Raw genomic sequence first — 72089 nt, forward strand, 5'->3', positions numbered from 1 at the left:
AACTCATTAGCCCCACAAATTGAATTAATAAACATATAATATTTCTTTAACATCAGAACCCTTTGAATCTTCTTCACATGTCAATCACATTTCAAAAGAACCTCCCCAGGACCTGGTTAAATTCTGATTATAGGATTAACAGGGGATATGATTTAAGATGGTTACTTCATACCCAATAATGATTGTTGAAGAATGAGAACTCATGCACACACACACACACACACACACACACACACACACACACACCACTTTTCAAATGATAGAAGCAGCTTAGGAGCAGAACAGACAAGACAAAAGTGGTTTCCCTAGGAACAAGCCATCTCGTAGCAGCTCCGCCTTCCATTTCAGGGTTTCTTTTCCAGTCCCAGTGTGTATATTAGCCTGCATGGAAAAACCCACATTGTTTGACAATGCTGTCAGCTAATCTGAAGCAGGAAGAGAAAGTGACCAAGCTGGCAATGAACACACATTGTCAGGAAAGCAGCGGCATGGGGACATTTGGATAGTGCTAGATTAACATGATGCCCTCCACCACAAGGTCTTTAAAGTACAGTGCATTTGAAAAAAATCATTGTTGGGGTTTTGTGTGTACACTGTAATACATGAGATTTGGGGGGAAGGATGCTGGGGCACTTGTAACTGAGTGCTTTTTTGAATGCCTTTCAGGCAAACAAGCTGGCAAGCCTTGGCCTGGCAGCTGTAGGTCACTGTGGTTGGCAGGAGCCTTTGCTTCACAATCAAACGTAGCTGGTGAGATAATGGGGACTTGCAGCAAGTTAACTATGGGGGAGCCTATGGACATCCATCAATCTAGGTTAATGGCGGGTGAACAGAAAGTGGTTTAAGGTAATTTCCTAAAAGGCAAGCTACAGTTGGCCTTCTATTTGCATAAATGGAAGGCTACATTAAAAGATTTAATTTTCGTGGCCACATACACATTTTCTTGTGATTTCTTTTGTATCCTTTAGGGAAATTAGGCACTCCAGCAAAGATCTCCTGCAGACTGCATGGGCAGACCAATGGAATTCAGTGGCCTTTGGCATTTGAGCCTTGTTTGGAGCACTATGTCTTATTTTCTCACATTCAATTGACCTAACTATCTGGCATAACGTCAAAAGAATCATGCAACTGGTTGGACTGTGAGTCACTGGTAGGGTAAGTGGCAAAAGTCAGGGCTAACATAGCAGATTAATAGAACACATGTCCTGTTACAGGGAACTGTCTGTTCAGTACTATTTACAGTCATAAGGAGCTTTTGAATAGGAAACCATGGCTTGACTCTGAATACAACAATATTTAAATTTTCAGTAGTTAAAAATAATTATCAAAATAGTATTAAACAGGACAAATACCTTTATGGCAAAAGTAGAATTGCTACCATAAGCTAAAGTAATTTAGGGGTATTAAAGGAGAAAAAGTTATTACTTGGTACATGTTTGTATATATGTAAATGTACGCATGTGTATACACACACTTTGTATAAAATTACCCATGCATTTTCTCCCCAATTAGACTGTTAGTTCTTTGAGAAAAAGAGCTGTTTTAAAAACTTATTTTGTATGCCTAGAGTTTAGCACAGTGACTTTAGCAAATAGTAAATATTTAGTAAATGATTTTTGACTTGAATTCTGAACAATGAAGCAAAATAATCCATTGAAATCTACCCTTGGGAGGTTTTGCTGATGAGATCTAAATTGTGCATTCATCAGTTTGGGAATTTCTAGTGTCTAAATATGATCCACTGCTGAAGATCAATCCATCTGTATCTTTGAGAGTTTCTATAGAGCTAAAGTGGAAAAGTATTTTTTCAATGATTGGCATAGTTATTTTTATTTTCTTTGCTTTTTGGAGGGGGGAGGAAGGGCAATTGGGGTTAAGTGATTTGCAGAAGGTCATATGGCTAGTTTTCTGTTACATGTCTGAGACTGGATTTGAGCTCAGGTCCTCTTGACTCCAGGGCTGGTTCTCTATACACTGCACCACCTAGCCAGCCCTTTGCACAGTTATTTCATGTCATGTAAGAACAGAGCCCAGGATTGACCCAAAGTATATTCATCTGCCCATTATATTATGCTGTCTTCATGTTGTAAACTGAACAAGATGATAACATTGCATTATTTGCATGTTTCATTCTTTCATAGAGCTTTCTAGATACATGTCAAAACAGAGTCCCCAATAGATCACAAAGAGTTGATCTAGCATAATGATGCTACTAAAAATCATACTGATTTCTTTCAGTGTCTAATAATACATATCTGAGATAAGCCTCTTTTCATAGATATTTTAATGAACTGATAGAGGTGTTAAAGATTCTGAGGATGAATTTTCCTATATCTTTTTTTTTTACATTTCTCAAATTTTTAAAATTTATTTTTAGTTTTCATCATTCATTTCCACAAGATTTTGAGCTGCAAATTTTCTCCCTGTCTTTCCCCTATTCTCCCCAAATAGTGAGCCTACTGAATACCCCTTCCCCCAATCTGCACTCTCTTATATCCTCCCCCATTTCCCCTCTAACTTTCTAGTAGAACAAGATGGATTATTTTTTTTTTTGCCCTTTGGAGGGCAACTGGGGTTAAGTAACTTGCTCAAGGTTACATGGCTAGTTTTTTTTTTCCCCCCGTGGGTGTGTGTGTGTGTGTGGGGGGGTGTTAAGTGTCTGAGGCTGGAACCAAACTTGGGGTCCTCTTGACTCCAGGGCCAGAGCTTTACTCACTGCACCACCTCGCTGCCCCATACAAGATGGATTTCTATACCCCAGTGCCTGTATACCTTATTTCCCAGTTGCAAGCAAAAAACAATTGTTTTAACATTTGTTTTTAAAATTTTGATTTCCAGATGCTTTCCCTTCTTCCCTCCTCATCCACCCTCACTGGGAAGATAAGCAATTCAATATAGGTTGTACATGTGTAGTTACGCAAAATGTTTCCAAAATAGTTATATAGTGAAAGACTAATTATATTTCCCTCCACCCTATCCCACCCTCACTTATTCTATTTTCTTCTTTGACCCTGTCCCTTTTTAAGGGTATGTGCTTCTAACTACCCTCTCCCCCAATCTGCCCTCCAGTCAATCTTCCCCCTTTTCATGTCTTCCCCCTAATTTCCTGTAGGGGAAGATAAATCAAATGAATGTGAATGTTATTCCCTTCTTAAGCCAAATTCAATGAGAGTAAGATTGACCCATACCCTTTCACTTTCCTTCTTTTCCCCTCCATTGTAAGTTTTCTCTTGCCTCTTTTATGTGTGATAATTTACCCTGTTCTATCTCTCCCTTTCTCCTTCTTTCATTTTATTCCGCCCTCACCTTGTAAGGGTAATGTAATTTGAATTTGAATATCCGTTTTTATTGGCAAAGGCAACAGGTACTTAGCATTTAGTAATTAATCAAGCCTCCTTAAAGAAACAGAAGGTATGAACCCCTATTGCTGACATAACAGGAAGGGGTTGGATGAAACAGGAAGGAGCTAATGTCATGTGTAAATAAAGAGGAGTTCCTGCTGGGTGAGACAGATCTTCTTGGAGCAAGATTCATGGAGGCAGAAGCTGCTGCCTGGGAGGCTGAAGAGGAAAGGTCCTGCAGCCTGGAGAGAATGATTTTTATTTGAAGAACCTTGATGAAAAGATTTTGATTCTGGGAAGCAGCTGAAATGTCTACTGAGTCCGAGGGCCAGCCAGACCTGCAGAGGATTTCTGAGGGCCAGTCAGAGCTGCCAAAGACTAACGAAGTATGACTGTGATGCTGTTACTTTGTATAAACCTGTTTGTGGCTTTGTTAAGCCTTGAAAATCCAGGTACAGAGTCTGTGAAGGATTTAAGGTGGACTGTACACTGTGAGCTTCAGCATGAAACAGGAAGTGCTCAGAGAGCTGGATCAGGACCTGGGAGATATCTGCCTTGGAACCCAGGTTAGAGTTTGGTGAATCCAGGTAGGATCTAGGACCAAGGAATTGAATCTGAGAGACCACTCTGAGTCAAGCTGAAAGAAGACTTTACTTGGATATTGTGTACTGACTGAGAAATTGTAATTTACTAATGACCTAGGGGTGGAGGGCTTCTGTATTTTCTGATGATTGCATAATGAACAATGACTAAATAGTAATTGATTTGTAACTTAGTGTGCTCCATGAGTGGAGAACTTTGACTATTGTATTTTGTGTCCCTTAAGGAAATCTCCTTAAGGATGATTGAATGACTAAGATGATGGAATGATTGAGTTACTAAATGATTGTTCCTTGTTCAAAACTTTGTGACCAGTGTGGTGAAAATTATGTAACCATTTCCATGATAAGGTGTTGTGAGTGCTGTACATTGAATTTATGTGAATGTTTTGCTTTGATTTATTTTTGTATAAATAGAGTGTTCACTATACTATGTAATCAGAATCTTGAAAAGCTGTTCAGAGTAGCATTCTTCTGGGAAGCTGCTCATGCTTTGCTTTACGCACCTCTTACTGTTACTTTTTATATATCATCCCTTCCTATTCAACTTATCCTTTACCCTCTGTATAAATACATATACACACAGACACACACATATGTATTCTCTTCAACTATACTCATACTGAGAAAAGTCTCATGAGTTACATTTTTACACATAGGAATGTAAATAGTTCAACTTTAATAAGTTCCTTATAACTTCTTTTTCCTGTTTATATTCTCATGCTTCTGTTGCTTCTTGTATTTGAAAGTCAAATTTTCTGTTAAGCTCTGTATTTTTTCATCAAGAATCCATGAAAGTCCACTAATTCATTGAATAGCCATATATTTCCCTGAAGCATTATACTCAGTTTTGCAGGGTAGGCAATTCTTGGTTTTAAACCTAGCTCCTTTGACCTCCAGAATATCATATTCCAAGCCCTTCGATCCTTTAAGGTAGAAGCTGCTAGATCTTGGCTTATACTGGTTTTGTTTCCACAATACTCAAATGGTTGCTTCTTAACATCTTGTAATATTTTCTCTTTAACTTAGGGACTCTGGAATTTTGCTATGATATTCCTAGGAGTTTTCTTTTTGGGATCTTTTTAAAAAGGTGATCAGTGAATTCTTTCAATTTCTATTTTTTCCCACTGGTTCTAGAATATCAGGACAATTTTCCTTGATAATTTCTTGAAGGATGATTTCTAGGCTCTTTTTTAAATTATGGCTTTCAAGTAATTCAATAACTTTTAAATTATCTCTCCTGGAAGTATTTTCCAGGTCAGTGGTTTTTCCAATGAAATATTTCACATTGCCTTCTATTTTTTCATTTGTATAGATGGGTTTATAGTATCTTTATTTCTCACCAAGTCATTAGTTACCATTTGCTCTAATGTAATTTTGAAGTAATTATTTTCTTCATTGAGTTTTTGAAATTCTTTTTCCATCTGGGCAATTTGGCTTTTTAAGGCATTCATCTCCTCACTGGTTTTTTGGGTCACTTTTGCCTTTTGAGTTAGTCTATTTTTAAGGTATTATTTTCTTCAGTCAGGTTAGGTAGTTGACTCACTTATGATTTTCTTTCATCATTCTCATTTCTCTTCCCAATTTTTCCTGTACTTCTCTTACTTGATTTTCAAAATCCTTCTTGAGCTCCTCAATGGCCTGTAACCAATTCATATTTTTCTTGGAAACTTTAGATGCAGGAGTTTTGCCTTTGTTGCCCTTCTTCTGGTTTCATGTTTTTATCCTTTTTGGCAAGCCCCCAAAAGATTTTATCATCTGATTATGCTTCCTCTGCTTGCTTATTTTACAAGCCAATTACTTGACTTTTAAGCTCTTTGCCATGGTGGAATTCTGCTTTCAGAGTAGAGAGAACTGTGTCCTAAATCTCTGGAGTTTTCACAAAAGTTGTTGGAGCTACGATGAGGGCATCCTCTCTACAGACACCCTAAGTTCTGGCACACTGGCTACACACCCCAGGAGCACGACCCAAGACTGTGATCCTGCTCCAAGAAGTTCAAAGCAAGAACTATTACCTTCTGAATGGTCATTTGGCACCTCTAAGATCTGCAGGTCATGAGCTCTGGAGGCAACCATGGGGCAGCAGCTGTAGTACTTCAACCACGTGTCATCCCAGGGGGCAGGGGCTGGAACACACTCTTCCTTCACCCAGTTTTAACAGAGTTTCCCACTGACCTTTTCCTTTTGCTTAGTCATTTATTGGTTGAGAAGTCTGGAGACCACCACAGATGCTGGTGATTCATTCTTCTGTAGTATGTTCTAACTGTACAGCCCTCTGATTGGGGCCAAAAAGTGGTCTGGGAACATTCAGCTCATGCAGGGCTGTGCTTGACCCCATCTCTGTGCAATACACCCTTCCTGCTGGCCTGCCGGGCTGCCTTCAGTGGGATGTTTGTTTCCCTCTCTCACTTTGTGGGTTCTGTAGCTCTAAAATCTGTTTAGCATCATATTGTATAGCTATTGGAGGTGGTTGGGGTGGGAACACAGACAAGTTCTAGCTTTTGCTCCTCCATCTTGTCTCTGCCCCAAATTTTTCCTATATCTAAAAGGGAAAAAAATCATCATCCTTATCAACTGGTTCAAAAGTTTGGTAATTTTATTGAGTATAGGGAGCTCCTGGTCAGAAACCCCCCTACCAATTCACAGTGGTGCCTTCTCTCCAGTTAATCACATTGCAGAATTGCCTGGGATTTAAGAGGTTAAATGGCTTGTCTAGGGCTACAGAAACAAAATGTGACAAAAGGGATTTGAACCCAGACTTTCTTAGAAAAGGCTCATTAAACATCCAATAAACTGGGCTGTACTGAATTTTCTATTAAATCCTTGACAAATGATTATATTTCTGTTAGTTCTGCCTACCTGACTAGATTGTGAATTCATTTATGGTAGGGGTCATGTCTATTGTTATTTTTTATGTACACATACATACATAATGAATATATACTCATATAATGCATATCTTTTTACTTGTATTCATGCACACTCATATGCCCACAAACTCATATATCTGAATTCTGAAAATATATTTTATATTTATAAAATTTCCTGATGTTAGAAAGGGGAAAAAATCAAATCTCCCTCCTGAAGATAGAAACTTTAACACAGAATTATGGAATTTAAATTGGAAAGAATCTCAGGCATCACCTCATCCAACTCCCATATCTGAAAGGCAGCACCCTATAGCATGCTGTAGAAGTAATTATAAGAATAACTTATAAACTCAGGGGATAATCAATGAGAACATTTCTCCAGAGTTGTGTTTAATGGCCAAAGAGGGCCTTTAAAATTCTGAATTTTATGTGACTCCATTTGATTTTTGACTTGCTTCTGCTTTTACTAAATATCTATCAATCAATCAGCATAGTAAGCACAAATATATTGCAGAGATGCTATGAGGTTTGGGAGAAGGGTAAAAAAAAATAAAGTCCAACAGGGAAAATCCTCCCATTCAAAGTTTACATTCCAACTGGAAAGGTAATAGGCAAATATGGAGGCACACACAAAACACGTGCAAGTAACTTTGGTGGTCAATAGGCCAATTTGTTCAATCTGGAGGCCAACTGAAGACCAATAGTGTTTAGGGGAAAGGGAAGACAAAATCAGAAGGTGGCACTCACTCCATCCTTTCTTCCAAAGAATTCCAGTATCCTCAGAGACTGGCATTAGAGGGAGAGAATCCCAGGCATCAGACTGGTGCAGAACACTTGGATAGTCCCTATCAGTCTCTGAGCCAGAGCAAAGGGAATGACTTACGAGGAGGTGGAAATGTGCAGTGTTGGGGTCTTGCACCAAAATGATTATGGAGGGAGGGCATGCAAGGAAATCTTCTGAAGAAGGCCACAGAGGCAGGACAGCAGAGGACCTGACAGCAAGATGACAGATGTTCAGAATTGCTGGAAGCAAAAGTTGCAGTAAGAAGAGCTCACATTTAAATATTGCTTAACTGTGTGCAAAGGGCATCACCTATCTCAGCTGATCCTCCAACCAGCTTGTAGCTATATGCCATCATGTTCCCAATTTTATAAAGGACGAAGCTGAAATTCCAACACCTCATGTGACTTGGCCAAACTCATACCAGGATCTAAGGCAATATTTGAACTTGGATTTTCTGTACAGGAACATAAGGACTCTTGTCTTCATGCCCCAGAGCTGAAGAGTGCTGCTGGGATCCCACAGAAAAGAGGGTAAGATAGTCTTGAATAGCAGACAAAGAGAAGGTTTGGAAGTGTGATAATGGCCACATGCCCTTGTAGAAAGATCATACATTTGGAAAATGTAGAAGAGACTGAGCACTACACGTTGATGATAGGAAAGGGATTACCCATGGAAGCCCTGGGGCCCAACTGCATCACTGCCAATATGAGAGAATGAGAGACCCTCCAGCTGCTCTCTTGGGCTCCGTGGCCTGTATATCTACAAACCTTAAAATCAGTGACATTTGCTATCATACTCCCCAAGCTCAATGTAGAGAAGATGCTGTACAGGTCACACAGTCTGGCTCAAATTTACTGGCAATCGAGAAGACCATGCTGCGATACTGATGGGCAAAGCTTTGGTGCCCAGATATTGACTCACAGCACTATGGCTGAAGGTGGGGGGAATGGAAAGAAACTACCAACTCTACTTTCCTCCCAAATTTCTGGCGCATTGAGCTGAAGAACAAATGAGAATGCTATGGTGTCAAACCTGTAGTCTCTCACCTCTGTGACTAATGGGAGAAGAAGAAACCTTTCTGTATTTTATCATTTTATTTAATCAAACTGAACTAATCACTACTAAAGCAAGTTTCTGGGTACATAGCATCTACATATAGGTATGGAAAGAAAGGATGTGAATGGCCACTTGTGATAGAACTCAAACTAAGGTATTTTGTAGATAAGTGCCCATGCCATCAGACTAAGAAGACAAGGTAATCCAATGTGGATTATGGTGAGGGATGGCAAGCTGTCCTCACGGTCTTGATTTAAGAGCAGTAAATACACAAACTAATATCAGTGGCCTCATTAGCATTTATCCCTTTTAACACTGGACTTCTTAGATCACTGTGGAGAAAAATCTTCAAATCTAACTCCATCATCTATGTCTCCTGTTTTTCTACCATTTCCAAGTTCGACTTAGAGTCAGAAAATGAGAGTTCAAATCCAAGGTCTGTTACATACTGCTTCAAATGTATAAGAGTGAGGGAACTGATCAAGGAAATCTACCAAGCCATCACCCCACATCACTTACCCATTATACCTTTATCAGTTAAGAATATATCTTGATATTACCTAGATCTTACCAAAAGTGTGTTCCTTCCAGTTTTCAACGTTATAACCAAAATCTTGGTTTAATTTGGCAGAGTATAGAGGGCTGCTGAAGGATTTTCACTAGAGACATGACTGGATCAGATCTATCCAATAAGAAAGTTTCTTTGGTAGTGATGCTAAAATTGAATCACAGGGATGGGGGAAAAGTAGAGTTGAGGAAGCCAATGTTCATGACTATAATAGGTGACCAAATGATAGCATATATGAGGGTAATGACAGAAAAGAAATGAAAGCCTAGATGAAGAAAAATGTGTCAGAGATACCGTACAGCTGAAATCAATATCAACGGTAATTAATTAACATGTAATTTGACAGGGGGTAAAAAAATAAAACTAAGGTTTCAAACATAAGTGATGGAATATGAAATGTGGTAAATTGGACATAAATTAGGATGTCAAAAGGAGGGAAGATTTAGGATAACATCTAACAAATACAGTTTTAGAAAGGAATTTGAGGTGAAATAATGGGAAAATTGGCTATGGAACTCAGGAGAGTAGTCAAATCTGAGAAATCTTTTTGATAAATTTGAGAATCTTCTTTATCACGGTCGTAACTCAAACCCTTAAAGTATATCCCTAATCAAATCTAAATGAAATATCTAATCAATAAATATTTATTAAGGACTTTCTCTGTTTTAAATAATATGTTATGTGTTAGGGATAGAAAGACAAAATAATATAATCCTTGCTCTCAAGGATCTTACCTTTTTTAACAGAAACAAATGTGAACATGTATAAACATATACAAAATAAAGAATTGTTTTCGCATTTTGTTTTTGTGTGTGTATGAGTGTGTGTGTGTGTATGTGTGTGTGTGAAATAATTCAAGGGCATGCAGCCAGTAAAGGAGCAAGTTAACATTCAAATTCAGGCTTTAAATCAAATCTAGTGTGTTTCTGCTCTGCCACAATCCCCTCCTACCAACCCTTGGCATGGGGGTGTTACAGTTAACAACATTATTTAATGTTACACTGTAAGCCTTACAAAGTGCTTTTCTACTAAGAACAAAGTGAAATCTTATCAGATGTTCTCCATTTTACGTATTTGAAAAATAAAGGTCAGAAAAGTGACTACTTTCTTATCGCCTCAAGCTAGTAAATATGTCCCATTGCCTCAGGCTGAGTATCCTGACTCAGCCTCATCTTGGTTGCTTAGCATCTCTCTGTGAGGGCTTCTGACTATGAATACTCTCAGAATTTGGGGCCACCCTGAGGGTTTGGGTGTTTGTATACTCTCCTTCCTGAGTCTCACTATGCTCCTCCATAGATATTCAGTCAGTGAATAAAAATTCACAAATCAATCGAACTTTTTGCAAGCTGTGAACATGTTTCAAAGAAGCAAGTTAAGACCCCTGGTTAAATAGCATTCCTCCTCCCATACTGTGGAACCTAATCAAGTTCCCCTTATCTGTGGTTTGTCTTTGCTGAATTCTAAGGGTTGGGATTTTGGAGAATTCCAAAGCTGCCTTTGCTCAGTGTGTCTAGCTCAGGAGCCACTGTTGTGCTGTAGAAACTTTTATTGATGACAGTGCTCTCCTATTTTCATACCTTTTAAAATTCACAAGCATCCATCCTCTGATCACAGAGCATAGGAAAGCAGACAAGGACTCCCTCCAATCAAGTGATTTCCTCTCAGGTGCTTAGCTGGAGGTATTTAATCACTAGGTTCACCTGCTATTAGAATGTGGCATTTCGAAATGACTTGTTGTTTTATCCAATTCCCACAGGGCATACCTAATTTTCTTCAACTTACCACAACACATTTCCTTTTCTCATTCAATATGCACCTAAGATCCACCTTTGACTGATTGATTTCTTCCTTCTATTTTATTTTATTTCTAGTTCCAAATTATTTTCTTCCATTCACTCCCCCATTGAAGACATCCAGGAATTGTTCATACCCAGTTCACAGACTTGAAGTATTGACTCTGTGACTCAGTTAGGGAGTCATTCTCACCTCATCATGTATCAGGGTTAGAGAGTATTTTGATTCAGGCATGTAGGACACTTCCATTGTAATTTTATATGTACATCCTGAGCTAGGCATTCTGATTTCACATCCTTTACTTTTTTTGCCTCTCTATACCAAAGAATTTTCTGATGAAACCACAGAAGTCCAACTCACTATATATCCTATTTTGTTGTTATTTAAGTGTGTCTAATTCTTCATGACCCCTTTTGGAGTTTTCTTGGCAAAGATACTGGAGTGCTTTGCCATTTCCTTCTCTAGATCATTTTATAGATGAGGAAAGTGAGACAAATAAAGTTAAGTAACTTGCCCAGGGTCACACAGCTAGGGAGTGTTTGAGGCTGGATTTCAGATCAGATCTTCCTGACTCCACACCTGGTGCTTTGTCACTCAGCCACATAACTGCCCTCTATCCTACCCATGGCCCCTCCTAAAGGAGAAACTGATGCTTAGATCACCTTTCCGAAGAAACAAGCTCTGTAGCTAATGACTCTGATTATGTTTCTGTGAACAGATTTCAAAAGCGACAGATAAGTGACTGATTCCTCCGTGTCTGAGGTGACCTTGACTGCCTTGATCCTTGAGTACATAGAGAACCACACAGTCACTCCACATCACTACTTAATTCTTACCAAGAGTGAACATGACTCCCTCGTCTGCCAGTTCATTGGAGTAAGGGTTCTGACCTCTGGTGTAAAGATTCAGACTCTTTCAGGAGCTGTAGCCATTAAACTGGCACCCTGTCTTCTTTCCTAACTGACAAGCTGCTGAGGTGCTCCTAGATTCGAGGGAGTGAAGTAGTGGGTAGAGTTAGAAAGATCTAAATTCAAACCCAGTCTTAAACATTTGCTAGCTGGGAGAATGAGTGCAAGTTACTTGGTGATAATGATAGCATCTCCTTCCTAGGCTTGCTGTGAAGATAAAATGACATAATATTTGAAAAGCAATTTGTAAACCTTAAAGCCCTATCGATGTCACCTCATCATCACCATCATCATCATCTTCACCATCATCATCATCATTCCATCAGTTTCTTTCTCAGTCAGTAGGCCTTTTAAAACATCAGAAGGATTAAAGAGGCAGGTATAGAAACAATAGATGCTGGGGAAAATCACAAGAAAGACAATGACAAAAACAACAACAGAAATACGTGCACAAGTAAAGCACCACTAACACACATGGTAATGAAGGTGTTTCAGGCCCCACTCAAGAATTAATTTGAATATCTAATCCTGATGTGAATGATATTGTCCCAACTGCTGGAATATCAAAATACCACGAGATATTGAAGCAACAGGCCCTAGTGGATAGAACGATGACCTTGGCATCAGAACACTGCGATTTGAATTATGTCCCTGACCCTTGGAGGCTAGGTAACCCTCGACTACTTACTTAAACCCTCTTTGCCTAAGACATCTCCTTAAGTTTTGGGTAATTTGTGTATCCACAAACAAGGTGGAGGGGTGTAAAACAGGAATTTTTTATCTGGTTTAAATTACAGACCCGTACAAAGATTAAAACAAACAAACCAAATTATAAACAGCAACAATCATAAAAAAGGAAGAAAAAGCAAATGAAAACACCATGTTAAAATCAAATGCCAGCCTAATACTTCCATAACTACCAGAAACTTGGTAGGCCAATCAGCTGCTGCTGGACCATGTCAGTCTCCTGGGGCTTTCCCAGACCCAACTCCCCAGCTCAGAATAATCCACACATAAGGTTTGCCCCATGTGCACTTAACTGTTCTTTCCTCAACAGCAGTTGTTCTACAGCTCCCACTCCTGTCCATTAAGCTCAGTGCCATTCAGCTCTTTTATTCTGGCATCCTAAGCATCCTTTGCTGGAATGATTCTTGTGATACATTTGCCTTGATTCCCTATGTATTTATTTGAGTGCATTAGTCATATGTTATACAACTACTATTTTCCTTAGCTGACAATTACTCTCCTCACTCTACAATAACTTCATTGATATTGTCCATAGATTTTTTACTGATGCCATTTAAATTGCTTATTGTCTTTTATTTGTAACCTCCAGTTTCTGTTTCTTTAGAATTCTTCGACTAAACATTAATGTCCAGGCAACCTCGTTACATTATCTTCCATCAACAATGATGAATTTTTCTTATGTTAAGGTTAAGTAACCATTCCGAACTTATACTGGTAGAGTATAGAGCATAAGGTGCCCGTCTAAAACAAATTGCTGCAAAACTGCTTTCTAATTTTGCTTGTAGTTGTCAAACAAGACGACCTTCCAAACATTGATCTCAGATTTCTCAAACACTGAGCTACTGCTTTTAGAGCTTCTCTTTCTTATTTACCTACTCTCTTCTAGTATGCTACTTTATTGTTTTCTTTAAACTAGGACTAACATGTTTTGGTGATGACTTGCCTTTATTTATAGCATAAAGTCAACCATACTATTCCTACTTTGTTTTCTCCTTTTATCATTATTTCCCTGGAGATTCCAGACATTTGCTCTCCCAAATTATTTTTATTAAATTATAAATTATTTGACTAACTCTAAAATGTGGCAATTGAACTGGCTTAGTAATAAATCTATGAATTAATTAAGGTATATTGGTATTTTTATGTTGACATGGTATAATGAAAATATCTGCAATAATTCATCTTCTATTTCTATGAATAGTGTTTTATACTTGGATGTATTTTTTGCATGCTCATAGGTTAACTCCCAGAACTTTTTTTTTTTCTGTAGTTTGTAAAAAATTATTTATAGCCTATTTCTGATGTGTCTCCTACATCAGTCTATGAGACTAAACATTCTAATAAAAAAAAAGACCCCTGTATTTAGAGTCAGAGGTCTTAGGGCTAAAACCTAATTCTTCCATTGGTGCTTTCTGTGTGATGACAGGGCAAGTTAATTGACCTGTCTGGACCTCAGTTTCTTCATCTGTAAAATGATGTAGTCTGGCTAACCAACTTCTAAATCTCTTACCATGTTGAAATGTTAGGGTTTTATATTCTGCATACATGTGCTTGTGCCTAAGGATGATTCAGGATTTAGGGATTATTGCCTATGGTCTGCTGTGATATTAGCCAGGCCTGTCAGATTTTGATGACAGGTCAAGAATTCACCAAGGGAGGAGGAAATACAAATATCTTGACTCTCTTTGGAAGGTGGTTGGAATTAGTCTCAAGCTGGTCAATCACGGGGACATGAGGACCTTTGTTTTTGTTTAGTTGTTTCAGTCATGTCCAACACTTCAAGACCCCATTTGGGATTTTCTTGGCAAAGATACTAGAGTGGACTGTCATTTCCTTCTCCAGATCATTTTACAGATAAGGAAACTAAATCAAAAAAGGTTAAATAACCTTCCCACTAGTAGCAGTGTGACCCTGGAAAAGTCACCCAACTGCTATCTGCCTCAGTTTCCTTAACTATTTAATAAGGACAGTAATTGCAGCTACCTCCCAGGACTGCCGTGAGGATCAAATGAGCACAGCTCCCAGCATATGCTAAGGAATTAATAAATGCTTGTTACATGGTTACCTTTTCTTCTTCACTTTTTACAGGGATTCCCAGATTACATGCTGGGAATGGCTCCTCTATCACCAGGCCTCTTTGCAGTTAAGAAGTCCTGTTCACCGATTTGGGGAAGACAGTATCAGATGAACTCTCCTGATAGGAAGCACGAGGTAAGCCATTAATATACTTTCCCACTCTTTATAGATTTTCGGAGGAAAATGTTGTAATTCAGAACCACTGAGATGAAGATGACTTCAGTTACCATATTTTTCATGTTACTTACCTAAAACATTACCCAAAACTCAAATAAATCCATGATTCAATGGATATTCCCAAGATCCCACAACAAATTGTTCTTGTGTTTTTTGTCTTTTTTCTCAAAGAGGACCGTGAGATCAGGGAGATGATGACATGACTTGCAGTTGGCTTTGGTTTCAGTGTGGAAGGGTTGTGCAAGGTCACCAGCCTCATTTTCTCCTCTAGAGCCATCTGGATCAAGTGAACATATACCAGATGTCCTAACTAACATCAGTTTTAATGCCAAGAATTAAACCCAGAGTAGTGATTGTTTCACAACCAGAGCTGATTCCCAGTCTAGAACATGAAGCTCCTTTTGCAAATAAAGAATCATGAGAGACTAGAGGAATTTAGTCCTGGCTTCTTCCCAAGGCTTATCCCTCTATCTTATATCTAACCACATCCTAGAAAATGTTAAAGTATTCAGCTCTCAAGAAAAAGGTGCCTCCATGGCAGATTTTCCCACTTGACACTGATTCTATTTCCCCCCATAAAGAAAGCTTCCTTATAATATGATTTCTCCTGAGTATGTCTATGGTTGGTTAAAAATGTGTAGATCATATATCAAACAACAACAGACTGGTAATATGACTGGTAATATGAGCTTGTATTGAGGATAATAAGAGATGAGTTTAATTATTTCAATATTACCCATCTGAGGGTGAAGTTGAAGAATAGGAGAAGAAATCAATTTCCTGATCTCATGAATAATTTGCTTTTTATAAGAGCTTGTTTGGTGCCTGGAAAGGAGAATGGAAGTACCCAGTTAATCTTATGATGTAAAATTAAGGGGATGAGAGAAGTAATTCCAACAGTGATCACAGAACAGTTAGTTTGAAATGGCAATAAAGAACAGCTCCCTTGGGGATATTGATGGCTCTCTCCCTAATAACTGGGGATGAACAGTGAACTTTATGAGATAGGATTGTTCAAGCTGAGGGAAATACTTAACAATGGGCCAAAGAGCAATAGAGAAACTTTGAAAAGGAGAAGCAGCCTCAGGCTATTGACCAAAGCAGCTTAGAGGTGCAGATGGTTTCCATGCTGTATTTATTAATGATTCTGAAGAGGAAATGGATTTTAGGATGGTAAAGTTTGCTGATGACACGGTTATCTCAGCTAGTAAACATTACTGACAATTGCAAGCAGCTCCAGATGGAGATCAAGACATCAGGGATTAGAAAGCAGGCCTGCAGATAAGATTGAACAGAGATTCGAATAAAGTAGGTCATGTGGGTATCACATACCCTGGACCATGATTGTTGATGGATGCATTCAGACATTCCAGCTTTGTATAAATTCATCATTCAGAGTCCTCAAAGAGCCCAAAGTGAAATATGCTTGCAGATGACAAGGGTGGGAAACAAAATAAAAGCTCAAAGATGGGGATACACAATAAAAAGAATCAGTCTAATGGCCTGGAAAGCTCCATTCTTCACTGCAGTTCCCCTGCCCTTTCACGTTTGCTTTCACTTGAGAAGGATTCATAGACAGTGAAGAGGTTTCAAGAGGAGAAAGAAATATATCTCGGAGATTGATGGGACCTAAATATGAAAGGTTGGGAAGAATAAGGTTTGTTTGGAAATAGAGGGCTGCCCTCTCTGATTGAAGAATGTTTCTAGAATTAAAGAGAGATGCCAGAATAGCTAAGTCCTTCGATTTACTATTGTGTGTCCCTAATGGAATAACAGAAGTATGCTTAGTTCAAAGTAAATTTCAGTAATTGGGAATGGACAATAGATAATACAATGAATTAAACTCTGGGAACAGAGGCATAAGTATCATGCTTGTTTTTGCTTTTGCTTTGGGCCTGCAGATGTTATTAGCAACACTATTATAATGCCCAGCTGAAAGGGGTGTGGGAGGTCTTTATCTAAATTCATGTATCCATATACCCTTGCTTGATCTGTCCCCTGTCTCATCTCCTTAGATATAGTCAAGAAATCCTGACTTCAGATCCTCAAGATGAGGTACTCTACAGCCTGGGAAATTCAACGCTTTGCTAAAAAAAAGAGGGAAAGTGGGAATCCAATATGATGGCTAAGCATATCCCCGCCCCAAGAGAAATGCCTCATGCTCTTTCCCCATTTCCCACCAGGATGCACGCCTCTATCCAGTCACAAAATCCTCTCCATTCCAGAAGGTTAGTTCAGCCTTGAAATTGAGATTCCAGGAATACCTTCTCTCCCTGCCCCCCCCCCATTATTGGAGAGTACACTTCCATTGAATTCAAGCTGCCAGATCAACCATCTGTCCATTTCCCAGATGACTTGTCTCCTCTCTCTGAAGGTCTGTATCATGCTAATCTGCCAGGTCCTTTCTCCATCCTCAGTTCGGCTTCCTTTTATATGCTGGCTTCCACTTTAAGTGCTGTTGAAGCAGGGAGAGTATTTTTGTTGTAGTTGGAACATCATTCCCAGTGCTTAGAACAGTGTCTGCCACCTGATAAGCACTTAATTCTTGTTGACTGGAAAGAAGAAATTTAGGAGCCTTTGGAGATTTATTCTATCAAATCTCAATGGCCAGACAATCATTTAGCAACTGGAAAGAGGGAGTGCCCAGAAGTGTTCATGGATGGCTACGTGATGAAGGTCATATGCATTTTAATTCTCTTGCTGTAGCAGCAGTGTTCCTGGAAGCCACCTGTCAGCACATCTGGAACCTGCCCTTCTCACATGACATAATCTCCATCACTGAACTAACTTCAAAGAACTACAAGTCTTTCATGAGGGCCTGGGGAGAGAGGGAGCAGACATTTCCCATGTCAGGTTTGGAGGAGCTGTCTTCTTTCTTTCTTTCCTTATTTTAATAACTTCAGAAACATGAAATTTTCCATCATCTTAATTTCTAAAGAAAAGAAATAATTTTCTCCAGTGGTTCCTGAAATACTATTCCCCAAACGAAACACCGAGTGTACTTTCTATGCCCTCAGACGGTTTGGATATTTTGTAATTTAGACAAAGTGGTCAGATTTGGACATCAATGAAATAACACCATCCAGTAAATGGTCACCTTGTGTTATGTGTACAGGTCAGAGGAGAGGAGAGTAAATGTTAGACTGGACATCATACTAGCTACATTTGTGCCAAAGCCCAGACAAAGAGTACACTGTGTGGTTAGTATCTAGATGTTTTCTTCCAAGCCAAAAAGTGGCATTAAAGATTATGTAAGTCATAGGGTAAAGTGCCAGCTCAGGTCTCATCGCTAGAAGCTTGCTTGAGTGTGCCAGAAGCCAGGGAGGTTAGGACAAAACTCACCGTTTAAACAGGAGTCTGGGGTATGAATGAATACAGGGTTTAAGTGGGGTCTAAAGACCACTAAAAGATTCTTGCTCTTTTGTCCTCAGAAGGATCTTCATGTTTTAGGAGAAAATCAAAGAAGTGAAGGCAAGAGAGAGAACAAAATCCAGACCATGGAGCCAACGTCCTACATGAAGTATCTGGTAGCCTCTGACTCTAAATCCTGCTTTTTGACTGTAGCGCCATAGCAAGATTGAGCTCCCTACCCCCAAGGCTTATTTTGAGCAAAGTATTAGGGGAGGCCTTCAAATGCTCCAGAAATCTCATCGTTTCTGTGCTTATTCTCATGTTCTAACTCAGTGCTTGACAGATTTGTTTAGATTCCAGATCTACTACCTCAATACATGTCTTCGGAAGGCTTTCTATTTTTCCTGGGGCATAAATGTCTCTGCCAATATACTGCTCCAGGACTTCAGTTTCCAATCCCAAGCTAACGTCCCAATTGGAATCAAATGGAAAGTCTTAAAGGATCCCAGGATTATTGAGTTGAAAGTATTACTGCATTTTGTCCTGATCATACCACATTCAGATTATTATGTTCAATTAATCTCTTCATGCTTTGAAACAGAAAATTACATGTAGGGGAGAATGCATAGAACGTAACTGGTATCAGCCAATCATTCAAGAAGCATTTCTTAAATGCCTGCCATATGCCACATTCCGTGCCAGGCATCATGGACAGCAAGGGAGGTACCCAATTCTTGTCCACCAAGATCTGAAGAGCTTTGAGCTCAGAATATATAAGGATCACTTGAGGAAAGTGATGATATTTAGGCTGATGAAGAGAACACACAGAACAGGACAGGACATTTTTTCTGTCCTCAAGAGTGTAAAGGACCATGATGTATATATAATTGCTGTTTGTCCCCACAGGGCAGTGGGCAGAAGTGTGAAATAGGACAGCTTTGTATTAATACAAGGAGAGTTGAGCTAGCTAATACAGATTTTACTGCAACAGGGACTGACTCCTGGGCACTTTGTGGTATTTTTGCAAAGACCGGAGGACCCTTGGATATATTGCGGAAGACAGTTTTATTCTGTTTCACCTAAGGGCCATATTTCTCTCTACTGCCTAAGTCTGCCATTTGTCTGGGTAACATGCATGACCTTGAACTTTTTCAGGAATAAAAACTGGTACTAATGGATCCATTTCTCACAGGGAGCTCAAAGACAGAGAGGGCCTTATCCCATCCCTATGGGAAATCCAATTGGGAATAAGATTAACTGACATTCGTAAAGCAATTTAAGGTATAGCAAAGTAAGTGTTACTTCCAGGATTCCATTTACTTTTCACCACTATGCTGTGCATTGATGGTTGCTTTATAATAACCCCTTTAATGCTTAGGCAGATTCAATTGCTTGTCTGTGGTCACAGAACCTCTAAGTTGGAAGGTACATCTGATAACATATGGGATTGGGAGAGAGCCCTTAGGGGGCCAGTATTTATACGTGTTCTTAAATTGTAAAATGCTATATATAGACCATGGGGTCTCATCCAGCTCGTTTTTAAAATTTTACATATGAGGAAGCTGAGATATAGGCAGAAAATAATCATATTAAGCATCAGAACTGAGACTTGGCCTTGGGTTTCCTCAGTCCCGGGTGGGGACGCTATCGACCTGGTGTGCTGCCTCTCTGCCAAGAAGTAGGTTCATTGGAATCAGTTTTTACTGATGCACTGAAGGCTCTGGAATCTTCATGTTCAAAACTCTTTGGTACTCTTCCCCAACATGCCCCTTTTTACTTCTGTCAGGGATTTCTTTACTATCTTAATCTCCCACCTGAATGTCGGCATTTCTAGAAACTCATCATTCTGGAGGATGACATGAGCTCTGAAAGTCACCCCTTCTCAGTGCCCTCTGAGGGGCGTGGAGAGGATGTTGGAGGAAGGCTTCCAGAGCGTTTCCTTCCAAGCTGCTCTTCTGGACTTCATGATATCCAGGAACTCATCATTCTACACCGTGAAGCAGACTCAATGCCTATCCCTCCTTGATACCCTGCTGAACCTCTCTCCAGATAGAGAAAATGGAGAATAGACATTGGAGATCTCCACCCAGACCATCTACTATTAAAGCAGTGGCCCAGGTCATTCCCTCACTGCACACCACCCATGTTGGCTAACCCCTCTCTTCCCTCTGCCTCACTCCCTTCCTTCAGGGTGTTTGTGTGTCATTTCTACCAATTAGATTGTGAACCTCTGTAAGGTAGGCGATATCTTGTTTGTCTTTGAGTTTTTCTTTTTATCCCCAGGACTTAGCATCATGTCTGGCATGTAATAGATTCTTAGCGACTATTTAGCTAGTTGGAGTCTTCCTCTTCTGCCCTGTCCTTGTTGTGTTAATACCAAGTGAGGATCTTTCCTGAGGAATCGCTCTCTATTACAGCCTGCTCATCCTCATTCTGTAGTAAACGATTAGTTTCAGCATTACCTCCTCTTTGTTGGCCTACTGGATGATCCACATGAATTTTGGTGGAGCTCCAGACGTCTAAAAAACACAGACAGCATGCAGGGTGAATTAAATGTTGAGAAAAACGTGATCTCATATAAACCTTAGTTGTCTGCTCCCCAAATCTAGGGCCTCTGTGCTTCGGGTCCTGTATGATTTCTTATGACTTGGGACTCTCCCTTTCTCAATCTAGCCCCAGCTCTCCATTGCTTCTCCAGCCTGACCCAGAAAGTCATTGGATAATAGATTAAGAGCTTGAAGGACCTTGGGAGGTCATAAACTTCAACGTTTTGAGGCACAAGCAAACTAAGACCCAAAAAGGTTCAATACTATTTTCAAGGTCATGAAGGAGCAGGAATGGAATCCAGAGCCATATGCTCTTCCTCCCAGATCCCACCTCAAGAATAATCCATTTGTGAAATGACTAAGAATTTCATCACCTGCCATGTTGCTTCACTGCCACTTATGTGATGACCCGAGCCCCTCCATGTGTGACATACTCCAGGAAGTCTCTGCTGTGCAAAGTGGGGATTAAGCCCTCTGTTCTCTGAACTGCTATTTCTCAGTTTATAGTCAGTTCTAATAATCCAGTTATCAGAGTTAACATTATATCATAGCTGATTACTGAATAGTTTATTCATTGCTTCACATTTATTAAATTTGCATTCTGCATTAAAATTATTGAATACAAGGACCATGTCCTGTCATTAATTTGCATCCTGATTATCACCTAGCCCAGAGCCTTTCCCATAAAGAATCACAGATAGCAGGTTACCAAGAATCTATAGTCTTAAAGGAGTCAATTGGTTTTTCCAGCCCAGGAGCAGCAGATGTAGGAGGGAAATGTGAATTTGAAACCCAACCTTCAACCAATTACATTTGAAACCGAACATTAATATAGTTGCTGCCCCTTTTCCACACAGCGAGCATTAAATGGTTATTGACAGATTGTAGTCATCTCAACAATTTTAAATGGGAAATGTGTAAAAGTTAGATTGTGATGCATTGAAATCTGCTTCTGAGTCCAAGAATGTAGTTTATCAGTCCTTTATTGCAAGTGCAAACCATTTTTTTGAGTTTACAACAAGTGAAAACTACTGAAAGCAAGACTATTACATCAAATTAAAATAAAACAAATCCTGAAAATCTTTTTCTAAAGGATCCTATTGTCTTCTTTGCTTTAAGTATAATCAGTAAGCAGGTACACATGCACAAACATACCCACATTCACACATGGGCTGACTTAAAAGACATGGGTTGTTCTAAAGTCTTGTTTCATAGGTAAATAATGACTTATTCACAACCTCATGATCTGATGATGCTATCCCTATGTAAATCCTTTGTCTCAAATTTGAGTCTATGTGTACCCACCATATTAAAGGCTCCAGGAAATGAGTGCAGGAAGGTACAAGAAAGACTTGATCTGAAAAGCCTACAGTGGAGACAGCACTAGACCACATCCGTATGCTCTCTCCTGTTTTCCCAGCTCCCTGGGTCAGAACCACAAGGCAGCTGGCGTCTTTCTGCTACCAAACCGCCACAGCCCAGGTGCAACGCCATCTTCTCCATTATATCCACTATAGCCCAGTAGACTTCAATGTCATACTGGCCCTAGGATGTAAAAAAGGCAGAAGCTTCTGATCCCAGATTCACTCCCTGGTGGGGTCCAGAAAGTCCGTTTCTCAGGACTTCAAAATGTGGGCCTTCACATCCTTCATCAAGCAGAACAATTGGACAGGAGGAATGATGCTTCTGACACACTATGCTGGGGAAGACCTGGAGAAAGGAAGAAAGAGCTCCTAGCTTCATGACCTTAGCGGCCTGTACTGGCCACACACGGAAGCTGTTTCCTACGTGTTCTGGATTTTTCACAAGCTAAGGTGATCAACTTAGATTTCTATGTGTGGCCACCAAAGGCAATGCCAGTATTGGCTGTGGACTCACCATCCCTGGCACCCCTTTGTATTCCTTTGCTTATGACACATACCTGTAAATATATGCAATACCCAGTGTAATTCTAATTTGTGTTTCATTATGTAAAACCTGTTAATTTATGAATTAAAGAAATAAATCCATTTATACTGGCTTAAAAAACAGATGAAATTGAGACACACAAAGATTGTGACTTCTTCAGGGTCATACTTCTTGGAATTCAGAATTTCCTGACTAAGTTTAGTACACTATCCGTTGATCCACATAGATACCTATTTATACGAAGATAAGTATAAGTGATTTTCACTATAATATTCAGAGAAATGTTCTCACAAAGATCATTATTAGCTCTAGTAACATAGCTGCGGAACAGGACACAGAGAGAATTTGAACAATTGATGGTTCTGTTACTCTGATTATGATTAGATTCATGGAAAAAGGGTGAGATGGAGGCAGGACTCATCCAAACAAGCCTCCTACACTGGGCTAATGGCTCTCTTGAAAAGCAATCCAAATTCAAGTAAGCAGGAATGTCATGGACGCTGTAGACCCTCTTCCTCTTCTCCAAGGTGACCGACCTTTCAGACCCCAGATTGATGTCACCTGCCCCCAGTACAATAAGTGGCAGCAAGCCATTCATTCAGACTATTGGCACCTATACCACACATTAGTTTTTTTTCATTCTCTGTGACCAGAACATTTCACAGAATTTACTAGCCTAAAGTCCATGAAGCTGTTTATTTTGTATAATTGAATTTCTATACCACTAGTTTCCTTTATAATGTGATATATTTTATTTTGTGCATGTACAAATTCTTTTTTTTTCCTAAGAAGGGTTACATAGCTATCATTGGCCTTCCCAAGTGATCCATGATAAAAACAAAACAAAACAAACAAACCAAAACAAGGTTAAGAAACTCTGATCTCAAGTGAAACTGAATATTTCCTTCATCTTTTCAAAAGGAAGAAACTTTTTTTCTTCTGAGCTCTAGAAATCTGTCTTTATAAAGTCCTAATTCCTATTACAGGGCAAGCAGAGAGGAGAGAGAATGATCTTGGTGCCTTTGCAACCAGGAGGCACTTAGCTGAGTCAAACTAGAGAAAACACCCATTGACATGGGAATGGCACATTGAGTCTTTATTTTGGATTAAGTGATCAGTGTTGCATGGGATAGCAGAATAAACAATTTCAGTGGAATTCAGACAAATAGATCAATCTCTACTTCTAAAATACCTCATCAGACTGAATGTGGAATTAAGACCCTGAATTCTCATCTCCGCTGTGGCACTAACTAGATTTGGGGACATGCCGCCATATTTCCCTGGGCATTTACTCAACTGGAAAATGAAAAAAAAATTGCCCTTTTTGCCTCAGTATTATCCAAAAATTTATCCCATTTTCTCCACTCACACAACTACTGCCCTTGTCCAAGTCATCTAAACATCTCCCAGGAATCATGTGATGCTCTCCTCAGTAGTCTGTCTGCCTCAAGCATCACCCCACTCCAATCCATTCTCCACATAGGTGTTAAAATGATTTCTGGCAAGCACATATCTGACCACATCACTCCCCTATTCAATAAACTCCAGTACCTTGCTGTCAAATCTAAGATCAATTATAAATTCCTTTGTAGTATTTAAATATCATCCATACCTGATCCCATCTTACCTAGCTCATCAAAAGAAGGCTAATTTATAACACTAGTATAGATCACTTCCATTCATTCATCATAATCCAGAATTAATTCCATAAGGATTCAATAACATTAGTAGTAATGGTTGAATTTCAGCAGCTCTGAACACATGAAAAATGAATGGGCATAAATAAAACCTTTATATAAGTGTGAAATTGCCATGATGTCCCATTCATTTGAGTATGTGAAGCATTTCTTAAGTACATGTTGCATGTAAGACCACGCTAAATACTTGGTCTACAGAGGTAAGACAAATCAACAAACAAACCAAAAATAACTCTGGGCTTTAGGAAGTTTGTAGTCTGTGTTGGGTGCAGGGAGTGTGGAATGGGATGCAGGAAACGCTGCTCATGTATTCAGAGAAGGAAATGAAAAATGTACAGAAAACATCCAAAAGTTATTTGTTTGTTTATTTTTTTTCAAAATGGGGAATGCTGAATGAGGAAAGACCTATAAAAGAAATGAGGCCTGAGATGTACTTTAATTCAGACCAAGCACCAATTAAAACACTCAGTAAAATATTTCAGGGTAGCTCTGTGGCACAATGTCTAGAGTGATGGCTCTAGAATCAGGAGAACCTGAATTCAAATTCGCCCTCTGACACTCAGAGCTGTGTGATTCTGGGCAAAAGGTCACTTGACCTTGTTTGCCTCAGGTACCTCACTTGTTAAAAAATGAGCTGGAGAAGGAAATACCACCCCATACTTTATCAACAGTTTTATGGAGTCACTGATTGTCCTTGCATTGACCAAAATTCTTAAGACTCACTAAGTTATTTTTGTCTATACTATATTAGTTGTGTAAATGGTTCTACACAATCTGGTCACTTTCCTCTTAAATAACAGAAACTAATCTAGGCTTTGTTTCTTTCCTTTATCTGTCCCTTAATCATTTCTTATGGCCTAATAATATTTCACTAAATTCGTAAACCAAAATTTTTCAACCTTTCCCCAGTTGGTATTTGTCTACTTTATCTTCGGCTTTTTTTGCTACAACAAAGACATGGTGCTAAAAATAGTGTTTGTACATGTGGGTTAATTTCTTTTGTTTTTAATATCTTGGTGGCATTTTCCTAATAGTGGTATTGCTTTACCAAAGAGTTGAGTGACTTTGTGGGCATAGTTCTGGTTATATTTTCCAATGAAACAATTTAGATTCAACAACAATACTTTGGTGAATGTACCTATCATCTCATAGTCACTCCAACAATTGTCATTTCCTTTTTTCTTTCATCTTTTCAAAGTTAATAGTTATGATGTGGAATTGTAGGGTTCTCTCGATTGTCATTTCACATATTATTAATGATTGGGAGACATCAAGTTAAATATTTTCAATTATTTATCTGATTAATTCTGGATCAAGAACTGGGAATGATATCTTCTGTTTATCTGACCTTGATAATGCTCATAGCCAAAGGAATTTGTAAAATTAAGACTGGGCTATTGAAAATAAAAATTCCAATTCACAATGACTGACATTACTATGGTGTTTTCAAGATACAACATTTTCTTTATGTTGATGCTGTGCTAAAGTCATACTTTTGTTTTTATCTCTATTTTACAGGGGAGGAAACTGAAGTGAAGAAGATGAATGGCTTAACTCACAATGATATTATTAGTGGCAGTGCCATCATGACACCGGAACTCATACATGTATCAGAGCTAATGATCATTCTACCAATGATTGCTACAATGAAAATATTGGATAGGTTTTCATCATAACCACAAACAGCCTTTTCCTCAGGTTTTCCTACTCATTCTCTTTTTTCTCCTCATTTTTCTATTCATTTTAAATACATGTTTTGACATTCATTATATGCAAAAGTTTGGGCAGTGCACAGAGAGGGACATGAAATTAGCACAAGCCATGATCCCTAGTGTTATCTAGACTCAGATCTCTGTATGCAGAAGGTATCTCCATTGGCATTTGGTAAGTTGAAAGTGGAAATGAGGGGACAAAACATGGAGAAGAAAGGGGAGTGTGCATCATTGAATTTATCAACAATTGATAAAAGATTTTCAAGTAAAGAAAGTAAACAAAGACAGTGATGGGCACATAGACTAATGATAAAAGCGATGTTTTACTGAAATTTAAGTACATGATAGCCTTGGGTCATTTGAATAACCTTCCTGAGATTAGGTTTCCTCAACTGGAAAAGACAAGATTTACATTAGAATTCTTTGAAGAACAGTTCCCAATTTCTAAATCTTTGCGGAGAGACCAGGGTAGACAGCAGTTTTTATTATTATTTTTTTTAATCTAAAAGATTTAGAGAACTGGAGCAAATTATTCAATGTTTTATGGCAGGCAAAAATAGGGGCGGCTAGGTGGCACAGTGAGTAAGAGCGCCAGACCCGGTGTGGGGAGGACCCAGTATCGCTCAGGCCTCAAATACTTAACACCCACACAAAATAACTGGCTGTGTAACTTTGGGCAAATTACTTAACTCCAACTGCTTTTTAAAAAATAGCTAATGACACCTTAAGTGGAATGAAAAGAGATAGTGCCACAGAGTGGGAAGGTGATAGTTCTGCTTGGTTTGGGCTTGGTCAGTACACATTCAGAAAATTGCGTTCACTTCTGGGCACTACATTTGAGATAAGGAAATTGAGAAGTTGGAAGTGGGGCTGAAACAGCTGGAGAGAAAGGGGTTTGCCCCAAATTTGCTGGATTTGAGCACTTGTAGTAAAGTCAAAAAACACTTAAGAGCTTATAATTTGCCACCTACATTTTGTCCAGCAACACATCAAGAAATAGCATAGATTATCACATAGTTTGCAAGGAAAAAAATGGAGAACACTGGGAGAGGGGATCATTGGATGAATGAATGCCTTCTTCACTTTTCCCAGCTCTTCATAATTCAATGACTTCTATAGTAATGAGGGAAGTGACTACAGGTTTCTGTCTTGATTTATCTTACTTGACCTAAGTGCAGAATTTCAAGTAAAAATCTGGCTAGAGGGTCAGCTGGGGGGGCACAGTGATTTGAGCACCAGCCCTGGAGTCAGGAGGTCCTGAGTTCACATCTGGCCTTACTTACTTAAAGGCCTTACACACTTACTAGGCATATGACCTTGGGCAAGTCGCTTAACCCCAATTGCCCTGCCTTCCCCCACTCCAAAAAGAAAAAGAAAAGTCTGGCTAGAGAGATTTCTGGGGAAATGTCTCAAGATTATGCCAGGCAAAGTTATATTCATTGAAAAAAAGTGAGGAGGGGCGGCTAAGTGGCAAAGTGAGTAAAGCGCTGGCCCTGGAGTCAGGAGGACCTGATTTCGGATCCGGCCTCAGACACTTAATACACACACACACACATACACAAAAACCTAGCTGTGTGACCTTGGGCAAGTTACTTAACCCCAATAGCCCTCCAAAAAAGAAAAAAAGAAAAAAAGTGAAGAATTGTCAGTCAGAAAAGAAGACTTAAGGAAGAAGCAGTAGTTGTATTCAGGCATTTAAAAGACTGTAATGTAAATTAAAGATAAAATTTGTTATGCTTTGTCCCTAGAGAGGAAAAGCAGGAGAATGGATATGAGCAGATGACATGGCTAACCAAATTTGGGGTAGGTATGGTCTCTGTAACCCATACAGAAGGAAGGAACAGGAACAGAAGCATTTTTCAAGGTAAGCAAATCCAGGGAATGTTTGCAGGCAGTAAGGAAAGTAGAAGTGGAAAATAAGTGATAGAGAGGAATGGGAGGGGCAACCTGTTGAAGGAGATGGGAAGAAATGGGGTCACTTTATCAGGGAGAGCCTTGGTAATCAGTATGACCAACTTAGCATGTTGGGTTGATCATTGAATGTAGACATGGGAGATTTCCAATACCTTTTATTCCAAGAGCCTCATTCTCCAGATAAGGGTTTTGCGTTCCTGGAAGCTGACATGCCTTGCTAAAGGTTGATCTGGGATCCAAACTAACACGGACTTGATCCCAACCCAGTAATCTTTGATGAGGCAGCTTAGTCTGGTAAAAGTGGAGTTACCTACTCAAAGTCCCATGGTTCAAAGCATCAGAGTTGGGGGAGGGCTTCTGCATGTGCTTTGAATTTTTTTTTTCCTCCATACTTCTGTTCTTCTCAAAACTGAAAGTGCTGCCATGTGGTTTGTGCTGGCTGGTAGAAATACAAATAAATAGATGATCAATATTTCTAGCTTGACTTTAATATATGGATTGTAATTGTGAAATTGAATATAGAGTTATAAAAAGTAATTTGAAATAAAACACAATGATAAATTGATATAATGTTGGTCTATATGAACTCACACCAAAGAATATCAGTTTTCTATCCCCTAGGTATTACATAGGTAGTGAATGTAGCATGTTTTGCTACTCCTGTGGCATTGGCTATTTGTAATGACATTTGAGGGGTTGCCACAGTGGCACCAGTATGGAAATTCAGAAGCTTGTCCCTTCCTCCCTTGCAGAAAAAATCCTTACATTATCAGAGGGAATCTCACATTGCTGATCCAATTAGCTTGAGCATCACTGATCCCTCATGCATAGCACTCTGATAGAAGGCAATGTATGACAACTATGTCTATGGAGATTTGTAATTAGGGCTGTCAGAACTCTAATACTCTGTAAAATGCTTTCATATTTACTGGACCCTTGATGGCGGAGTGAGAGTGTCTGTGCCAGTGTTAATTTGTGTGTGTATGTTTCTTTCCAAAGACATTCCAGTAACAGAACTCTAAGTATGAGACTAAGAAAATCCAATTTTTGCAAGAATAGATACTCAAAGTAAATGTGAATAACACTATCTTGTATTCTCTTGATAAACTGTATTAATTTCCAAGAACCATATATTCATGTCTCCTGTGGAAACATGTTGGGAAACTCTTTGTACAGTACCAGTGAAACTTTGGACAAATCATTTCATTTCCCTGAGTCCCAGTTTCCTCTCCTGTAATATGAGTCGATTGGACTATTTGTGTTTCCAACAATCCACTTTAGGATTACATAGATCTTCTTCTCTAAGGCATCCTGGAAGGATCCCTAATTCCTAAACCTGATGCTTCAGCTGCTTCTCTCTCGTTAGGTTTTGACTGATTTTTCCCAGAAATGTGCTTTGTAGCTTCATCTCCCTGCACATTGACCAATTTGGGACTTAGTTTGGCCCAGGGATTTCCGATTTCTTCTCTGAAAGCTCAGGGATAAAGAGTCTGCTGCTTGTTTATTGGATCTTCTGCACCTTCAGAACACTCACACACCTTAGTTCAAGCCAGATTTAACAGACTTCAATGTACACAAATTTTTCATATGTTTTTTAGTTCAACTGCAAAAAGCAGGCATCATATAGGAGGAGAGCTGAAAGGGAGGTTCTTTAAGAGAATGATGATAGGTTCATGTTTACAGGCATCTGGGAAATAGTCAGTATCTCAGAAGATACTGGAAAATGATAGAGTACAAGAGAATGGGTATTAAAGAGGAAAGCCATAAAATAGAACCAGGAGGAATGACATCAATGGCTCATGGAGAGGAGCTGTCCTTCCTTGGTGAGAACAGCTACTGCTTTATTAGAGAATTTCATAAAGGAGCAAAAAAGAGAAGAGACTGAGGGCTTATGAAGCTCACAGGTGCTGATAAGGAGAGAACTAATGGTGTGGGAGTGACTTTTCTTTTCTCAGTCAAGTATAAGTCAAAATCTTCTGCTGTGTGGGTCCAAAGAGGTCCTCCCAAAGGAGGCTGGAGGAGGAAAGAGCTCGTTTGGAATGCACATTGTAAAGGAGAAGGGTATCTGTGCTCAAGAGAAAGAAGATTGAAGAGTTGCGAGTGCATTTGGAGCTTTTCTCTAACTCATGGCTGGTGCAGGAATTCATCGCCCTCTGGCCATCTGGCTGGGATGGTCTGCATCCTTATCTGTAGCTAGTCTGATTGGCAGATGGCAGGCAGCTACTAGACTTTGTGTTCTGCTGGGTTTGCCTTTAGGAGTCCAGGATAATTTCAAGACTCCTATGGGGCTTTGGAGGAGGCCTTTTGGGGAAGAACATACATTGGCCAAACTATGGCAAGCACTTTTATGAGTAACTCACAGTGTTAGGACATTGTTCTATGCAACTTGGATAGGACTGGCCAGATTGTAGTGACCAGTTAGGCAGGGGGATCATTAGGAAAGTGTTACAGATATGATGGGCATGGAGAGAGGCAGCGCAGAGTAGAGCAAAGAGTGCTGACCTCCAGACTGTGGAAGGATGAGAAGTCTGGGCTGGGGCACAGGGTGCCATGTGTCCCTAAGAAGTTTACTTAACCTCGTGGTGTTTCTGTTATTCATTCATTTTTCAGTCATGTCTCTCTGATACCATTTGGGATTTTCTTGGCAGACATGCTGGAGCGATGTACAATTTCCTTCTCCAGCTCATTTTACAGGTGAGGAAACTGAAGCAAACAGGGTTAAGTGACTTGCCCAACGTCACATAGCTAGTAGGTGTGTGAGGCCAGATTGGAAGTCATGTCTTTCTGACTCCAGGCTCTGTACTTTCTTTTATTGTGCCACTGCATATCTTATACTAGACTGGGGCCAAACACCTGTGCCTGACACCCTTGTTTTCATTATTGCTATTGGTGTGGTTCAGTCATGTTCAGTGCTTTATGAAACTATTTGGGGTTTTCTTGGCAAAGATACCGAAATGGTTTGCCATCTCCTATTCCAGCTTTATGCAGGCAGAGGTCAAGTGACTTGTCCAGGGACACAGAGCTATCTATGTAGGAGAGCACCGTGTATTCTCCATGTGCCCAGGTTGTCATGGGACTGATGCATAATATGGATGAACTTCTCTGGCAACCACATTTTGCCATGATCTGCCACAAAACCTCACAACTGACCATCAAAAGGTCTTTATCAGATGGTCAAATGTCACATCCATATCTCTGTTCTATTCCTGACATTTCTTCTGTATTTGTTGGGCAGCAAACATTATATTGACTATTCCTTAGCCCTTTCTCATGTCACACGGACATTCAAGGAGTTGACCATTTTCCAGGTTGGTTAAGGATGGTTCTGGCAAAATCTTGCTGGGAACAACTGAGAAAGAATTCCTCCACTGTGATTGTCTCAGAGCATTTATCTCCTTTTCCTTTTTGGAGATGGACAATGGAGACATCTTGGCACTCCTGGAGGATGACCTCCCCTTGCCAAAAAAAGCCAGATTGCAGACAGATTTTCTAGGAACACTAGACCTCCCGTCTTTTAAATCTCATCTGGAAGGCACCAGGTTCTTTGCCATATGACATTAAAAGCAACTTCTTTAGTTGGAATTTTATCTACAGAGGGGTTGCCATGAAGCTGAGCTATATGGTTAATGAGTACAGGATTGGTTAATGATTGTATGTTGAGAGCACTATGGGAGTGTTCAGCCCATCTCCCTATCCACTGAACAGATTCCTAGATTTGAATAAAAGGAAGAGGAGACTTGCTCATGTTTTGAAAAGTTCCAACATTTCCAAATTGCTCCCTATCACAATGACCACATTTTTTTCTTTCCCTTAACACCAACATTTCCTTTGGAACATCAAATATAGGTGGTAGGGTGGAAGAGTGTCACACATAAAGTAAAAAAAAAAACATGAGTTCAAATCCAGTCAGAGTCACTTTGTACCTGTGTCATCGTCTCAGTCAATTATAGCCAAGGGCAGTTTACAATGGAACCATGTTTTGCTGGATAGATCATTGGATTTGGAGCCAGAAAAATCTGCATTTGATTATCAGAAATTGAGTAGCCACATGATCTAGGACAAGTCATTTAACTTCTCTCCACCTCAATTTCCTAATCTCTAAAATGGAAATAATAATAGGGTCTACCTTCCAGGGTTCTTATGAGGATAAAACGAGATAATTTTGATAAGGGATTTTTCCAATCTTAAGTCATTAGTAAGTAGTAGTAGCAGTAGTAGTAGTAGTGGTAGTAGCAGTAGTTGTAGTAGTAGTAGTCATCGTCATTGTCATTGTCGAAGTAGTAGTAGTAAAGTCCCATTGGGCAGAAGAGATATGCAAAATTTCCTTAAATATCTTGCACTACAGAATTGGGGATGACTTGCATACAAGACTTGATGTAAAAGAAATTATTGAGGAAATTTGCAATAAGAAGAATAAATGGCCGATCATGAAGTGAGGAGAGGTGCACACTGACAATATTAGTATTACACTGCTATCTATGCAAAAGTGAAAGATTGTGGAAAGCCATCAATCGTCCATGTCTTTTATGTAGCATTTATGGGGACATAGAGAAGAAACAGACCAGAGGGAAAGGTGGGAATGACATGTGATGAACACTAACAGTTGGAGCCATCAGAAGTAACTAAGCTGATACTATAGTTTAAAGCTCATTATGTGATACTGCTCTAGAAAAAAGTGTGGTTTTTATAGCTTCTCATTGAAATTCCAGTCTGAAGATGGAGTTATGGGTCTTATATGTCTAGAGTTATGCGTCAAATATGCATGCAGCCCACATTGTTTGATTAAGCAGTATGGAACCAGTGTACCAAAGCATCTGACCCAGAATTCAGAACTGGCATTAACTAAGCTGTATCTTGAAGGTCAAATTACTTAACCTTTCTTGCCTGTTTCCTTAAATATCAAATTAGAAGTTCATAGTAGAACATTCCTATTTTCCCATCTGTTTCTAAATACATGGTCCTATGAAAGAATGTTTATTAGAAAATTTAGAGAAAAGAAAGCTTCTACTTGATTTGGAGGATTTATTTTGTCATTTAATTAATTAATTAACTTTTAGTTCACAACATTCAGTTACACAATACTGTGAGTTTCCAATTTCCTCCCCCTTCTCCCCCTGTCCCCCCCATGGAGGCATGCAATCTAATATAGGATCTCCAAATACCTTCACATTAAACATTAGTCACATTGTAAAGAAGGATTATAGACAATGGAATGAACAATGGGAAAGAGGAAACAAAACAAAACAAGAAAAAGAAGAGAGTAAGCAGTTTTCTTCAATCTGCAATCAGACTCTGTAGCTCTTTCTCTGGATGTGGATATCTCTTTCAATCATGGGGCTTTTGGAGTTGTCTTATAACCTTACATTGCTGAGAGGAGCCCAGTCTATCAAGTCATCTAGTTGTCATTCATACATTGTGTTTGTAATTGTGTACAAATTTCTCCTTGTTCTTCTTTTCTCACTCTACATCAGTTTATCTAAGTCTCTCCAGGTTATTATGAAGTCCATCTGCTCCTCATTTCTTATAGCACAATAGTATTTCATTACATTCATATACCAGAACTTGTTCAGCCATTCCCCAATTGATGGGCATCCCCTTGATTTCCAATTCTTTGCCACCACAAAAAGAGATTCTGTAAAAATTTTTGTACACATGGATCCTCTTCCCACTTCTATAATGTCTTTGGGATACAAAACTAGAAGAGGTATTGCTGAGTCAAAGGGCATACCCTTATTTATACTCCTTTGCTCATAGTTCCAGATTACTCTCTAGAATGGTTGAATCAGTTCACAACTCCATCAACAATGTATTAGTATTCCAATTTTTCCACATCTTCTCCAGCATTTATTATTGTCCTGTTTCGTCATCTTAGCAAATCTGACCAGTGAGATATGGTACCTCAGAGTTGTTTTGATTTGCATTTCTCTAATCAGTAGTGATTTAGACAAATTTTTCATATGCTAATAGATATCTTTAATTTCTTCAATTCAGAGGATTTCTATGAGGCTACAATAAAAAAACAAAAACTACAGTATGATTCAGATATATAATCATATTTTATCATCCATTTCCTCTTTATTTTCCCCCTCTTCTTTCTCCTTTTCTTCTTTCCTTTAGTCTTTATTCTCTTCTTCATCTGTCTCTTCCTGTTTCTCTTCCTTTTTCTCAGTCTTCTCTCTCTTTTTTTTTTTTTTTGCCTTTTGGAGAGCAATTGGGTTTAAGTAAATTCCCCAAGCTTGCATGGCTACTTTTGTGTGTGTGTTAAGTGTCTGAGGCCAGAACTGAACTTGGTTCCTCCTGACTCCAGGGCTGGTGCTTTACTCACTGCACCACCTAGCTGCCCCCTTCTCTCAGTCTTCTTTCTATTCCTCCTATTTTGTCTCCCCTTCTCTTCCTTTTCCTAATTTCCTCCTTTCACCTGTCCTCCTCCATTTTCTTCCTATCTAAAATCAGTAATTCCAACTAATATGATTGCTTCAAATTATCCAGATCAAGGCAAAAGACAAAATGCCCAAGTTTTTTTTTTTTTCCCTCCAATGTCATCTCCTGCTCAAAATACTTAAAGAACTTCAAATTTTCCTTTGCCTGGCCCATCTTCATTCCTTTGTGACCCTTCCTGGTCCTTTCTCTTGGCTAGTTCTCCATGTTCAAACACTTACCTGCCTTTTTAGCACCAAAAATTTGTCATTTCCTTGACTGGTTGTTGGTAAATAAGTAGACACAAAATTTCAAATCATCTACTCTGTTTCCTCCATGATGATCCCATCCATGCTCTTTTCATTCCTACACTAACTCTGAAAAATCCATATCCAGTACTAATAGTTTTATTATACTTAGATTTTATCCTGCATCTTCCAAATGGACAAATTCACTAAGATATTATGACGAACTTCAAAAATGTTGTTGTGTTCAGTCATGTCCAACTCTTCATGACCTCATCAACCATAACATGGCTGGCCCTTCTATCTTCCACTATCTCTCAATGTCTTTCTAAGTTTGTGTTCATTGTTTCTATGACATTCTCTAGCCCCCTCATCCTCTGATATCCCTTTTTATTTTTTTGCTTTCAATCTTCTTTACCAACATCAGAGTCTTTTCCATCAAGCCCTGTCTTATCCTGTAGCCAAAATATTTAAGCTTTAACATCAGTATTTGAATGGTCTGTATTGATTTCTTTAAGTATTGATTAAAGATTTCTGTGCTGTCCAAGGGACTCTCAAAAGTCTTCTCCAGCGTCACAATTCCAAAGTGTCAATTCTGTAATGGTCAGTTTACCTTATTGCCCAAATCTTGCAGCCATACATTGCTACTGGAAAACCCAGAGCTTTTAATATACAGACTTTTTTTGTGCAATGTGATGAACTTCAAACTTAACACGTCGAAAAGTGAATTCATCTATTTCCTCTATTCCAAGCTTCCTTATTTCTTTTAATGATACCATTTAAGCTTGGAAACCTGGAGTCATTTCTGAGCCTCATCTGTCCCTCACCCCCACCTCTAAGCTGTGGTCAAATTTCTTATTTCAAAACATTTCTTGAATCTCCCCTTGGTAGATATACTAACATTACGAGCAATCCATTTCAGAATCTTTTACCTTAATTATAAGGATAAACACCCAATGGTTACCCATGCTACCATTTCTTTCTCTTTCCAATGGATGTCACATAGAGCTGATCAACTCATATTGTCTAATGACTAAAGTCATGAATCTGGAGTCAGGATGGTCTCATTTCAGATCCCAGAGGATACACTAAATAGCCATGGGGCCCTGGGTAAGTACTCCATTTTTTCAGGTTCAGGCTCCTCAATGGCAAAGTGAGTATAATAGCAGGATGTTGTTTTGAGGGACAAATATAATGATGCCCATAAAGTCATTTCTAAACCTTAAAGTACAATATGAAGAAGATTATTGTTGCTAAATAATTATTGGGAATGCAGATTTGACCATGGGACTTCCATATTCATGCAATCCATTAGTTTCCTATTACATGTATGGTCAAAAATCATCTTTCTTTTTAGTTTTTAAAGGCTTATACTGACTGAACCCAACTTACTTTTCCAGCCTAATTCAACATTGCTTTTTTTCTCCAGTGTAATAAATTCTCTGTTCCTCACATTTTCCACCTCTGACCTTCTGTGCAGGCCATATTGCATTTCTACAAGACCCTGCTTCCTTATTTTCAGCTAAGAGAGTATTACTCTTCCTTAATATGAACCCCAAACTTCATCATAGTAAAGCTTTTTTGCATTGCAACCACTTGTGACCTATAGTCCAAACTTTCAGACATTTAACATACAAATGCACACTCATGCATATGCATGCAGCAAAGTTTTAAAATTTATTTGTATACATATTTTTATATTTTATCTCCTTTATTAAGATGTCAGCTCCTCCTGAATAGACATGCTTTCACTTTCTTTTTGGATTTGTATCCTCAGTACCTACACAGTGTTTGTCACATAGAAAGTATCGATTGATTGAGCAATAATTATTCTTTATTCCATGTCCCTTTTCAGAGGCTGTCTTCATTATTAACACTATAATTCGTTTCATTCATCCCCCCCCCAAAAAAAACAACCTCTACCTCTTTCCTTTCTAATTTCCCAATGATCATTTTAGTCATGGGGAATTGCAGTCTTGAATTCCTCCTAAGCTCTTCCCCGCCCCTTCCCTTCTGTCTTCAGGAGGTTTCAAAACCTTGTCATTTCACCTGCACAAATTCTCTCTTTCTTCCATCTACCTCCACATACATAACCCTAAAAAAGACCCTTATGACTGCTTGGAGTATCAGAAAAGCTTAATGCCTGGTTCCCTGCTTGCATTCTTGCTCTAAAAACCCCATGTACACTGAATACCCAATCTCCAGATTTCAGAGTTGGGAAATATCTCAGCTGCTATCTGTTTCAACCAATATGTGAAAAATAAAAACAAAAACACAATATTCCTCCTATAATATGAGGAATTACAATTACAAATAGTCAGGCAGATTTGGCTCTAAGACCCGCATTGAGGGTAAATCCACTGCCTCCAAGGCAAATCATTCTACCTTTTGTTAGCTCTATTTATGATGTATTTTTTCTTACATGAAGCATAAATTGGTCTGTATGACATTTCCAAATTTGCTCCTATTTCTACCCTTCTTAGGCCAAATACTGGAAGATAAGTATCAGTGACTCCTTTGATGTCACCTTTTCTCCAGGTTAGGAGACTAAAATTTTATATTTTAATCATATTTGTTTATTGGGGATGGGGCTGTTGTTCCCTACCCCTATATGTGGGCAGAGAAGGATACATTGCAATTAATTGCAAAATTGTCTAGTGAGATATTTTTATACCTATTATATGTGTAATTTTTTAGTATCTCTATAATATTCCATGAGTCTGATAAACAGCACAGTTTCAGCCATTTATGAGAGATGTAAATTGTTTCCAGTATTTTTGTTTCCTTTCAAATAATTCAGCCACAAATATTTTGTAGAAGTGATTCTTTAAAAAAAAAACTTCCTTAATTATATTCTTAGGGTATATTCATAGTAGTGGGATTACTGGGTCAAAGGGTAAGATCTTTTTAATAACTCATCTTGTTTACTGTCACTTTAAAATATTTTTGAGGCTTCAGACTATGTCACATATACGAACCCCTGAAAAATAAAGGTATTTATTATTTTCACAGAGAATATTGAATTAAAAATAAAATGTAAATATATTACATTGAAAAGTGGATGAAGAGGGGCGGAACAAAGATGGTGGAACAGAAGGAGGAACTTTTCTATGCTCCTTCATGATTTCCATCACTAAGCTTTAAAAAGTGAATCTCAATGGATTTTAGAGTGACAGAATCCATTGGGAGATGGAGCATGGCAGATTCCTAGGCCAGGAAAATTCCCACATAGGTCTGGGCAGGGGAAATGTAGAGCACACAGAACACAGAGCATGCTGGGGCTGCACCAGCAAGGACATGAAAGCAGAGCACAGCAGAGTGAGAGTGAGCCCCAGCCAAGGGATCCACCCACCCCAAGGGTGATTTGCTGCCATCTCACTGCAGGATGGAACATATGTTGGAGCTGGGTATGACAAAGTACAGGGCCCACAGCAGTGACAGTAGCTTCTCCTGAGGATATCAGTCTACAGCCTGGATGTTTTAAAATCACCCCCCTGAACTTCCAGGACCTATGATGGTGGAGTAAACCATGGCTGCTCTGATTGACCCTCCCTGACCCAAAAAACCCAGAGATAAATATCCCACCCAGAGCAAAATCCTGAAATAGTGGAAACAGCCTCAAGCTTGGGAGTCATTGAGGAAGGGTATAACTGAAGCAATATGGAGTCTGAAGTGAAGAGTAGGAGGCATTCCAAAAAGCCACACCTCAGCTGACCAGCAGCAGTTCCTGAAAGCCCAGGGGGGTGGAGCCGGCAAGCACTAACAACACAAGCCCATGTGTGCCTTAGCACCACCAGGGGAATCTGCAGTCACTAGCACTGCTGACCACCAGCTGCTGAGCCTGTCTGGGCTGTAGCCCAGGGGCAAAAAGGCTGAAACCTGAAGTGGCCAGAGCACCCCTCCTCAACCTGTTACTGCTAGGTAACTCAGGGGAAACACTGAGAGACATGGCCTTGGCCACAGTCTAGACAGCCAGAGGTTACAACCCACAAAGTCAACAACCAGGCCCTTGACTCCAACCCTGAGAAGCAAGGTCAGGAGACAGGTAATCACAGTGGGTAAGAAGGAGCCTGAGAACTCAAAAGAAAGAAAAACTATCCAATCTCATTATAGCAAGCAAAAACAACCAAATACAGAGGAAAATATAGAGTTTATACTCACGCCTGAGACCACAGAAGGAAATATGGTCTCAAGTCCAAAAAACATTCTTAGAGGAGATCAAGAACGATTTTAAAAACCAAGTTAGAGAGGCAGAAGATAAATTTAAATCTACAGTGACCAAATTGGGATAAAAATCTCACTGAAGAAAACAAATCCTGCAACCAAGGATCAACTACCCAGCAAAACTGAGCATAATCTTTCAGGCAAGGAGATGGTCATTTAATGAAATAAGGGACCTTCCAGACTTTCCTGATGAAAAAGCCAGAGTTCAATGGGAAATTTGATCTCCAATTTCAACTCAAGAAAGACATAAAAAAGTAAGGAAAACTCAATCTCTCTCTCTCTCTCTCTCTCTCTCTCTCTCTCACACACACACACACACACACACACACACACACACACACACACACACATTACACACACACACCTAACATGGGATTCAATAAGAGCAAACTCTTTACATCCCTATATGAGATGCTGATACCTGTCAATATTGAAATTTATGTTATTATCAAGACATACAAAAGGGATATTCATATATAGAGGGCGTGGTTATAAATGAACTTATCTGATGATAGAAAACCTTGTTAAGGGGTACAAATGGATTATAATTAGAAAAAAGGAAAGAATGAGGAAGAAAAATGTAAATTATGCAACATGAAAAGCCATAAAAATATACTATAGTAGAGGGGAAGAAGGGAGGGAGATGAACATCATTTGAACATTATTCTCATTGGTTCTGGTTCAAAGAGGAATAAACATAATCACTTAAGTTTAGGATTCTAATGTGAAAAGACACAAAAACTCATTATAACAGAGGGAAAGGAGAGAGGGAGAGGAGCACTGTATGAAATTTAATCTCATTGGTTTGGGGCCAAACAGGGAATATCATACTCCATTAAGTATAAAAAATCCATTGTGCCCTACAGGCAGTAGGAGGGGTAAGGGGGGAATATAAAGGAGGAAAGGCTAGAAGGAAGGGGAATAATAGTAAGGAGAAAGGGTATGTAAATAGGTTGGGTCACAGGGAGGGAATACTGAGGGAGTCAGTCATCAAAAGTAAAACTCTTAAGGAGGGGAAGGGAGAAGGAAGAAGCAATTACATAAGCAGGGGAAGGAATAGGATGGAGGGAAAGACACAGATAGTAATCATAACTGTGAATGTGAATGGTATAAACTCTCCAATAAAAAAAGAGGCAGATAGCTGAATGAATGAATTAAAAACCATAATCCTACAATATGCTTTCTACAAGAAACAATGGGACACTGCATGGTAAAGGTAGAAGGCTGGAGTAAAATATATTATGCTTCAGGTAAAGTAAAAAAAGGTAGCAATCCTTATCTCAGATAAAGCAAAAGAAAAAAATAGATCTAATTAAAAGAAATAAGGAAATAAACTATATCCTGCTAAAAGGCAACATTGAGAATGAAGCAATTTCATTACTTAACATATATGCACCAAATGGCATAGCATCCAGTTTCCTAGAGGAGAAGTTAAGGGAATTAGAGGAAGAAATAGTTAGCAAAACTATACTATTTGGGGACTTCAATTTCGCCTCTCTGAACTTGATAAATCTAAACTCAAAATAAACAAGAAAGAAGTAAGGAGGTGAATAGAATTGAAGAGAGGCTAGATATGATTTATCTCTGGAGGAAGGAATATACCTTCTTCTGTGAGGTACATGGAACATAAACAAAAATTGACCTTGTACCAAGGCATAAAAACCTCAGAATTCAGTGAAGAAAGGCAGAAATATTAAAGGCATCATTCTCAGATTATGATGCAATAAAAATCATATGCAATAAAGGGCCATGGAATGATAGACTAAAAACTAATTGGAAATTAACCAATTTAATCTTAAAGAATGAGTGGGTCAAACAAGAAATTATAGAAACAATGAGTAACTTCATTCAAGAGAATGACAATAAATAGACAGCATAAAAAAAACTTGTGGAATGCAGCAAAGGCAGTTCTTAGGGAAGTTTTATATCGCTGAGTGTATACATGAATAAATTAGAGAAATTGGAGGTCAATGAATTGGGCCTGCAATTGAAAAAGCTAGAAAAAGAACTAATTGAAAATCCCCAATTAAATACTATATTGGAAATAATGAAAAAAGAGATTAATAAAATGGAAATAAGAAAACTATTGATTTAGTAAATAAAACTAAGTTGATTTTATGAAAAAAAAAACAATAAAATTGGTAGACCCTTAGTCAATATGATAAAAAAAGAAAGAAGAATACTAAATTATGAGTATCAACAATGAAAAGGGTGAATCTACCTCCAATGAAGAGGAAATTAAAACTGTAATTAGGTATTATTTTGCCCAATTGTATGCACATGAATTTGACAATCTTAGTGAAATGGATGAACATTTACAAAACAATATAAACTGCCCAGATTAACTGAAGAGGAAGTAAACTATTTAAATTACCCCATCTTAGAAAAAGAAATCAAAAAGCCATTAGTTAACTCTCTAGGAAAAAATCCCCAGGGCCAGATGGATTTACTAGTGAATTCTATCAAACATTTAAAAAACCATTTATTCCAAAACTCTACAAACTATTTCAGAAAATTAGTGAAGAAGGAGTCCTACCAAACTCTTTTTATGACATAAATATGGTATTGGTATCTAAATCAGAAAGATAAAATGAAGAAAGAAAATTATAGCCCAATTTCCCTCATGAATATAGATGGTAAATTTTTAAATAAAATATTAGCACAAAGTCTACAGCAACTTATCATGAGAGTAATATAATTTGATAAGGTAGGATTTAGTTCAGGAATGCAAGGATATTTTAATACTAGGAAAAACATCAGTATAATTGATCATATCAACAATAAAACTAGCAGAAACCACATGATTATTTCAATAGATACAGAAAAGGCTTTTGAAAAAATACAACATCCATTACTATTAAACACTCTAGAAAGTATAGGAACAAATGGAGTATTCCTTAAAATAATAGGTAGCATCTATTTAAAGCCATCATCAAGTATTATGTGTACAGAGATAAGCTAGAAGCATTTCCAATAAGATTAGGTGTGAAACAAGGGTGTCGACTATCACCCCTCTTATTTAGTCTGGTACTAGATATGTTAGCAGTAGCAATTAGATAAGAAAAAGAAATCAAAGGAATCAAATTAGGCAAAGAAGAGACCAAGCTATCACTCTTTGCCGATGACATGATGATATACTTAGAGAATCCTAGAGAATCAAGTTAAAAAAAAAAAAAACTACTTGAGACAATACAATAAATAAATTTGGCAAAGTTGCAGGATATAAAATAAACCCACATAAATCCTTAGCATTACTGTATATTTCTAATGAAATTCAACAGCAAGAGTTAGAAAGAGAAATCCCCTTTAAAGTTACTGTGGACTTATAAAATATTTGGGAATTTACCTGCCAAAACAAACCCAGGACCATATGAACACAACTATAAAACACTTTTCACACAAATAAAGTCAGATCTAACAAATTGGAAAAAAAAAAAAATTGCTCATGGCTGGGTTGAGCTAATTTAATAAAAATAAAAAATTTACCTGAATAAAATTACATTCTTAGTTCCATACCAATCAATTTACCAAAACATTACTTTATAGAGCTAGAAAAAATATTAACAAAATTCATTTGGAAGAACAAAAGGTCCAGAACATCAAAGGAGTTAATGAAAAACAATGCTAGGGAAGGTGGCCTAACTATACCAGATTTTAATCTGCATTATAAAGCAGCAGTCATCAAAATGACTTTATACTGGCTGAGAAATATATTAGTGGATCAATGGAATAGATTGAGTACATGAGATTCAGCAGTCCATGACTATAGTAACCTACTTTTTGATAAACCCAAAGACCACGGTTTTTCAGATAAGAACTCACTACTTAACAAAAATTGCTGGGGTAACCTGGAGCAAGTTACTTAACCACAATTGCTTAGGGGCAGCCAGGTGGCTCAGCGAGTAAGAGCACCGGCCCAGAGTCGGGGTGACCTGGGGATCAAATCCGGGCTCAGATACTTAGCACCACACCCAGAAATAACTGGCCGTGTAACCTTGAGCAAGTTACTTAACCCCAATTGCTTAAAAAAAATAAACTGCTGGGAAAACTAGAAGATAGTAATGTAGAAACTGTGCCTAAGACCATTATCTAACACTATATGCCAAAATCAAGCCTAAATGGGTACATGATCTAGTTATACAAGCTGATACCATAAGCAATTTGGGAAAGCAAGGAGTAGTTTACCTGTCAGATTTATGGAGAGGGGAAGCCTTTATGACCAAACAAGTATTAGAGACCATTATGAAATACAAAATGGATAATTTTGATTACATGAAACTGAAAAGCTTCTGTACAAACAAAGCCAATGTAACCATGATTAAGGGGGAATTGGACAATTGGGAAAGAATTTTTACAACAAATGTCTTTGATAAAGGCCTCATCCCCAAAATATACAGAGAACTGAGTCAAATCTTTAAGAATGCAAGCCATTCCCCAGTTGATAAATGGTCAAAGGTTATGAACAGGTAGTTTTCAAAGGAAGAAATTAAAGATATCTGTAACCATATGAAAAAATGCTCTAAATCACTATTGATTAGAGAAATGAAAATCAAAACCACTCTGAGGTACCACATGTCACCAGTCATTGGTCAGATTGGCTAAGATGACAAAACAGGAAAATGACAAATGCTGGAAAGGATGTTGAAAAATTGGAACACTAATGCATTGCTAGTGGAGTTGTGAACTGATTTAACCATTCTGGAAAGGAATCTGAAACTATGCCTAAAGGGCTATAAATAATTGTATACCCTTTGACCCAACAATGCCACTTCTAGGGTTGTTTCCCAAATAGGTCATAGAAGTTGGAGGAAGAACCATATGTAAAATATATATTTATAGGAGCTCCTTTTATGGTGGTAAAGAACTGGAAATTAAGGGGATGCCCATCAATTGGGGAATGGCTAAACAAGTTGTGGTATATGCATGTAATGGAATACTATTGTGCTATAAGAAAAGAGGAGCAGATGGACCTCATATTTATGTGGAGAGACTTATATGAACTGATGCCGAATGAGAAGAGAAGAACCAGGAGAAATTTGTACACAATTAGAGACACAGCCTACGTGTGATGGCCATCTTTGGTAGATTGGACTCTTTTTCAACATTGCAGGGTTATGAGATAACTCCAAAAAAACTCACGATGGAGAGAGATGTCTACATTCAGAGAAAGAAGTAGAAAGAACAGAGTTTGAATGAAGCCTAAAGCAAACTCCCTGCTCTCTTTCTTTTTATTTTTTGGTTTTGTTTCCTCTTCCCATTGTTCCTTCTATCAGTTACAATCCTTCTTTACAACCTGATCAATGTGTAATGTGAAAGTATTTGCAGATCCTATACTTGATTGCATGCTGCCATGGGGGGAGGAGGAGAGGGAGGGGGAGAAAATTTGAAACTCAAGGGAATCTGCAGCTGAATCTTGTAAACTAAAATTAAACAGACAAATTTGTAAATTATTTTACCAATAAAAAGATATGTGAATGGAAAAGAGGAGATTGAGTTTAAAAAAAACAGGAAAAAAATAATCAGAAGATAAAATTTGTAGAGAAAAAATAGAAAAAAAAGATGAGAATATATGGATGATGAGGAAAGAGGAAAAAGGAAGATTAAAAGTTTGTAAATGAAATTCAAAAGGACAGTGATCACCTACTCATCATTGGGGCTGAGTCCTTGGCTTTTGTGATCTTTAATTTTTTTTTTTATAACACCTTACTTTTGCAGTTTTCCTGCTTTCATCTCTTGACCTTTTTATTGGTTTACATGCTAACACACATATATATTCACATTCTTACATCCCCACACATGGCTTATTATGCCCTCAACAATGAAATTTTATGTTTGTCACAAAATGAATCTCTAGGAGTTTAAGAAAACTAAAAGTCTACATGGAGTTGTGTGTGAGCATGTGGGGTAGGGGGAATGAATGATTTTTTTTTCTTTTCTTGTATTTGGGAAAAAGTAGGCAATATGGATCAAGCATCTATCACTCTTACACCTGAGTGACCCAAAGGCAAAATAATTATCACTTTTTTAATATTAATAGATGAATGACTACCTGGTTTGATAAATGCATACATTGAAGACATATATGGGTGTTCATTCTCAATTAGAAAATAGCTTTCCAGTTACATAAAGTAATTTATACTTAGCTGTAGTGTACTATCTCAGACTGTTCTATTTTTTTGCACTCATATGACTAGTTAGTCAGGGTTATGGAATCAGAAATCATAAAGTTCTTTATAGGCTAAACAGTGGACTAAAAAGAGCAAAGATGAGGTTTACCTGAGATCAAGGTAAAATCTTACATTTGCATTCAATCAACTTGTACACAAAGAAGCTGGTTGAGGCATTGCTGGGAGGTCATAATCTGATGAAAGAACAGACTTTGTAATAGACCGTGAGTTCAATATAAGCAAAGAATGCATTGGCATTGACACCTGGACTTTGTTTCCATCCTTTGTCTTCAAAGAAGACCAGTGACATTACAGGGTAATGTCTTGCCCTGTGTGTGAATTAGACTTAAGCAAGGAACAGTTGCACAAAGCTCTCAGTCTCCCTCTCTCTTTCAGAATCATTGAAGTCCAGTGGCAAGACCAAAGTCAGGAAGACTGGTGATGGCCCAGGATACAATGTATGGCATTGACATCACTGGTGGCTACCCAAGCTCTTAGCACTCCATAGCACCTGCTCGGTCACCTTCTTGGCAGTTGGAACCCACTGTTGTCATCCAGGCATACTGCCAGAGGAAATATTCACATACTTGGGGTAGACATGCTCCATCTCACTAATGGGTGTGGTGCCTGCCTGTCACCCTCAGCCTGCTTTCCCTTAGTGGCCACAGCACTTTTACCAGGTTATGGCCCAGTAACATGCTACAATTTTGTTTGTTTTTTTCTTCTAAGTCACATGTGAGAGCTGAATGCTGAGTGAATATCAAAGGTTGATGCAGCCCTGAAAAGGTCTTGGCAAGTCCTCACACTAGAGGAACTGGTCCTCATACATCATACATGAATGGGATTGTGGGGTCCACTGAGAGGGCTAACATCCCAGAGTTAGGAAGTGAGAGAGATGCTATAGTCAATCCTGATCCGGTTACAACTGGGTTGCTGTGTTCTATTCCCTGCATATGAGGAAGGACAAAAATAAGCCAGAGAGTATCCAGAGGAAGGAAACCAGAGTGCTGAAGGTCTCGATTTCATGCATTGTGAAAATGAGTTGAAGGATCTTGGATCCAGATCTTGAAATACTCTAGAAATAATGACAGTTGAGATTTTGGGCTTTTAAGGTTGGCAAAGTTCTTTGGACCATATAGTATGATCTGATCCTCACAGTGAGCCTATGCAGTAGACGCCACTGTTATCATTGTTCCTATTTTACAGAGGCCCAAATGTGTAAAGTGAGGTGCCTAAGGTCATGCGCAGAGAATGGCCATAGTCACAAATCCAACTCTGGCCTCATCTGATGGCAAGTTTCATGCTCCTTCTGCCAGGTTTTTAATATGAAGACACCACATAGTGAGTAATATTGAGAGAAAAACAGTCTTAAAGTATATTTAAAGATCAATATTTATCATGATTATAAAGGCAGCATTGCACAGTTGGTAAAGAGGCAGGGTTAAAGCTAGGAAGAGAGACATACATCCTGCCTCCTGCAAATCCTGGCTTCTGACAATGGTGAAATCAGGTTATTTCCAGCCTTTTAGACAAATTTCTAAGATTATCCATTATAGAGAAGATGCCAACCTTTATTAGCAGAAGACATTTGCTCACTTGGGGATTCACTTTACCAATTAAACTATAGGCTCAGTGCTCATTCCTTCTGATTATTATTACTGTTCCCCACACTATGACAAATGCATGAATTTATCTCATGGAATCCATTTGACTCAAACCATCCACATGTCCTGGAACGTATCCACATCTCATGGAACATATCCACATGAAGGCACAGATGTATAATTCACAACCTCAGGAAAGATGTTAAAATATCTTTGTATGCACAACCTACATGAAATATGGTTCAGGGAAATAAAGTAAAATGTTTTCATCTCTTGGAATAGGCCAAGAGATAATGGTTTTAATTTAAATTAGTGGGAGGGGAGCTACTTAAAAAGTAGAAAAATAATTATCACTCTAGGGTGACTTAATGTTACCAAAAGAGGTTGCCAATCCAACTCTCTAGCCGTCAAAGTGAAACATTAAAGTACTTTCATAGTGTAAAAACAAAACAAAACAAAACAACAACAAAATGAGGGACAAAAAATTCTAAGGGAAAGGGAAAGTAAAGCTACAAATTTCCTCTAATTCTATTTCCTTTAAGTTTTCATCCTCAAGATTCACTGTTGGTATAACCTAAAGAAACAGATAATTAAACTCTTTCAGTCTTTGCAGAGGAATTAATTGGATAATGTCCTTCCTTCCTTCCTCCCTTCCTTCCTTCCTTCCTCCCTTCCTTCCTTCCTTCCTTCCTTCCTTCCTTCCTTCCTTCCTTTCTTCCTTCCTTCCTCCCTCCCTGTGTCTTTTATCTTTCTCTTTTTTTAAACTTCTTTTCTCTTAAGAAGTAGATGATAGGGGCGGCCAGGCAGCACAGTGAATAAGAACACCGACTCCAGTGTTGGGATGACCTGGCGATCGAATCGGGGGTCAAACACTTAGCACCCACCCAGAAACACCTGGCCATGTAACCTTGAGCAAGTTACTTAACCCCAATTGCTTAACAAAAAAAAAAGTAAATGATGGTGGTAGCTAGGAGATGCAGTGAAAGAGCACTGACCCTGCAATGAGGAGGACCTGATATCAAATCTGACCTCAGACACTTGACACACTTGGGCAAGTCACTTAGCCCCAATGGCCCTATGTCCCTCCCTCCAAAAAAAAAAAATAAAGAAGTAGATTATGAAATCATTTTTTTTCCCTATCTAAAAAGGAAAGCTCCCAGTATATGCTTGACCTGTTTTTTCAGGGTGGAGTGTTTTTAACAGTGGATTTAGGTATTGCATTTAGTTGACAATGGCAATGATAATCAACTGAAAACAAAAGAGATGACCATAGTTTCTTGAGCTAAGTAGTATGGGGTGAATGTCTTGTTATTTTTGTGTGTGTGGACTACAACATATTATAACCAAGGAGTTAAGCTGCCAGTTAAGTCTAACCAGATAAAAGTTAAAATTTAATATATGTGAACAAATTGTAGTTTAAAGAAGTTTAAGGTCTCACAAACACTCTTTTTTTTCCTATTTTTTTGTAGTTGAAAATCTATCCTGTAAGAAAAGGCTTTGATTTTCCATCTCCTCCCTAGAGCCATATGCAAATCCATGGCTTGATTGCAGAAGAACCAAAAACAAAACAAAAGAAAACAAAATAAACAAAAAGAACCAACCAAACAAAGCCCTAAAACTAAGCAAACTTCTTGATAATTAGAGCTACTCAAAAGCAGCAGAGCTTGGTAGGCTGCCTAAAGAAGCTGCTGATTCCTTTTCACTGTATACCTTCATGCCCAAAACCTTTGACCGCTAGTCATGTAAGAAAGAATCTTTTTCAATAACACCTGTAACTAGTTATCCCCTGATCTTCCTTCTAACTAATTATGAATAGCTAAATTCAGGGAACTGACCTTTATTGGTGCTTTAGGAAAGCTCCTAAGTGCAAAGGCCTTTGTGGTTTTCATGGTTTGTGCCTCAGAGTTCTAAAAGAGATATAGCTCTCCAAAGAAGCAGCCATGGGGTACTAAAGAGAGAACATCAACCTTGAAGGAGGAAAGTCTGAATGCCAGCCCCACCTTTGGCACAGAGGGCTGAATCTCGCTTTCCCAAGTCATTTTTTAAAGCAGTAGTGTAAAACTCAAATGGACACAGAGCCCAACCAGCCTCATAATGATTTAGAAAGCCACAAATTAATGAATATTGCTGATGAGGTTAGGTAAGGGTAATATAAAATGTTGAGGTATAAGGTTTAGGGGTCCTTGAGACCCCAAAATACCAACATGCCAGGTCCTGCCTAATGAATTCGACTCAAGTCTTTTCTCAGTCAAAGAAAAGCAAAGTTTATTAAAAGTTCACCATAACGTGTAGACTCTTAAGGAGCTTCAGTATCTGTGACGCGGCCAAAATCATTTGGCACAGAGTGAATTTGCACTAGATAATTCTCTGGCACTCTCTCACCTCATGGAGGCAAGATCTGGTCTTATATACAGAAAGATTGTGGGAGGAATCTAGGGGTGGTTTAGAGGAGGAGCTTTTATATTTATATTTTAAAAAGTAATAGACCAGGATGTTTTAAAGCATTTTCTTAAATCAAGTGTGGTGGGAATAAAAATGCCAGACCAACAGTGAATGGTGTGGGATAGGAACATTGCTATTTTTTTTCCCCTGCTGAACTACTAAAACAGTCAGGAATAGGGAAATCCAGAGTGGGGAAGTGGGATATTGCTTTCCTAATAGGCTGCTCTACAGAGGACTTTATTAAGTTAGCATTCTAATAACTCTCTTAAACAACATAAAGTAAATATTTACAAAAACCATTAAAACAATACAAATGGAGCCCTTCATATATGGAGCTATACTGAGAATGCGATGTGTCTATTTTTATAGGACTGGAAGAATCAGACAAAGAGGCGATTATTCCATTTGTATTTACACAAAATGTACTGGGGAAACTTGTGCAATAGCTATCAAACATTTGGAATCTAGTCCTTTCAATATGCTTTTTAGCTAACCACTATTGCAGGGAGGGGCCCAGATATACAATACACTATCTCTCTGCTGCATCTCAATTGTTGAATGGCAGAAAAGCATTTCATGTTTGCTTTGCATGTCTGTGTATCCAGCAAATCTTACTCTGTGGATAATATTTCCAGATTGGCTTAAGCATCATCATACAGACATTTTGCAATTACCCATCCATTTTTTGCTCAAATTCAATAACTATATAGAATAAATTCCATCTAACTGTGGCAGAAAGTAAGAGAATTCTATATTAATGCCTTATAATGGCTTTGTAGTTAAATAAATTTCACAAAAGCCTAGAAGTCTCATTGTTACCAACCCAGCTTCCCCCCAAAGCAATATTTTCCCATGATTAAGTTAAAGATCAGATAACCTTCTTAGGCAGCATATGCCCAATAGCAATTTTAAAATTCGATATTGACTGTGTTATTCTAAAAACTCATTCCATTTTCAATACAAAATGAATACAAAATAAAGAGATAAACCAAATATCAAATGTAAAACATGGACAATTTATCACTCACACACATAAAAGTAGGGGTAGAAATGGAGGGAATGCCACTGGAGCAGGCAATAAAAGAACGTAGCAAACAGATGAATTTGAAAGTTTATATTTGCTTTAAGCAGTTGCAGTGGTCAAAACCAGATCCTTTGGAACATGGAGTGTGAATTGTATAGTACTTGCCATAATACACTTTAGTGCTTTTTGCTGCACAGTACATTCATTTAGGTTTTTCTGCAAGTTCTTAGCTCCTCTTGATGTAAAGGAAAAGCAGGACATGAGTCCCACCAGTGTAAGTCTGAATGATTTGGTTGATTTACTTATTCTTCAAAGCCAGGAGTAAATGAGATGCTGCTTATTTCATCTAATAAAATAGTCAAGAATTATCTGCATATCTGAGTTTCTTGTTAAGACAAATGTGAACACCATCACTGTCATCTAATGGTATTGAGGAAACATCATCTTCTTGAATAGTGTTCTGGATGGAAGAATCTTGAGCCGCTCAGACTGTTATCCTTCATAAATATGCCAGGTGAATGATGCACAACTGTAACATAACATCCGTCTTCCATAATACTGAGTCATGATGACATCTACAAATGATCTTCCTTCCTTCCTTTCTTCCTTCCTTCCTTCCTTCCTTCCTTCCTTCCTTCCTTCCTTCCTTCCTTCCTTCCTTCCTCCCTTCCTTCCTTCCTTCCTTCTTTCCTTCCTTCCCTCTATCTTTTCCTCCTTTCTTCCATCCATCTTTTCATGGGAGGGCTTGCTTTCTGTAGCATTGTTTACCTTGGGGCTTACAAGCTGGCCACAACGGCAGGACCCAGACAACATAGAGAAAAGAAGTAAAACACAGCCTCAGCAAATCAATCTGTTCTGCTTCTAGTGAATATTTAGTCACAGAAAGAAGAAACAAAAAGTTCTTATGGTAGAAGCCAAAAATTCAAATGCATTCTTTTCCTACTAATGCCCCTGAAAGTTAATGGCAAAAGTCACAGTATTGCTGAAGAGTAAGTTTTTTGGGGACTTTTTTCAGCATATCCTACAATCATATATCTAGAGCTTTGACCAAGTACATTTTTGCTTGAATCTAATCTGTTAAAACCTTCATTTTTCTATACCATCCAATTCAAAGAATCTGTCTCTAATTCTTTCATTCTTTTTTTTTTTTTTTATCTCTGGGATTCCTGCTGCAGAGGCTGATGCCCTGGTGGGAAGTTAGTCTTCATTGACATTAGCAATTTCTCTAATTTTCCTCAGCCAGAATTACATTTTTACTATTTATTAAGTACAGTGCTCAGTAGTGAGAAGTAAAAGGAATGGAAACCAATGACTGTGCTCAGGGAGCTTAGATTCTATATGTCAATATGCCAGAAGTAACAGTAGGAGAAAGTCAAAATATGTATCCATAATTATCCCTCTTTTATTTTGACAAGTTTATTTAAGAGGCAATCAGCATGACACATGAATTTAATAGCAGACAGTGAGTCAAGGAAAGCATCTGGGTTTAAATTCCATAATAGTCACTTATTAGCTGTTTGACCTTGTGGGTTACTTTACATTACTTAGGAGTATATGAGGTGCTCTTTGAAAACCAGCCCCACTAGTGCAAGGGATCACTCAGCCCTTTTCAGGACTGTTCACCTATTTTTGGTGCCAACTCTCACCTGTGGGCTCCAAGAATTCAGCGTATGTGCAGTGGCCATACTCTAGGAAATCATCTTGACATAGGCTAAACCAGGTTGATGGTAACTAGCAGACTTCGAACCTGTTAGTGAGGTAGGAGGATGTCTAACAAAAGCATGTAAAGACTTTCCCCAGTGGAATCAGCGGATGAGAACAATTGGTTCCAATGACCATGAAGGCAGTTAAAGCAGGCACTGTTGAGAGTTTAGAGCTTGGTCAGACATTGAGGATGCCAAGGTCATCCATTGCATCCCGGGCCATAATCAGTCATCCTGACTTTTGTCCTGCCACTAGCCTGTGATGACTCAGGAGGAGTGAGGATGATGACTTCACACAACTCTGCCTCACTTGAATACAATTCACAATGAAGTCAAGACTCGAACCATGATATTGGTGATGCTCTTTGAAGGCAAAGGACAAACAATAAAGTTATTTAATGTCTCTAAGCCTCAATTTCCAATCTGTCAAATGTGGGGTTCAGTAAAACGGACTCTGGTGGGGGGGTCATTGCTAACTCTAGGCCTAAAATTATTTAAGTGATGGAATGGTTTCTTAAGTATATGAAATTTATTTTATTTGAATTCCTAGACCTTCAAAGTAGAGTTCTTCTGTCTCAGAAATGTATTCAACAAGCAACAGGAGTGAGGGGATGGAAGGAATGAGAAGGGAAAACATAACTTTATACAATAATATTCTTGTATATTTGAAAGGAATAGCAAGTCATGCATAGCACATTTGTGGTTTCGTGTTCAATCATCTATTTTTATTGTACATTATGGAAATGTTTGTTTTATTCCATAAATTAAAAATAAAATCAATTTAAAAGAAAGAAATATTACAGCATTTTCTCTAGTGGTGATCATTAACAACTAACCTATATCTGATTACCACATTGTACATTGAATATCTTTTCCAGAAAGGAAGCCCCAAATCAGGATATCCTAGACAGAAGCCATAGCCAGACTTTGAGAAATGTCTTTGGCGATTTGAGAGCTTGCCCTCAGGGTGGGGAAATAATAGCTCTCTCTCTCTCTGTCTCTGTCTCTGTCTCTGTCTCTGTCTCTGTCTCTCTCTCTCTCTCTCTCTGTCTCTGTCTCTCTGTCTGTCTCTCTTTCCCCTTTCTCTTTCTGAATTGGATGTAATTAGGATAAGAAGAAGGGTTAGAATAAATATCAAACATAAGGAGAAAAGCTCTAGAGAGTAGGATGTGAGTGTGGAGTTTTTTCTTCTGTATTGATGGAGAGATTGTCAACCCAGATCAGGCCACAAAACTTTTGAAGTAGGAAAGGTCTATTGCAACATACCATATGCATACACATCGAAGCATCATATATATACACATATATACACAGACAAATATATATGAGCACACACATATATACATACACAAATATACCCATGCGCACCTATGTATATATGCGTTTGTGTGTATATACACATATATATACATGGGTGCATATATGCACACACACATACAGAAATGTAGATAGATTGATAGAGTTGTTAAGTTGTATCCTACTTTACAATTTGGGGTTTTCTTGACAATGATATATTTGAAAGACAGAGAGAGATAGAGACTGAGAGAGCCCTCAGGATCACATATTTAGAGGTGAAAGGGACTTTTGGAAAAGAATTCTGCCAATGTATGTATGTACAGCAAGACAGAGGAAACCAAAGTATTCACTACATCTCATACATGTCATATGGTCTGAGTCCAAACACCAGAATCCCTTTTTTGGCCTGATACAGTCTGTGTAACCAACATGTTAAATTATGGGGTGACATGGATAGTTCAGAGGTCCAGACCTGTTACTGATCTGGATCGCAGATAAGAGAGTCTATTTGCTGCCTTGTCTTAAGTTGGTGTGGCTGATACCAAGATCCCAGTCCTGAGGGGAGGAGACTTATCATCCAATCATTCCATTTCATGGGGATATTGTCAGGACTACTTGAAAGAACCCCATCCATTAGAAACATCATCTCCCCATCATTTTTATTTCTTATTGCCTTAATGAAATTAATTTTCCTATTCCATTCTGACTAGCATTCCTATGAAGTTCCCCACAGTTCCTTAGCTACAGATCTCAGCATGTTATATTCCAATCTGGTACTTTCCAGAAGAGGAAGCTGGAGGCCTAGAGATGCTGAAGAACTTGCCCAAGTAGAAGCAGCTGCGGGGCTGCCCCTAGAGCAGAGATCCAGTGTGCTTTGCACTGTGACTGTGCAGCTCTTATTGGTCAGGGAAATGCCTAATCCTGTTTTCTCCCCTTTTCATAGACTTTGCATATTTCTAAGATCACCCTCCAAATACCATTTTAGCTCTTAATGTATAGGTAAGAATGTCAAAGTTGATGGGAGAGGATGTGAGAGACAGGAATGGGGATTTCTGCTGGTCTGGAAGTTTCTGGTCAGGGAGTCCCAAAGCTAAATATGAGAACACCAGACAGGCCTAGAAGCATCGGAGACTGTACAACCAGGTAATATGCTAAGCAATGGAAAGACCAGATCTAATGTATGTGGGTTTTAGAAGCCAGGGTGTAGAGTCCTGCAGTTCAGGGAGAATCAGGGAGTGGTATCAAGAATAAGGCCACAACAGATGTGAGCTCTAATTCTAAATTATTTTGTTTTCTGACGCTTTTATTTTCTCTCCCGAGTGTGGGCAGGCCTGAGTGTAGAGAAAAGCCATAATTAGGGATTATGGCAACCAGGGTAAGTTTTATAAAGTAGTCTGTGCAGACAAGCTCCAACCCAGTCTTCAATCAGCTTAAAATATGCATAAAGGGATACCATGGAAAACTGCTGCATAGTGGAGAGATGGAGACATCATGACAGCAGTTTCCAGACATCAAAGCTCCAGGCTTAAAGGCCATTAACTTATGGGTGGAGAAAGGCAGTGACTTTCCAGACTTTGCCTCCTTGGACAAGTCACAGTGCAGTGGGGAAACATTCCGGTACCTTTCTATGTTAAATATTCTTTTTTACAGGCTGTCAACCACAAGTGTCCTGCTGCTGAAGGAACATGTTGTCTGTAATTCTGGTCCGGGAGAAAAGCACCACTCACCGTGCCCTACTTGTAACTTTGTCCCCAGGGTGTGGCTCATAACCCAAAGGAGATTAAGGATCGATGTGAGGAAATTTGGCAGCATATATAGATTCATCTCAGAATCAGGATGAACTGAGTTCAAATTCTGCCTCAGACACTTCATTTATAAGTTTTCTTTCACAAATAATTTCATCTTTTTTATCCTTAGTTTCTTCATATGTGAAATGGAAATAAAAATGGCACCTACCTCACAAGGTCATTGAGATTCATATGATATCACATATAGACATCATCCTTCATATCTTAAAACACTATGTTAACTAAAATCATAATTATTGATCCTATATGAACATGCCATAAATTAATGCAGGGAAATAGAAATGTGATGGTCCCCTTGGGAAGTCTAATAGCTATTAGATTCAATATTAGTTCAGGGACTTTGTATAAAGCTCCATGTATCTACTTGATCAGGTCTAAACTACTCTGTCTATAGCTCCCAAAATCAATCACAACCTGTTCTCCCCATATCTCTATAAATTGATTTCCCACTACTAACTAACTCCCTGTCTACTTCACACACATTATTTTTTCTCCAGAGATGCTACATATAAAAAGCAAACCCCTGGTTGCCAATAGTGTTTCCATGTCTTTGTTCAAACTATTTCACCTGTTCCCAAACGTACTCCATCTTCCTCTCCGGCTATCCAAAACCTCCTGATTCAAACCCAGCTTGAATTCCATATTGCACATGTAAACCCCTTTATGCCCACAGTCCATACAATTGTTTACCTTCTCTGAACAGTTGGAACATTTATATTTTATATTTTAGTTTGTATTTGTCTTGCGTTTGCCATGTTTTCCCTTATACTTTCATCTTTTCTCTCCAGTTAGTTATTTTGTTTTGTTTTGTTTCTTAAGGCAAATTTTTTTTTCTTTTTTTCTTACATTATAACCCTTGAAACACCTTGAAGGACTTGATAGATTGTGAATTTTCAAAAAATAAATTCTTGTTATTGTAAGTAATTTAATCTTTTATCAGGTTGTATATTTGAGGAAGTCAATAAAGCATTGCTTAGTAGAACTGTTATGAGTAATGAGTGTCCATCCATCCATCCATCCATCCATCCATCCATCCATCCATCCATCAAATCATATTTTCCCAATTTGTTAAATTGTAATAACTAACCATCAAATATTTATTAAAGGTTTGCTATGTTTCAAGCTCTGTGGATGGAGAGCATACAAAGAAAACACTCCCGACCTCAGGCCACATTCTATTTTTGAAGTTAATATGGATACGTAGAATCCAACATGTACATAAATAAGCAAAGGATTACTAGTTGACTTGGAGAAGGAAGGCACTAGAAGCTGGGGGTAAGAGGAGGGATTCTAAGGGGATGTGCAGAGGCCTAGAGATGGGCATTGGGATGCCATGTGTGAGGGACAACACAAAGCCTAGTTTGGCTAGACCAGACAGCTTGTGCAGGAGAGTAATGCAGGAAAAAAGTCTGGAAAGGTATTCAGAGACAGATTTGTAAGGGTTTTAAATACCAAAGAGTACAATTTAATTACTTAGTACCTATTTTACCAGGTTTTTGTAAAGCTCAAATGAGATAATATATGCAAAATGTTTTGCAAACATTAAAGTCCCTTTAAAATGCCAGCTATAATTATGTTTCGAGTTCCAGGCTTGGAATCAAGAAGTTTGGGTTTGAATCCAAAGTCAAATTCTTACTCTGACCATAAGCAAACCATGTTTTACTCTGAGCCCCAGTTTGCACAATTATGAACATGAGTCAAGATATACTCCTTCCCTCCTTCACAGGGACATGGGGAGGGAGAAACATCATAGCAAAGTTTAAGCCACTTCTTCCATTTGGATTTTGGGGTTAGATTAGAACAAAGACATAGGCAGTAAAAATAATGTACACATGCACACCCCTTAAAATACAGAAGATTTTCTTGCATAAAATTAAAAGAATGAGTCCAGATTGCCCAGAGCTAGAAATATCTCTTGAATCCAACCGGCTCAGAATATGCAGCAGTCACAAAGAGACACACTTAGAAGAGGCCAAAGCAGAAGCTGGAAGTAGGAAGTGTGGTACAAAATGAAAAGGCAAAGGAAGCAAACAGACCCAAATCTCTGACCAGGTAAAAGGCCATGAACTTGGAGCTCAGTAGACTGGGAGTGGAGGAGAGCCAGGAGCAAATAGCAGAAGCCATGTATCCACCATGGGTGGGAGGCAGGGGGAAGCTGGGAATGACTGACCTTGGAAGGCAATCGCTGGTTAAAATACAGCTTGTGGTAGCTAATGAGACGGTCAGAACTGGGCAAAGGATCAAGGTCTCCATGTGAGCACACGTGAATGCCCTCAGGGCGATGGAGTTCCATTCTATTTCGCCTCCAAGAGCACCCTCTATGCCAGTGAGTGCTGGGATATTTTCCTGCTTTTCTGCTAGAATGTATAATTCTTATTTCAGCTTTTCTTTCCTTCAGCTTTCCTCTCTTTAATAATTGTAACAAAATCCAAAGTATTCCTTTTCCTTTATTTTTTACTGACAGATATTCTAGGGATTTAGTTTAAAACCACACACACACACACCACCACCACCACCACCTCCACTATCACCATCTCAATAACAACATCTTTATACAGAAACTCAGCGTAGGATTGTGAAAATACAAGGCCAAATAGAAAATCATCAATTTGGCTGGTCATCATTTCTATGGATTAATCATTTCTTGTTGCATCTGGTCAGGTGAATCATAAATAAATAGAAATGCGTAAAACACGCTTACATTTAGACATTCATAAATTCCTTCCCCTGAACTGCATGTCAGTTTCTTAAAAATCTACATAACGCTAAAAGAGTATCTTGCTCCCACACCAATGGATCTGAGGGGCCGGGTTGTCATGGATACACACCTTGTTTTGTTGGAGAGCTCTTTCAAAATGGAGTGCGAGTGTCTGCTTGGCAGACCTACACTGATGTTTCAGGTATTTTACAGTTGTAAATAAAATTAAGCAACTCAGCAACTTCTGCAGAGGGAATAAACACATTTACCTGTACATATTGTAATAAATCTGCTCTCACTGACATTTAAAATATCAGCAAGCTGAGTGTGATGTGACTCAAGGTGGAATGCAGTCAGATGAGGGAGGCACTGCTCCTGCCTCAGAAGATTTTATTATGTTGAGTGTAGGAAGTCATCAAATGCAAGGAAGAAGAAAACAAAAGATAAAATAAGGCACTGGGTCTATTTTAAAATAATATACATTCTTCATGAGTGAAAAAAGTATTATTTTCTTAAAAAAAACACATCCTGACTCATTTCAATAGTGAAGGAATTTTACCCTCCAAATATCCAATATCCCACATCTCACACTCATTCTATTCTTCTTTCTTATGTGTCATAACTTTATCTTTATGTGTTAGTCGTTTCCATGAAGGGAAAAAAAAATGCAATCTACAAGTGCTAAAAGAGCAAAGCTTAAAGCTGGTTCTCTCTTTTTCTCCCATACCCCAAAAGTCATGGACATAAAGGAACTTGATGAACAAAGACTTATGGGAGTATTTATTGGATGGGAGCTTCTGGGCTAGGGAGATAGAATGTGATTCCCGAGCACAAAGCACACAAAACAGGCTTAATGTCACCCCTATTGAGAGGTCATTCCTGGTTTGGCACCTACTCAGCTTTGATTTAATCATATATATGTAGGAAGGGAAAGTTCATGCTGAAATAAGTGTACGTGGAAGTGCCAGGAGGTCTGTAACAGAAGGAGAAAGAAGCAGTCGAAAATATTGTCTGCCTTAGCCTTTCTCAGTTGCTCAGCTTGCATAAACTAACAGGTTTATCAATCCCAGGGAAGTGAATTCCAATATGGGCAGTGTGGTAGGAATATATTAATATGTATTTCCTGGTTTGCATTCAATTAACACTTCTGCTATTTAGCACATGGAATGGCATCATTGATCACTCCTTCATGTATATAACGATGCAAGGGTGGGAAATGCCTTTTTTATTCACAGTTTATTCATTTATTCATTGAATAAATATTTATAGAGTGCCTCCTATGGTTGCTGAGAAGAAGGTTGGGATAGTGGGTAGAATGCTCAACTTGGAGTCCACAAGATACTCTATTCTTGATAGGTGAATGATCATGTGAATGTCCCTTAATCTCTTGAAGCCTAAAGTAACTGTCTAAGATAATAGCTTGTAATTGGTAACTGTCTGTACTGCAGAAGGAGGTTCTTCCGCTGGAGAAATCATTAATCCTTGATCTGGTGGCTCTAGTTTGCATCCATTCGATTGAGAATCTATGGGATGTACTATGGGTACAGGGTGTTTACCATTTTTTATTAATGATTTAAATAAAGTTATCCATGTCATAGTAAATACACACATAAACACACACACACACACATGGGCTCACATGCACAGACACTCACATACACACACATACACAAAATGATAGAAATATGGGAAGGAAATCCACCCCATTTGATTATAGGAAGGACCCAGACAGTGCTGGATAAGGTAAAGAAAAAAATGTGTTATAATCACGGTTTGAATGAGGAGAAATCTACATCCAAGGGATGAGGAATTGGGAGGCCCTCTGTGGTCAAACCATTTGGGGAGTGTGGTTTTTAGTTCTGAATGGTACAATAAATAGGAAGGGTTCTGGTAATATAGAGTGAAGAAATACAGAGGCAAGTTGGAAGATCCTTGAATCCATGCCTGTAGCAGCAAGCACCCCAAGCACGTCCTCAGGGTTTGCTGCTACCACAGGTTCTTGGATCTGCTTTGTTAAAGGAAAGCAACTCAAAATGGGTTAATAAGCTTACTTTAATCAGTCAAACCATATATCGTTTACCTTGTTCAGGGGAAATAGGTCAGCACCCCGAACTTCAAAGTATACAGGCAGAATTATCAAGACAGAAACAGATCAAATAGACAGATTTCCGAACTGTCCAACCATTACATCCATACCCAGTCAACATCTGGGTTTCCACATCTGGGTTTTTCAAAGCCGGGGGACTCTCAACAACGGCTTCCCAGAATTCAGATCAAATCACAGAACACTTCTCAAAGTGAGTCCCCAAAACAAAGCTACACATCAGGGCTTATATAGCCTTCTCCTGGCTCAGAGAATGTAACAACCTTATTGACTCACTGGCCAATCAAGAAGTATCTACTGAAAAACAAGCCTCCCTCCTCAGGCTTCAGGTGCATTTTAGCCTAGGGGCAGGGAAGATCTTCCAAATTTGCATTCCCATTACAATGCCTCATGAGGATCATCTTTTGTCTGGATAAAGCATTAAATCAAAATGTTGAAAGAAAAGAGGAGCTACAAAGGATGGAAGAGACAAGGATGGGGCAGACAACAAAGTGAAGTTGGCAACTTTTTCTTCATAAAAGACAAAATCAGAAAAAAAAAAAGTGACACTGGCCACCTGACTATTCCATGCACAAGAAAAGCCATCTCTAAACTCTAGCCAGTTTTCTAGCTCTCCTCTGTGCCTAGAATGCTCTCTATTCTCCACTCTGGCCACTGGCTTCCCTGGCTTCCTTTAAATCTCCCCCCACCCCCACATCAGTCCTTTTACAGGTAGCCTTCCCTTCCCTTCTTCCTTTTCATGCTTGCCTCTCTGTGAAGCATTTCCTCTTCATTCTGTAGCTTGCTTTGCACATAGTACTTTGCATGCTTCCCCTCCACGCATTTGTAAGCTCCATGAGGGCAGATATTGTCTTTTGCCTCCTTTTGCTCTCCATTGCTTAGCATGGTGCCTGACATGTTATAAATACATAACATATGTTGATGGATTTATTGATAGATTCCTTTTTCTCATGATTCCTTTGGCATAAATTGCTATCAAAGAGGACCCTCACTTTACCGATAGAGACCTAACCATGATCAGTTAGGCAGTGAGTCGACAAGCATTTATTAAATGATTACTGTATGTGGGCCACTGAGCTTAGCACTGGCAATAGGAATGAAATTAAGAAGGACAGAGCTTGTCTTCAAGGAGTTTACCTTCCATTGGGAGGAGGGACCATTTAAAAGGAAGGTGAAAAGCTGAGAAAGGGAAATGGAATGGGGGAAGAAAGTTCTTTATATGGAAGCATGTTAAGGAAGTGTGGAGAGCAGCCTGCAGTAGAACAAAATGATACATGTACCTCCTGGGCCTTCTGCAAATTGTCTTCTAGTCAGAGAACAGGCTGCTGGGGCAGATGGCTTCTCTACCACATTCATTTCAGGACTGGAGTAGGACTTGAAGGGCAGGGCCCTGATAGGGGAAGTTTGCAGCACAGCCTAGAAAGGAACAAGTGCATTTCTTTCAGAAGCAGGACTTCACTCTCAGGTCAGGCATGTATCCCATATGTGATCATTCTCTTCTTGATGAGCAATTACAAAAACAGGAGCTGCTTCACTCTCAGGCGAACAACAAGAGCTCAGTTCTGTGTAGGAAGTAGAGACAGAGCACCATATTGCGGGGGAGACTAATAGATTCTACTTTACATCGGTTTAAAGATTTCTTCTGGGGGTGGCTAGGTAGCACAGTGAATAGAGCACTGGCCCTGGAGTCAGGAAGACCTGAGTTCAAATCCGATCTCAGACACTTAACACAAAAAACTAGCCGTGTGACCTTGGGCAAGTCACTTAAACCTAATTGCCCCTCTAAAAAAAAAGGCACAAAAAAAGATTTCTTCTGCCCAAATCACAAAATGGTGGAACCTCAGAGTGATAAAGGACCACAGAGTGTATACCATATAGTTCTTACTACTAATTCAGTTATATCTTATGCTCTGTCATTGTCAGGTCCTTCTATAGTCCATTATCTCCCAAAGTCTGCTCAAGCTCATGTTCATTGTTTTTGACACCATTGTAATGCCAAGCAAAGGCAACTTCCCAACGTTCAAAATACCAGCATAGGTGCTCTCCATTTTATTCAGTGAAAAATTAAGAACAGAGAAGATCAAAAAATGACATCATTCAAAATACAGCATTTACTAAGTGTGATTTAATCAAGTACTACCCCACCCCTGGACCTTACATTCATTTAATCAGTCGCAAAGTACCTCTTCTAAACACTACTCCACCCCTAGGCTGCACATTCATTTAGTCCATCACAAAGCCCCTCTTTTCAAATGGGGATTAGTTTCCAATCATAAGTAAAGTACATTCATTTGTTCAATCACAGAGCACAAAAAGGTCAAAAGTCCCCTACCCTTGGATCACAATTGAATATACCCCAGAGTTACAACAAGCTTAAGCACATCATTTAATATCCAAATGGAGGTCTTTTCTTCATCTTGACAAGAGGCAAGTTCTCAGCAATCTTTGTTCCTGGGGAGACAAGCTTAGCAAGGCCACAAGATACATTGCCAGTCTCTTCATTAATTCATTCTCTGTCTGCAGAACAGTCCTAGGACCCCTGAAAAAAATAGCAAAACCCTCTTCCAGGATTTCTGTAAACATACAACAAGAAAATCCTTCTTCAGGGCTTCTGAACCAACAGCAAGGTTCTAAGACTTCTGCAACAACAGCACTGTTCTTCACCAGTGGACAGTATTCACTCTCTGTCTGCAGAACAGTCTCAGTAGCTCTGAACCAACAGCAATATTCCCTGACCTCAGCAATAACAGGACTGTCTTTCACCAGTGGACAGATCTTGTAAAACAACATCAAAACACACAGACAAAGTACCAGCATAACAGTCATGTCTCCTCAGTCCTTGGCAGGTCTAGGTGGCAGCTCTCAAAAGTCCTGGGCAATTCAAAGTGGCCCTCAGTAATCCTCTCCACCTCCAAAGGTGCTGCTTCCAAAAAGTTCTTCTGCCTCTTTCTTTTCTTGTGTCTCTGTAAATTTATGTCACCAGCTCTTCCCAGTTCAGCCCTCTCTTTTCACGTCAACAAGTCCATCCCACAAGTGGGATTCACAAGCTCTGGGTTTTGACACAATCAAACCAAAAACAAAGCCAATACAGCGGGATCTTTAAATTCAATTACTATTACAACCATCCATCTTATACCGTGCCATCCCCTTTTCTTTTCTTTGGACCTTCAATCTTTCTTAACATCCAGAGTCCTATCTCTTCACCATGTGGCCAAAATGCCTAAGCTTGAGTATTTGACTTTCCCCTGAATGGTCTGAATTAATTTCTTTAAGTGTTGATGATTTGATCTCCTTTCTATCCCAGGGATTCTCAAAAATCTTTTCCAGCACCAGATTTTGCAAGTGTTTATTATGCGGCACTCAGTTTTTTTCTTATAATCCAACTCTCATAGCTATACATTGCTACTTGAAAAAAAACAACATAGCTTTGATTATACAGAAATTTATCAGCAAAACAGTATGTCTGCTTCTTAGCTAGCTCTCTAGTTTTCCAGAGCTTTCCTTCCAAGATGCATGAGTCTTTTAATTTTATGGGTGCAGTCATTTTGAACAATGATCTTTTAGCACAGGAATATAAAATCTGACACTGCTTCCATTTCTTCTCCCTCTATTTGCCAGTATCTTATGGAACCAGCTGCAAAGATCTTAGAATTCCTATGTTAAGCTTCAAACCAGTTTTTACACTCTCCCATTTTACCATCAGCAAGAGACTTCTTAATACTTCTTTGCTTTCTGACCTCAGAATGGTATTTCCTGCAAATCTCAGATGGTCGGTATTTCTCCTGTCAACTTTAATTGTGAATGTGGGCGTATTTGGCTGGCCCTTTGCATGAGGTCATCTACATATAAGGTAAATAGCATGACAATATATAGCCTTGTGATACTCCTTTTCCGATCTTCAACTACTCAGTCTTTCCATGTCAGGTCTGCCTGTTGCTTCTTGAGCTGTATACAGCTACCTCAGAAGACTAATAGGTCCACTTGTTCCCCCCTTCTTTTGGGGGACTTGACATATTGTGTGGTGATCTACATGATCAAAGCCTTCAGTGTAGTCAATGAAGCAGAAGTAGATGTTTATTTGTTTTTTTTTTCCTGGAACTTCCTTGTTTTCTCCACAATCTATTGAATGTTGGCAATTTGGTGTGTAGTTCTATCTCTTCAAAAGCCAACCTACTCTCCTGGTAACTCTCATTTCACATGTTGTTGAAACCTACTTTGCAGAAACTTAAGCATAATCTTGCTGCTATGAAAGATGAGGGCGAGTTTTCTGCATTGCCCTTCTTTAGGATTGGGACATAAGCTGATCCTTTCTAATCTAGTCACTATTGTTGTTGTCCAATTTTTTTTCTAACATTTTTTTATTCAAGAAAAAATGAAGAATTCATCAAGCTTTCATAACAAAAACCAGAACTTATTCATAAGGTAACAAATTATCCCATAATAATGAACTGAAGTCATTGCCAAAAGGTAAGAACCCTCCACCAGAGGAAAGGGCTGAGTGCTTATGTTTCCCAATGCCAATTAATTGGCCACTACCAGTAGGACTACCAGTCCTACCTGCGATAAGGAGGGACTGGTGGAGAGCATTCAATAGCATTGGGGGAGAAAGGTGACCAACCCCTGCCTCTGATGTAAGAACCAGGTCCCTTTCCCTTGTAAGCACCTATTCCCTGCAGGTCACCTATGTTGGGGCACACTCTTTTCATATTACATCCTCCCTTTCTGACACATTACAACTGCTTTGACAACATCTTTGGGGATGTTAAATAACTCAACTGTAATTCTGTCACCTCCAGTAGCCTTATTGATAGCAATGCTTCCAAAGGTCTGCTTGATTCCATTTCCTCAGGATCTCTGACTCTAGATCAATTAGCATGTGATTTTATTGTTAATAATGTTAAGCTCTTTCTTAAATAGTTCTTCTGTGAATTCTTCCCATTTCTTCTCCTTATGTTAAATCTCTATCATTTTTGTCTCATTTTGGAGGAAACATTCCCTTGATGTATCTAATTTTATTGATGAGCTCTCATATTTTCCATTCCATTATTTCTTCTATTTCTTTGCATGGGATGTCTAAGAAAAATCTTCTTATTTTTCTTTGCTATTCTCTGGATTTCTGCATTCATTTGGGTATATATTTTTCATTCTCCTTTATCTTTTGTTTTCCCTCTTTTTGCAGCTATTTGTAAAGCCCTATAAGACAACCATTTTACTTTCTCTTTTTCTTTGGAAGGCTTTTTGTTCCTGCCTCCTTTACACTATTGTGAATCTCTGTCCATAGTTCTCCAAGTACTCTATCATATCTAATTCCTTAAATATATTCATCACTTCCACATTCATAAAGCAGGCTGTTTGGATCATACTCATATCATCTGATGATTTTCCATTCTTTCTTCAATTTAAATCTGAATTTGCAAGAAAAAGCTGATGAACTGATCAAGACTTATCTCTAGGGGTTGTTTTAACTGACTATGTTCTCTACCTTTGATTGTGAATATATACTCAATTTAATTTTGGTATTTACTGTCCAGTACTGTCCATGAGTAGAGTTTCCTTTGGGTTGCTCAAAAAAGGGGTTGATCTGACCAGGAAGTTATCTGAATAAAAATTGCTTGGTCTCTGCCCTGCTTCATTTTACACTCCAAAGCCAAAATTGTATTTTTCCTTTTCTTTAAATTTCCTACTTTAGCATTCTAGTGCCTTGTGATGAATGTGACATCTTTTTTTGTGCTATTTCTAGAAAATTTTTTAAGTCTTCATAGAACTGATCAACTTTGGTTTCTTTGGCATCAGTTGTTGGAGTATAGACTTATATTGCTGTTATGTTGAACAGTTTTCCTTGGATTTGAACAGATCTTATTTTGTCATTTTTGAAATTATGCCCCAATACTGCTTTTCTCACCTTTTTTATAGACTATGAGAAATACTTCATTTCTTCTAAGGGATTCTTGCCCACAGTAGTATATGCAGGGTTTACCTGAATGGAATTCCCTCATTCCCATCCATTTAAGCACACTGATACCCAAGATGACTATATTTCATCTTTTCATCTTCCATTTGGCCACATCCAGTTTACCTTGGTTCATAGATATTACATCCCAGGTCCATATGCAATACTGACCATTTAAAAATAGTTTTAATTTATGGAATAAAAGTCACATTTCCATAACATAATATAATAACACGATGATTGTATGTGAATTTGCAAATCTATGCACAGTTTGCTAATCCTTTCAAATACACGTCAAAGTTATAGTATAATTTTTTTTCTTCTCTACCCCATGCACCATAGAGATGACTACTGAGAGAAACAAATAGATACACACACACACACACACACATTTTTAACATAATTGTACAGATATAATCTATATCCGAGTCCTTGCTGTCTTGGGGAAAAGGGAGGGAAGAGAGAGGGGGAGAAAATTTGGAATTCAAAATCTTACAAAAATTAATATTGAAAACTGACTTTACATGTAATTTTAAAAAAATACAATTAAGAGAAAAAGAATCTACCTCTCTGCATCTTTATCATTTTGCTTCTATTTCCTTCCTCTGGTGCCAATAATTTCTCCAAGGAGAAATTATTGATGATATGGAAGTCTGTCTAATCCATACCTTCTCAGTAATGCCTTTAATTCTGCTTAACATATTCTTTTTTTTTTTTTTAAGCAATTGGGGTTAAGTAACTTGCTTAAGGCTACACGGCCAGTTATTTCTGGGTGTGGTGCTTAGTGTCTGAGCCCAGATTTGATCCCCAGGTCATCCTGACACTGGAGCCGGTGCTCGTACTCGCTGAGCCACCTGGCTGCCCTGCTCAACATATTCTAATAGTTAAGCATATAAATTTTTAAGAAAAAAAATGGTCACTAAGAGTCAATGAAAATGTGAGAAGCCTCTAGGATAATCTGTAATGACATGCTAAAGCTACAGATTCAGACATTGAAGAACAGCTTTTTTCCATCCTTCTAGATTCAAAGGTAATGTTTTCTTTATTGTTATAATGAGTTCAAAGGACGGAAATGACCAAAACAAATTACAGATTATTATCTGTCCATATAATTGCCACTATTTATCTAGTTTGCCCAAAAAAAATCTCACTGCTAACTTGTCACAATAAGATGAAATAGATTGTTGATTTCAAGTCAATCAACTGATAAAGAAGCATTTAATGTGCTTGACTCCAACATGCAGCAGCACGATGCTGCAGCAACAGGGCTGGCCCTTCACCAAATTCTTGCCAGGTCCTCTTGAATATTAAAATTCTGTTTTTGTGCCCTGAAATCCCATAGGTGAAATTTCATCTTAGTTTGCCTGTTACTAGTACACTATGCAAGTCAGGTCAAATTCTTCCTACCCTGACCTGTAAAACTCCCAACTGAGATTTAAACCAAGTTAACCTGTAATTGGGAAAGACTGAACAAAATTAATAAACTATGATACAATGTAGATAATATTAATTGGTTGTTTTTAAGTCACCCTGTGATCCTCAAGAACTGTTTCTATTAGAGTTTAACAATACCGCAGTAGTTGACTTCCTTGCCTTTCCCAAGCCCTCCCTGCCCCCCCAGCCCTTACCTCACTCCCAATTCTAGTTGTGCTTTATTGGATGTCTTCCTCTATTAAAATGAAGGTTCTTTGAGGGTAGAGAATATTCAGTCTTCTTGTTTCTCTCTCCCTACTGCTTAGCACAGAGCTTGACAAATGAGAAACATTCAGAAATGACTTTTCATTCATTTCTTCATTTATTTAGGCATTAAATCTGTTCAGAACTCCTTTCAGCTACGTATTGATTCTCATGTTAATTGCTATCAGTCCCTTAAACACTCTGAGACACAGTTTCCTAATTTTTAAGAGGAGAGGGCTAGATGAAATGACCTCTGAGTCTTCTTCAAATTTGAAACTTTAGTCTTATGGTAACAATCACATGTATGTATGCACATGCATGTATATATTAATATATGCACACAGAGGCAGAATTAGAGGTCAGGGATCTCTTTTCTGGTTTAGCCTGAGGGAGCAGGTGTGGAGCCTCAGCTCAGTCTATAAGACTGAATTCACCACTGATTTACTTCTGGTATCAAGGTGGAGTGGAAGAGTGGTGGAGAGGTTCTTTGAATCTGAAGCCAATTTTCCAGTTTACAATATGCCAGCAACATCTTGCTCAATTCTTCCTTCCTTTCTTCCTTCCTTCCTTCCTTCCTTCCTTCCTTCCTTCCTTCCTTCCTTCCTTCCTTCCTTCCTTCCTTCCTTCCTTCCTTCCTTCCTTCCCTCCCTTCCTCTTTCCCTTTTTCTTCCTTCCTTTCTTTCTTCCTTCCTTTCTTTCTTTCTTCCTTCCTTCCTTTCTTTCTTCCTTCCTTCCTTTCTTTCTTTCTTTCTTTCTTTCTTTCTTTCTTTCTTTCTTTCTTTCTTTCTTTCTTTCTTTCTTTCTTTCTTTCTTTCTTCCTTCCTTCCTTCCTTCCTTTCTTTCTTTCTTTCTTTCTTTCTTTCTTTCTTTCTTTCTTTCTTTCTTTCTTTCTTTCTTCCTTTCTTTCTTTCTTCCTTTCTTTCTTTCACCTGTTCTGTCTCTCTCTATTCTGTCTGTCTATCTGTATCTAGTTTATCTCTATCCTGTTTATCTGTCTTTCTATCTAGCTATCCATCCTTCCATCCATTCATCCATCCATCTATCTATCCATTCATCCATCTATATTATATCTTTCTCTCTTTCAATCTAGCATCTATCTCTCCATCCACAGATCTAGCACCCATCTATCATTTATGTTTGATTGTTTGTCCATGTATTCATGATCATTGTAGTTGCCACCACCACCATCATCATTATCATCATCATCTTCACTAGGAATGTGATGGAATTTATCTAAGGTACTCCTAGAGAGAAACCTCTCCCAATTTTAGTTTCTGTTGTCTGTGACCCTTGCAGTGTCAGAGAGTTCCAAGACGTGCTCATAGGTAAAGAAATTTCAGTCTGTCAATATATGTCTGAGTTATATTTGAATCCAGACATTCCTGAGCACCAGGCAAACTCTGTATATACTTTACCACGGTGGTTCTCATAATGCCTCTCACACAGCAGCCATCACTCAGTAGGAAAACCCCAAGATTGGCACTGGAAGGAATGTTTTCTCTTTCTACCTCAAACGATGATTTCAGAATCACTGCCTACAAAGTCAAAATCCAAACTCACACTTCGTCTACCTCTGGGAAAATTAGAAAGTGTGATGATTCCATAAACTACCTGCCCTCCTCCCCCCACGGTATGGCTATTACCTAGTACTTTCTGAGTTTCCTCAACATAAATTGTTGCCTAAAATTTCTTAGTGTAGCAATTCCCATCCAATCTATTGCAGAAGCCACATAATGATTGCTCTCCCACCAAATCACAGGACAGGAGAATTTACAAGCTTCAAAACAAGTGCCAAAAGAGAAGTTCATTCTCTAGGCAGAGGAGGTACCTTCCAAGGGATGGAGGAACATGAGTGGTATGGTGTTATCCTATATAAAGATCCCCTTACATAACCATTCACTGAATGGAATGGAATGGAAGAAAGAATTGAATCTTCTCTATTTGTGCCTCATGTTCCTACCTAGAATAGAAAGCCTAGGAGAGCAGAGACTGTGGTTTATTTCAAATTTCTTTAGATCCCTCTCAATTCCTAACACTGTGCTCTTGGTATGGTAAAAAGTTAATAAAGTAATAGATAACTGGCAAATATTTATGAAGAGATAAAGGCCTCTCAGTTTTCCATGCTGTGGTGCCTCCAGTATCCAAACAATCCTATGAACTTTTGGGCCTCCTTCTTATTGGTAGGGGTAGGAAAATCCTGAATCTTTTGTTGGGCTTGAGGAAGAATCTCCCTTAGCCCCTTGTTCCATTGTATACCCAAAAATTTCACATTTTGAGCTGGCCCTTGAACCTTTGCAGGGTTAATTTCCCACCCTTTACTTTTCATATGCTCAATTAGAAGGGTCAAACTCCTTTCCACTTCTTTCGCATCTTTTCCCTATATCATGATATCATCAATGTAGTGGGTAACCTGTACACCAGGTAGCTTTAATTCATCCAACTGTTCAGCCACAATCCTGTGACAAATAGTGGGGCTATGTATGTACCCTTGTGGCAAGCGGGTGATAGTATATTGTCTACCCTGCCAAGTGAAAGCGGAGTGGTCCCATTGTTTAGGGTCTATTGGGATGGTGAAGAAGGAATTTGCCAAGTCAATAACTGCATACCAAGTCCCATCATATTTCTGGATCCTTTCTATTAAGATGATGGTATCTGGAACAGCAGCATACAAAGAAGGAGTCACCTTATTCAACTGTCTATAATCCACAGTCATTCTCCATGTCCCATCTGATTTTCTTACTGGCCAGACAGGATTATTCCATCTTGTGGTTGTAGGGACTAACACTCCTGCTTCAACATATTCCTTTATAATAGTGGTAATTTCATCTTGCCCACCTGGCACATGATACTGTTTTAAAGTAATTACTTCAGAAGGTTCAGGTAAAGTGATTGGGTCCATTTTTAGTTTTCCCACTAAAACTGTATTAATTCCTATCTTCCTCACAGCAAATTGGTATCTCCCTTCAGGTAAATTCAGAGTCATGCCTCTCAATACATCTATTCCAATGATGTATTCAGGAATGGGTACAACAACCACAGTATATTCTTTCTTAGGTAACTGCCCAATTTTCATTGTTATTTTAACCTGTCTGGCTGATATTTCAGTGCCTCCTAGACCTGTGATGGTAATAGCAGTTCCATGTTTAAACTTATCAGGGTTTCCATAGATAAGTGTGGCCTCAGCCCCAGTATCAATCAGTGCCCTAGTCACAGTAGTTGATCTGTTCTTCCAATATATTGTTAAAGCAATATGGGGTCTGCAATCTCTTCTGCATATTTCTTTTATCTGGGCTGGGGCTTGGCCTATCTCCTATTCCCCCTGAAGGTGGGGCAAACTTGGATACAAAGATTCAGATTCAGGAGTACCTGCAGGGGTGGTTCCTGTTTCCCTATCCATTCTAATGCTAAGTACTTTTTCTTGGTATATCTTATGCAGCTCTTCAGTTGCAATACCATCTATTTAAGTGGCTTTATAGAACTTTCCAGGGAGGCTAGATCCTGGATTTTGTCATTGTTGTTTGCTTCAGCTTGTTTTAGATTTTAGTACGGAAGACCAAAGAACACTTAAGCTAAATTAAAGCTCATATTAAGTGGAATTAATATTGAGGGAGGATTTTTGTTTTCCACTGAGCAACTTTAAAATAAGGAGCTAATTGTGTTATTCAATCACTCTCAAGTATTAACTAATGAAACTCACCAAGAACAGAAGGGATCTACGATGGCAGCAATCCCCATCTGATCTAGCTAAGCTATCTTTTTACTTATGGTGACAACTTGTTAATTAAGTGTATTGCATTGGAAATAATTCAAATATGTCTGTAAGCAATTTGAGAAACAGAGTTAAAAAGAAAAGAAGAAACGAATGAGAAGAAAAGATGCCTAGGTCAAATGGCCTCACACCAATTCTCTTAAATGCCAATTGCTTCAATGTAATGTGACTGAAATGGAGAAAGGAAAACATTGATGATATATTAGAATGACTGAAAGTAAAAATAAGGCTGAGTCCAGAGCCTAGTAAATAAGAAGTAGTTAGTCCATCTTTAGCAATTGACCGAATAAAACCAGTATGTAATGACCAACAAGGCATGGAGGGGGAATGTTATGTGTGCAGGAATGGAAACTCAGACCCTGGTATTATAAATCTATGACTAGATGCACATCTAGTCTAACACCCGTTTTTAAATAAATTAGTGGTTAAATGATTTGTCCACAGTCACATGGCAGGTAAGGGCTCAGGGTCAAATATGAATTCTGATACTCTAAAGTATCTTTTTCCTTCCCACTATTGGTACAAGATTAAGATATTTTGTGCTCTGTTTGAATATTGTGGATCACCCAGAAGTGAGCATCTTTTTTTTTCAATATGCAAAATGTCAATAACAGCCTATTTTTGACAGGCTTGTTTTCAGAATCAGTCAATCAGTCCATAAAAATGTAGTAACTGCCTACTATGTAGGCACTGTTCCAAGCTCTGGAAATACAAAAAGAAGCAAAAGGCAATTCTTGTCTTCAAGGAGTTCACAATCTATTACATAGTTATAAGGAAACAAATATGTACAAGCAAGGTATACACAGAAGAAAAAGAAAATAATTAAAAGAAGCAACTAGGATTAGGATGTATAGGGGCAAGTTTCTTGTAGAAGGTTGGATTTTAGCTATAACTTAAAAGAAGTCTGGGAAGC

Source organism: Petaurus breviceps, unplaced genomic scaffold (genome assembly GCF_028583685.1).
Source record: "Petaurus breviceps papuanus isolate PSGF00001 unplaced genomic scaffold, PetGlider_PUasm1.0 207, whole genome shotgun sequence".
In the NCBI taxonomy this organism is placed as follows: domain Eukaryota; kingdom Metazoa; phylum Chordata; class Mammalia; order Diprotodontia; family Petauridae; genus Petaurus; species Petaurus breviceps.